Here is a 72,089-nt window from a genome sequence, read left to right as displayed (position 1 = left end):
TAGTTTAGCAAGTACACTTTTTTAGATTTATACACCTCGGTGGAACCATATCTCTCATCATCAGCAGATTTTTACCGACTGCTGGATCAGTTTTATCCTTCAATATAAATTGATTCAACAACACTCTGAAATAAACAACAAATTAAATGCTGAACCTTCCTGTATTAAAATCAGGTGATTCAAAGAAATGTTGTGCTTTGTAACCTTGTAACCATCCCTCACCAAAAAGCAAGACCTCAATGAGCGGAACTGCTTTATTTATGAAAGCATTTCTGCAAATGTTTTGTGTTCAAAGTCAACTTGGAGATAAGAACAACTTATCTACTTCCTCCCATATATAGAACATAGAACATAGAAAGCCACAGCACAAACAGGCCCTTCGGCCCACAAGTTGCGCCGATCACATCCCTACCTCCAGGCCTATCTATAGCCCTCAATCCCATTAAATCCCATGTACTCATCCAGAAGTCTCTTAAAAGACCCCGTGATAATAAAACATCGCAAGGTATTTTGTTGGAGAGTTATGAAGCAAAATTCGACAGCAAGCCAGATAGGCTTGCTGAGACAGATGACCAAAAGCTCCGTCAAGGAAGTAGGTTTTAAGGAGCACCTGTTAGCTAGGCCTTACTCTCTCTCGAGCTTCTCCCTCCAGTTTATCTAGCTCCCCTTTGAAATGCAGCAAGTAAGTTTATCCCATCTCTATTCTAATAAGGAAACCTGCTACCATCCCCGATCAGGTGTAATGGCCCAGAGGGCAGGATTTTCCGACCGCATTCGCCCTGAAACTGGAAAATCCTGCCCAAGGTCAACAGACCTTTCCATGGTGTGCCCCTCACCTGCTGCAATTCTCGCTGTGATTCGCCCCGGAATGTCTCACGACAGTGAGATTGGTGACATACGTAAGAACAAGACCGGTGGACACCTCGGAGGCTGGGGTGCATCATCACCCCCGGTAATGATATTTTGGTTTAATCAGTCAAGATTCCTTTGCCATTTTGTTTTAGTTCCAGTCCCCCCCCCCCCCCCCCCCCCCGACCTCTCATTTTTGTTTAATTTATCTTCTGCTTAAAAGCCCAAGGTAAACTTTGCCATCCAGGGTGCCCGCCTCAACACTGATAACTTGCTCTGTATTCCCCTGCCTGTATAATTCGAATACCATCTACCAAGAACAACACAGCCATGAGATACCTCTGCAACATGGGGAAGGGGTGAACCATTGGAAAACTTGCCCTATTCTCTCCTGCACCAGTCTCCCAGTTCTGTATTTCGAAGCAATCTCAATCTGTGCAACAGTTGGAATGGACGCACTCTCCACTGAGTGTAATCTGTTTAGAATAGAATAGAATCCCTACAGTGCAGAAGGAGGCCATTCAGCCCATCGAGTCTGTATCGACCACAATCACACCCAGGCCCTATTCCCATAACCCCACACATTTACCCTGCTAATCCCCCTGACACTAAGGAGCAATTTATCATGGCCAATCAACCTAACCCACACATCTTTGGAATGAGGGAGGAACTATGGGGTCAGGGAGTTTGTAGCAGAATGATGGCCAACTATGGGGGGATGGGTGGGGGAATCATGGAATTTAGGGTGATGGCCAACTATGGGGGCTCATAGAATTTATGACAAGATGATGGCCAACTATAGGCAGGATCATGGCGTTGAGGGTGATGGCCAACTATGGGAATCATGGGGTTTATGGCAGAATGATGGTCAACTACAGGCGGGATCATGGAGTTTGGGGTGATGGCCAACCATGGGCGGGTGGGGTCAGGGAGTTTATGGGATGGCGCTGGCCAACATTGGCGGTTGGCGACTTGGGGGAGTTGGCCAACTATAGGACTAAGAAGTTGAAAGCATTGGCCAACTCTGGGGATGGGGTGTTGGCCAACCACGGGAATTGGGAAGTGGAGGGTGGGCCTTGGCTGATGACCGTGGGGTTTGGGGGGGTGTTGACTAATCATGTCGGTTTGGGGGGGGGTCAAAGTTCCTTGGCTATCCGTGGCAGTTGGCAGGAACGTGGCCCCATGCCCTACCCCGGCTCACTCACTTGTCTGTCAGGCTGGTCCAGCTGGATTGCAGTCTCCGTCTCCTGCCAGATCTGGGCATGGAAGGGCATGGAAGGTGAAAAAGGTTGGATCCCATGGGATAAAGGGGGAGGTGGCTAGATGGGTGGAGAACTGGCTTGGTCATAGAAGACAGAGGGTGGTAGTGGAAGGGTCTTCTTCCGGCTGGAGGCCTGTGACTAGTGGTGTACCGCAGGGCTCTGTATTGGGACCTCTGCTGTTTGTGATTTATATAAATGATCTGGAAGAAGGAGTAACTGGGGTGATCAGTAAGTTTGCGGACGACACAAAACTGGCAGGACTTGCAGATAGTGAGGAACATTGTCAGAGGCTACAGAAGGATATAGATAGGCTGGAAATTTGGGCAAGGAAATGGCAGATGGAGTTCAATCCTGATAAATGCGAAGTGATGCATTTTGGTGGGAATAATGTAGGGAGGAGCTACACGATAAATGGAAGAACCATAAAGGGTGTAGAGTCGCAGAGGGACCTGGGTGTGCAAGTCCACAGATCTTTGAAGGTGACGTCACAGGTGGAGAAGGTGGTGAAGAAGGCATATGGCATGCTTGCCTTTATAGGACGGGGCATAGAGTATAAGAGTTGGGGTCTGATGTTGCAGATGTATAGAACATTGGTTCGGCCGCATTTGGAATACTGCGTCCAGTTCTGGTCGCCACACTACCAGAAGGACGTGGAGGCTTTGGAGAGAGTACAGAGGAGGTTTACCAGGATGTTGCCTGGTATGGAGGGGCTTGGTTATGAGGAGAGATTGGGGAAACTGGGGTTGTTCTCCTTGGAAAGACGGAGGATGAGGGGAGACTTGATAGAGGTGTATAAAATTATGAAAGGCATAGATAGGGTGAACGGTGGGAAGCTTTTCCCCGGGTCGATGGTGACGTTCATGAGGGGTCATAGGTTCAAGGTGAAGGGGGGAAGGTTTAACACAGATATCAGAAGGACATATTTCACACAGAGGGTCGTGGGGGCCTGGAATGTGTTGCCGGGCAAGGTGGTGGAGGCGGACACACTGGGAACGTTTAAGACTTATCTAGACAGCTATATGAACGGAGTGGGAATGGAGGGATACAAAAGAGTGGTCTAGTTTGGACCAGGGAGCGGCGCGGGCTAATTGTTCCTTGTTTCTCGTTTCAAGGCTTCATTCTATGATCATCTTGCTGGTGCCAGTACAGAGCGAGACTGCGGATTGTTGGGAACCTGTCTCGGGGGCAGGGAATTCATATGGTGTTCGTGGAAGTGGAAATGACTAGGGTTGGGAAGCATTTTCTGATTGGGGCCATTGTGATCTCCTGGACTCGTTTCGATCGCCTCAGGGGGTCGGAGAGGAATTTCCCAGATTTTTTTTCCCCATATTGGCCCTGGGGTTTTTCACTCTGGGTTTTCGCCTCTCCCTGGAGATCACATGGTCTGGAATGGGGGGGTGGGGGTGAGTTAATAGGTTGTAATGAACAAAGCATCGTAGCTGTGAGGGACAGCTCGGTGGATAGGATATTGGTATGTAGATAGGCTGGAAAATTGGGCGGGGATCCTGGATTCAGGATTCAATCCTGGACCGGGGAGCGGCGCGGGCTTGGAGGGCCGAAGGGCCTGTTCCTGTGCTGTATTGTTCTTTGTTCTTGTTCTTGTTCTTGCTCCAGTAGTTGGCACTGCAGGTCCACGATAGCCTTGTCTACATCTCCGCCATTCATGTAGAGTGCCTGTAGCACCTCGTCACGCCCCAGGAAGCCCATCTCCCGGATCTCTCGAAACTCGGGTACAAAGAGGGAGAGAGGCTGGTCACCACACCAGGTCCTGATGGCAGTCTCACCGCAAACTCCCCCCCTCCTCTTCCCCCCACTGGCCCTGCCTCCGCCAACCTCTCCCTGAACGACTCATTCGCAGCCTTTTGTGGTTCCTTGTGGTCTTGGGCAGGGCAGGGACCGCGCCGGGCTGTGATACAACTAGAAAGAATGCTTTCTATGGTGCATCTGTGGAAGTTGGTGGGAGTCGTGGCTGACATGACAAGTTTCCTTGGTCTTCTTGGGGGGTGGAGGCGTTGGTGGGGCTTTCTTGACTGTGGTGTTGGCATGGGGGGGACCGGGACGGGTTTTAGGTGATCTGGACACCTAGGAACTTGAAGCTCTCGACCCTTTCTACTTCGTCCCTGTTGATGTAGACAGGATGTGGAGATGCCGGCGTTGGACTGGGGTAAACACAGTAAGAAGTTTAACAACACCAGGTTAAAGTCCAACAGGTTTATTTGGTAGCAAAAGCCACATAAGCTTTTGGAGCTGCAAGCCCCTTCTTCACCTGAAGAAGGGGCTTGCAGCTCCGAAAGCTTGTGTGGCTTTTGCTACCAAATAAACCTGTTGAACTTTAACCTGGTGTTGTTAAACTTCTTACGATGTAGACAGGGGCATGTTATCCTTTACGCTTCCTGAAGTCGATGGTAATCTTCTTCGTTTTGTTGACATTGACGGGGAGATTATTGTTGCCGCACCAGTTCACCAGATTCTCTATCTCATTCCTGTACTCTGTCTCGTCATTGTTTGAGATCCGACCCACTACAGTAGTGTCGTCAGCAAAACTTGAAAATGGAATTGGAGGGGAATGTGGCCGCACAGTCATCAGTGTATAAAGAACTATAAATTAAATGGCAGAACCATCAGGAGTACAGAGACACAGAGAGATCTGGGAATGCAGGTCCACAGATCCTTAAAAGTGGCAGCACAGGTGGGAAAAGGTGGTGAAGAAGGCATATGGCATGCTTGCTTTCATCAGTCGGGGCATTGAGTTTAAAAATTGGCAAGTCATGTTGCAGCTTTATAGAACCTTCGTTAGGCCGCACTTGGAATACTGTGTTGGTGGGCTTTCTTAACTATAATGTCAGCATGGGGGGTACCAGGACAGGTTGTTGGTGATCTGGACACCTAAAAACCTGAAGCTCTCGACCCTTTCCACTTCGTCCCCTTGGATGAGAATATAGGGGGCATGGTTAATAAGTTTGCAGATGACACCAAGATTGGTGGCATAGTGGACAGTGAAGAAGTTTATCTCGGATTGCAACGAGATCTTGATCAATTGGGCCAGTGGGCTGACGAATGGCAGATGGAGTTTAATTTAGATAAATGCGAGGTGATGCATTTTGGTAGATTGAACCAGGCCAGGACTTACTCAGTTAATGGTAGGGCATTGGGGAGAGTTACAGAACAAAGGGATCTAGGGGTACAGGTTCATAGCTCCTGGAAAGTGGAGTCACAGGTGGACAGAGTGGTGAAGAAGGCATTCGGCATGCTTGGTTTCATCGGTCAGAACATTGAATACAGGAGTTGGGACGTCTTGTTGAAGTTGTACAAGACATTGGTATGGCCACACTTGGAATATTGTGTACAGTTCTGGTCACCCTATTATAAAAAGGGTGTTATTAAACTAGAAAGAGTGCAGAAAAGATTTACTAGGATGCTACCGGGACTTGATGGTTTGAGTTATAAGGAGAGGCTGGATAGACTGGGACTTTTTTCTCTGGAGCATAGAAGGCTGAGGGGTGACCTTATGGAGGTCTATAAAATAATGAGGGGCATAGATCAGCGAGATAGTCAATATATTTTCCCAAGGTAGGGGAGTCTAAAACTAGAGGGCATGGATTTAAGGTGAGAGGGGAGAGATACAAAAGTGCCCAGAGGGACAACTTTTTCACACAGAGGGTGGTGAGTGTCTGGAATAAGCTGCCAGAGGTAGTAGTAGAGGCGGGTACAATTTTGTCTTTTAAAAACCATTTAGACAGTTACCTGAGTAAGATGGGTATAGAGGGTTATGGGCCAAATGCGGGCAATTGGGACTCACTTAGGGGTTTAAAAAGAGCGGCATGGACAAGTTGGGCCGAAGGGCCTGTTTCCATGCTGTAAACCTCGATGACTCTAAACCGGAGCACCCGGAGGAAACCCACGCAGACACGCACCAATTCCACGAATGTCAAGGCTTAATAAAACAATAAATTTCCTGATAAAATTTGTATTGTAGAAAACAACCTTGCACTTTGGACATTTTATGGCCAGTTATCTCTGTTGTTTCACTTAATACAAGTGAAATGTAACAATATAGATGACAAATCTCTGCTTAGGTTAGAGAAATTGAGCTGATGCTGTAGGAATGTTACTTTATTATCAATCAACTGGAAGTGAATTGTTGCATCAGAACCATCTAAAACCCTTAGAGCAGAGAAAGTTAAGAGGAGATTTAATCAGGATATTCAAAATTATCAAAGATTTTTGTTCGAGTAAGTAAGGAGAACAGTTGAAATAGTGCATGGGGTCTTCTACATTCACCCAAACAGGCAGACGTGGTTGAGGTTGGGTAGAGACCAAACGTAGACTGGGTGATCGGTCTGTGGGCAATTAGGACCCTGACCTTCCGGTTGCTGCCATTTTAACACACGATCCTGCTCCCACGCCCACATGTCTGTCCTTGGCCTGCTGCAACATTCCAGTGAAGCTCAACGCAAACTGGAGGAACAGCATCTTATCTTCCGGCTCGGCACTTTACAGCCTTCCGGTCTCAACATCGAATTCAACAACTTCAGATGATTTGCTCTACCCCACCTCCACCCCTTTGTTTTCATTTTATTTAATTTTTAACTGTTCTCTACCTTTTATTTCTTTATTATCTTTATTTTTCTTCCCCCCCAACTCTTTCCCCCTACTTTATTCCCCCTTTCCTTACCTTTTCTCCCCCTTTGCTTCCCTTTTCCCCTTTATTCTCAATTTTACCTCTCTCCCACCCACCTCCCTCCTCCCCCCACATCTTTCACCTGTCACAGTTCGCCCTCTGATTTCAGCTTCTCTGCCATTCACACCCTTTATTCTCTCTCTGGACAGCCATTAGCAGCCTTTCCCCTGGTTTCTGTGGCTATGACTCATCTTCCATTCCCTCACCCTGCAGTATAAATATCTCCGACTTGCTATGCCTTTTAGCTTTGACAAAGGGACATCTGGACTCGAAACGTCAGCTCTTTTCTCTCCTTACAGATGCTGCCAGACCTGCTGAGATTTTCCAGCATTTTCTCTTCTGGTTTCAGATTCCAGCATCCGCAGTAATTTACTTTTAGACAGATGTGGTCTTGGTTTGACATCTTATATTAATGATATTAGTATGCCAATGGTTTGCCCGATCATATTTCTTGCTGGGCTGGTATGGGTTGCGTATAGCCATGGCTGCCTTTGGTTTGTGATGATGATTCAAACACTGCCGGCACAGCGGACAGCCACAAAATACCTCTGCTTTACCAGTGCATATGGTAAAGGAAAAGCTGTCTGGTTTAACTACCGATAGGAGTTTAATAGATAATAACTTGGTGGAATTATTTTTATACGAGGTGATCGAAGTTTACAAAAAATAACAGATTGGTGCAGAGTGTTAGGTATTTTGGAATAGGACTTCATTGTCCAAGGAGAGGCGATGGTCTAGTGGTATTATCGCTAGACTATTCATCCAGAAATTCAGCCAATGTTCCGGGGACCCGGGTTCGAATCCCGCCACGGCAGATAGTGGAATTTGAATTCAATAAAAAATATCTGGAATTACGAATCTACTGCTCACCCTGAAACCGTTGTCGATTGTCAGGAAAAACCCATCTGGTTAACTCATGTCCTTTAGGGAAGGAAATCTGCTATCCTTACCTGGTCTGGCTTACATGTGATTCCAGAGCCACAGCAATGTGGTTGACTCTCAACTAGGGATGGGTGATAAATGCTGGCCAGCCAGTGACGCCAATGTCCCACGTATGAATAAAAAAATGTATGAACAAAGATCTCATTGAAATCATTCAGAAACACCCTAAACGGAGAAATGTTGTTATTCCTTCCAAAGATTTCTCATTATAGCTATTTTCATTGAATCCTAGAATCTCTACAGTACTGAAGAAGCCATTCGGCCCATCGAGTCTGCACCAACTCTCCGACAGAGCATCTAACCCAGGCCCTCTTCCCTGCCCTATCCCTGTAATCCCAACACTTACCATAGCCAATCCACCCGAATTTACACATCTTGGGACATTAAGGGGCAGTTTAGGGTCCAAAGTTAAGATTTTCAAATGTTAATCCCCAACTCAATGGATTAGTTTTATTAATGGAGGTGACCGGTGTTAGTGCCCTAGGTTTTGTACAGGACTTTCCAAGAAAGGTGAAAAAACAAAGGTCAATGTTCTTTCATTCACAGGCACGACATCACTCAACGTTCGTGTTCCAAACATTGTCAAATCCTATTACGCATGAAGGACAAGTTTTACTTTCATAAATTACAGTAAGAAGTCTCACAACACCAGGTTAAAGTCCAACACGTTTATTTCGCAATCACGAGGTTTTGGAGCACTGCTCCTTCATCAGGTGAGTGTACAGATACTAAGGAAATTTGACATGTCCGCTACGACACTCACCAATTTCTACAGATGCACCACAGAAAGCATCCTTTCTGGTTGTATCACAGTTTGATATGGCTCCTGCTCTGCCCAAGACTGTGAACGAAGCCCAGTCCATCACTCCCCTGATGAAGGAGCAGCACTCCAAATACTCGTGATTCCAAATAAACCTGTTGGACTTTAACCTGGTGTTGTGAGACTTCTTACTGTACCCACCCCAGTCCAATGCCGGCATCTCCACATCATTTCATAAGTCTGTTCTATATTGGGCCAATCTACCTAACTTGCACATCTTTGGACTGTGGGAGGAAAGCGGAGCACCCGACGAAAGTCATCAACTTCAGGAAGCGTAGAGGAGAACATGCCCCTGTCTACATCAACGGGGATGAAGTGGAAATGGGCGAGAGTTTCAAGTTTCTGGGTATCCAGATCACCAACAACCTGTCCTGGTCCCCCCATGCCGACACGATAGTTAAGAAAGCCCATCAACCCCTTTACTTTCTCAAGAGGCTAAGGAAATTTGGGATGTCCGCTATGACTCTCACCAACTTTTACAGCTGCACCATAGAAAGCATTCTTTCTGGTTGTATCACAGCTTGGTATGGCTCCTGCTCTGTCCAAGACCGCAAGAAAGTACAAAGAGTCGTGAATGAAGCCCAGTCCATCACGCAAACCAGCCTTCCATCCATTGACTCTGTCTACACTTCCCACTGCCTCGGAAAAGCAGCCAGCATAATTAAGGGCCCCACGTACCCCGGACTTTCTCTCTTCCACCTTCTTCCAGCGGGAAAAAGATACAAAAATCTGAGTTCACACATCAATTGACTCAAGAACAGCTTCAGACTTTTGAATGGACATACCATATATTAAGTTGATCTTTCTCTACACCTTAGCTATGACTGTAACACTATATTCTGCACACTCTCCTTTCCTTCTTCACAGTATGCTTTGTCTGTATAGCACGCAAGAAACAACACTTTTCACTGTGTCCCAATACCTGTGACAATAATAAATCAAATCAAATGAAACCCACGCAGACATGGGGAGAACTTACAAACTCCACACAGACAGTGACCCAAGCCAGGAATCAAACCCGGATCCCTGGCGCTGTGAGGCAGCAGTGCTAACCCACTGTGCTACTGTGCTGTTATGAAAATGTAGAACGAACTTATGAAAGTAAAATTTGTCCTTCGAATGTGATAGGATTTTACAATGTTTGGAACACAAAGGTTGAATAGTGTTGTGCATGTGCATGAAAGAACATTGACCTATGTTTTCTTGTCTTTCCTGGAACGTCCTGTTCAAAACCAAGGGCACAAACATGGGCCACCTTCATTAATAAAAATGGTCCATTGATTTTAGGGATTAACATTTGGGGCCTAAACGCTCTCTTAGCAGCCACCAGGATGTTTGTGTTGGTTCATTTCAGTCAGCCAGTCAGATACCCGCAGTTGTACATATCCATGCTGGGGTTTTTTACTTCAGATAAGTCCATGGAATCCATAAACTTCCTGCAGTAAAGGAGGCCATTCAGCCCATCAAGTCTGCACCAACTCTTTGACAGAGCATCTGACTTATCCCAGTAACCCCACACATTTACTCTGCTAATCCCCCTAACCTACACATCTTTGAATACTAAGGGGCACTTCAGCATGGCCAATCCACCTAAACTTCACATCTTTCGGACTGTGGGAGGAAACCGGAGCACCTGGAGGAAACCCACGCGGACACGGGGAGAACATGCAAACTTCACTTCGGCAGTCACCCGAGGGTGGAATTGAGTTTAAAAGATTAAAGTTTATTTATTAGTCACAAGTAGGCTCACATCATCACTGCAATGCAGTTACTGTGAAAATCCCCTAGTCACCACACTCCGGCACCTATTCGGGCACACTAAGGGAGAATTTAGCACGGTCAATGCACCTAATCAGTCTTTCGGACTGTGGGAGGAAACCGGAGCACCCGGAGGAAACCCACGCAGACACGGGGAGAATGTGCAGACTCTGCACAGACAGTGATCCAAGCCGGGAATTGAACCCGGGTCCCTGGTGCTGTGAGGCAGCAGTGCTAACCACTGTGCCACCGTGACACCCTTCTCCTACGCGCACCCCCACCCCCCTCCTCATTTCATCCTATCAACCTGTCCTTCTATTCCTTTCTCCCTTATGTTTCTGACCCAGTTTCACTTTTGATGCATTTTGGTAGCAAGTTTAACTGGGTAGTTTCTACTCAGTTCCTTACTGGACCTTTTAGTGACTATGTCATATTTATGCCACCCCTCCCCCCCCCCCCCCCCTCTACTTTTGGTCTCTTTCGCAAGTGGAAACATCGGGCGGAATTTTCTTGTTCCACCCGCCCCGGGAATTGTAGCGGGCGGGACACGGACCAATGCAAAGATCCATTGATCTCAGGCTGGATTTTCCAGACTTGGGGGTGAGCGCGGCCAGAAAATCCCACCCCATCATCTCCAACATTGTCTCTGCGTTTTTAAGGAAGCCTGGAAAGTCACCTGGCCAAATAATGCACAATGAGCCCCCGGTGATGTACAATCAACTCTTTATTTATAATATTCAATCCACGATGAGAGCCACAATGACAGAACAATCTGCCTGGGAACACATTTGTTCTGCAGGTTTTGAAACCACATGACTGAGGTTAAATATTATGTTAATGGGTTAACTATTTTGCGACTATTGTAAATTTGGATACGTTTCAGAGCAAAGTACAATGGCATTGATATTTATTTAGGCAGCAATTTACATCCGTTAGCTGCTATTAAAATACTGGCATATTTACTCGATACAAGGCAGTGCACAAAGCATTTGGAGTTCTGTAATATACAAAAATAAAACACTCCCATTTAAACATTACAGATTTGGTGCAATCCAAAGTATTTAACCGATACAAGTGTGCATAAACTATTTAACTATTCACTGATACCAAAACTTTACATCAGAATTGAACCCAGGCTCAATTCAGAAGTTTTAGTTAACAACAATGTTATTGCTCACATTACAGCTTTTCCCTTTATGTTTTACATTTATGTTCCATTATCTGCATTTTGATTTATTCCAGGTCACTTTGCATTTATAAAATATCTACATAATTCTTAACACTGCTTATAGCACATGGCAACTAAGTCAATGCAGTATTTTAAATGCAGAAATTCTAGTTTAAATGCTAATCCGAGCTTCATTATTAAGTTTACTTATTAGTGTCACAAGTAGGCTTACATTAACACTGCAATGAAGTTACTGTCAAATTCCCCTAGTCGACACTCTCCGGTGCCTGTTCGGGTCAATGCACCTAACCAGCACGTCGTTTGGACTGTGGAAGGAAACCGGAGCACCCAGAGGAAACCCATGCAGACAGTCACCCAAGCTGGGAGTCGAACTCAGGTCCCTGGCACTGTGAGGCAGCAGTGCTAACCATTGTCCACCGTGCCGCCTGTTTGTGCAGAACACTGTTAAACTTGTTTCTTCTTCCTCCCTATTTTATCTGCATGTAGATCGATAGGGGAAATTGGGACTGTTTTCCACAGAGGAAGTTGAAAGGAGATTTGATTGCGGCATTCAAAATCATGAGGGATATAGACACAGTAGATAGGAACAGTTCCAATTGGTGAATGGATGGAGAGTGAGAGGGTCCTGATTTAAGATAATAGGTGGAAGAAGCAGTGGCAACTTGAGGGAAGCCTCTTCATGCAGCGAGTGCTTGGGATCTGGAATGTACTGTCTGAGAGTGCGGTGGAGACAGATTCACACAGCGAGTGGTTAGGATCTGGAATGTACTGTCTGAGAGTGTGGTGGAGGCAGATTCACACAGCGAGTGGTTAGGATCTGGAATGTACTGTCTGAGAGTGTGGTGGAGGCAGATTCACACAGCGAGTGGTTAGGATCTGGAATGAGACCATAAGACATAGGAGCGGAAGTAAGGCCATTCGGCCCATCGAGTCCACTCCACCATTCAATCATGGTTGATTTCAACTCCATTTACCCGCTCTCTCCCCATAGCCCTTAATTCCTCGAGAAATCAAGAATTTACTGTCTGAGAGTGTGGTGGAGACAGGTTCAATCAAATCTTTCGAAGAAGAATTGGATTATGATCGGAAAAAGAAGAAAGAATGCAGGGTTAGAGAGAAGGCAGTGGACTGGGGCGGCACGGTAGCTCAGTGGTTAGCACTGCTGCTACACAGCGCCAGAGACCCGGGTTCAATTCCGGCCTCAGGTCACTGCCTGTGTGGAGTTTGCACATTCTCCCCGTGTCTGTGTGGGTTTTCGCGGGGTGCTCCGGTTTCCTCCCACAGTCCAAAGAAGTTAGGTTGAATGGCCATGCTAAATTGACCCGAGTGTCAGGGGATTAGTAGGGTAAATATGTGGGGTTACGGCAATAGGGTCTGGATGCGATTGTGGTCGGTGCAGACTCAATGGGCCAAATGGCCTCCTTCTGGACTGTATGGATTCTATGAGTGGCACTGGCTAAATTGCTCCTACGGAGAGCCAGTGCAGACATGACGGGCTGAATGGCCTCCTCCGTGCTGTAACAATCCTGTAGTGGTTTCACTTTTCTGTACTGGGTCCTTCTAGTTTGTGTGGGTTAGGATGCAGGAAGGATGTTCCTCATGGTGGGGGTGTCCAGAACTAGGCTGGGGATACAGGGTAGGCCATTTAGGACTGAAATGAGGAGAAATTTCTTCACCCAGAGAGAGTGGTCGGCCTGTGGGATTTGAGGCCAAAACATTGTATGTTTTCAAGAAGCAGTTAGATATAGCACTTGGGGCGAAGAGGATCAAAGGATATAGGGGGGAAGGTGGGACTAGGCTATTGAGTTGGATGATCAGCCATGATCAAAATGGATGACGGAGTAGGCTCGAAGGGCTGAATGGCCTCCTCATGCTCCTATTTCCTGTGTTTCTATAACCACATGTCCTAATCACCCAGTAAAGGCCATGAGGGAATCACTGACGTTTCCATTCTGCCTGTAGTTTTCTCCTAAACTGCATGAAACAGAAAGCGAAGCAGCGGGGGGTACCATTAGAAATCACTGGTTAGGTCCCAGCTGGAGTGTTGGGACTAATTCTGGGCATCGCGCTTTGAAGAAGAGGGTCAAAGCCTTAGCGAGGCTGCGGTGTGACTAAAAATGGTCCCAGCGATGAGGGACGTCTGTCACACGGAGAGACTGCAGAAGCTGAGGTTGTTCGCATTAGAACAGAGGAGACCGGGGCGGCACGGTGGCACAGTGGTTAGCACTGCTGCCTCACAGCACCAGGGACCCAGGTTCGATCCCCAGCTTGGGTCACTGTCTGTGTGGAGTTTATACATTCTCCCTGTGTCTGCTTGGGTTTCCTCCGGGTGCTCCGGTTTCCTCCCACAGTCTGAAAGATGTGCTGGTTAGGATGCACTGACCTGAACAGGCGTCGGACTGTGGCGACTCGGGATTTTCTCAGTAAAATTCATTGCAATGTTAATGGAAGCCTCACTTATGACTAATAAATAAATAAGCTTTAGATATAATGGCCGTGTTCAAAATCAGAGAGGTTAATACAGAAGCTGGAAAGAGGCTATTTCCATTGACAAGAGGTTTGGTAACCCGAGGGTCATTAGTGAAAGGGTCAGAGTGGAGATGCGAAGATTTTTGTTCACACTGGAATCTGTTACAATCTGGAATGTGCTGCATGAAAGAGCAAATTAAATAGTAACTTTCTAAAAGGAATTAATTAAATATTCGAACAGCAACCACTTTGAGAGGGAATGGGAAAGGACAATGGAGTGTGACTAATTGGATAGTTCTCTTAAAGAGCTAACACATGGATGATGGGCCGAATGTCCTCTTTCATAGAACATTACAGCGCAGTACAGGCCCTTCGGCCCTCGATGTTGCGCCCACCAGTGAAACCAATCTAAAGCCCATCTAACCTACGCTATTCCAATATTATCCATATGTTTATCCAATGACCATTTAAATGCCCTTAATGTTGGCGAGTCCACTACTGCTGCAGGCAGGGCATTCCACACCCTTACTACTCTCTGAGTGAAGAACCTACTTCTGACATCTGTCCTATATCTATCACCCCTCAATTTAAAGCTATGTCCCCTCGTGCTAGCTATCACCATCCGAGGAAAAAGGCTCTCACTATCCACCCTATCTAATCCTCTGATCATCTTGTATGCCTCTATTAAGTCACCTCTTAACCTTCTTCTCTCTAACGAAAACAGCATCAAGTCCCTCAGCCTTTCCTCATAAGATCTTCCCACCATACCAGGCAACATCCTAGTAAATCTCCTCTGCACCCTTTCCAATGCTTCCACATCCTTCCTATAATGTGGCGACCAGAACTGTACGCAATACTCCAAGTGCGGCTGCACCAGAGTTTTGTACAGCTGCAACATGACCTCCTGGCTCCGAAACTCAATCCCTCTACCAATAAAAGCTAAAACTCCATACGCCTTCTTAACAACCCTAGCAACCTGGGTGCCAACTTTCAGGGATCTATGCACATAGACACCGAGCTCTCTCTGTTCATCCACACTACCAAGTATCTTACCATTAGCCCAGTACTCTGTAATCCTGTTACTCCTTCCAAAGTGAATCACCCCACACTTTTCCACATTGAACTCCATTTGCCACCTCTCAGCCCAGCTCTGCAGCTTATCTATGTCCCTCTGTAACCTGCAACAACCTTCCGCACTGTCCACAACTCCACCGACGTTAGTTTCATCCGCAAATTTACTAACCCATCCTTCTACGCCCTCATCCAGGTCATTTATAAAAATGACAAACAGCAGTGGCCCCAAAACAGATCCTTGCGGTGCACCACTAGTAACTGAACTCCAGGATGAACATTTCCCATCAACCACCACCCTCTGTCTTCTTACAGCTAGCCAATTCCTGATCCAAACCGCAAAATCACCCTCAATCCCATGCGTCCGTATTTTCTGCAATAGCTTACTGTGGGGAACCTTATCAAACGCTTTACTGAAATCCATATACACCACATCAACTGCTTTACCCTCATCCACCTCTTTCTGTGCTGTGTCACTCTGTCTGATCTTTCCACATTTGTTGTGAGTCAGCTCAGCAAACCCAACTCAGTGGGTGGAGGGATTAAGTGCATTAGGAAATACCAAATTTCCCTGGCACCTCATCCATCATCTGTTAACCTTAACTGGAATGTGTGTGTGCCTGTGTGTGTGTGTGTGTGTGTGTGTGTGCGTGTGTGTGGGTCTGTCTGTGTGTGCATGTGTGGCTTTGTCTTAGTGTGTGCAATTGTGTATGTGTCTATGTGTGTGTGTGTGTACCTGTGTGTGCCTTTGTGTCTCTGTGTGTACGTGCCTGTGTGTGTCTGTATGTGTCTTTGTCTGTGTGTGTCTGTATCCATGTGTGTCTCCATCTGTGTGTCTGTGTGCATTTCTCTGCGTGTGCACGTGTGTGTGTGTGCGTCTGTGTGTGTGTATTTGTGTTTGTGTGTGTGTCCATGTGTGTGTCTATGAGTCCGTGTGTGTGTGTGTGTGTACGTGTGTGTGTCCGTGTGTCCTAGTGTGTGTGTGTGTGTGTGTGTGTGTGTGTGTGTGCGCGCGTCCGGTATGTGTGCGTCCCGGTGTGTGTGTGTGTGTCCGTGTGTCCTGGTGTGTGTGTGCATGTGTGAGTGCGTGTGTGAGTGCGTGTGTGCGTGAGCGCGTGCGGGTGCGTGCGGGTGCGTGCGGGTGCGTGCGGGGTGGGGGGTGTTTGGGAATTGGAATGATTCAGGAGTGATATCTCTAAAACGCCATCTCGTGCTGGTTTTTGCAAGGTGATACTGGCAGGGGAGGGGGCTGGGAGTGTCTCAGTAACCAGAGAAACTGGAGCAAAAAAAGAGAGAAAAATACCTCACGTGAAATACAAGGATGGATTTCTGCACTAAATTGTTAAATCATAGGATTTACCAGTCAGAGTCTTGACCCTTACTGCAAAGATGAACAGTAAGAGAGGCAGCAAGCAGAAATGAGACCATTGATATTTGCTCTGCATTTTATGTGCCAGCTGTGATTTGCTGCACCAGATTTCAGCAGCATCGTTATCCTAGGACCCGGCAAAAGGTTTCACTTTTTTGCCAGCAACATAAACTTCAACCATGTTCCGGTCATCACCTGAAACAGCATAAATATTCAATTAATTAAATGCTATAATAAACTTCAAAAAGAAATGTTCTTTCTCCGAGCCAGTTTCCATGGGAACTCCACACGGTCACTGTCAAGGCTGTTTACTTAGATGGCCACCATCTTCCACCTTCATAAACTTATGGTCGGCAAGAGATCCAGCATGGGCCAGATGGGCTGAATGGGCTCCATCTGTGTGGTAATGACTCAAACAAGGCTCCTGCTAACCCACATGCCAATTCACACCAAGATGCTTTCAGCCATCACCCCTGTGCCCACTGATCTACACTGGCGCCTGGGACAGCCATGCCTCAATGTTATCACGTTCTTCCTCCAATTTACTCTGTGGCCTTACCTCCTCCCTATCTCTGTGATCTCGAACCTTCTGAGCCCCTCCAATTTTGGCCTCTCGCGCATGATAGTGGAGTCAGACACTTTAGGAACATTTAAGCGGTTATTGGATAGGCACATGGAGCACACCAGGATGATAGGGAGTGGGATAGCTTGATCTTGGTTTCAGATAAAGCTCGGCACAACATCGTGGGCCTAAGGGCCTGTTCTGTGCTGTACTGTTCTATGTTCTATGTTCTATGCTCTATGACTCTATAGGATTAGAGGGATATGGGCCAAATGTGGGCAGTTGGAACTAGATGAGAGGGCACTATGGTCGGCATGGACCGGTTGGACTGAAGGGTCTGTTTCCGTGTTCTGTGACTCAATGCCCCATTTTAATCCCTCCACCAATTGCGACCCTCTCTTCAAAATCCCAGTAAATTTGAGCTGCTTCCCACCGAGTGGCCAAGTGGATATTGGAGACTTCCGCTGTCTTACAGACCTCTGACATTACACATCTGCTGCTGGCCTGAATCATGGACTGACAGTCATACCACCAAAGTTATCTTAGTGAATCAATCACCTACTCACCAATAATTGAAAACTAAACTACCCAATATTTTTTTATTCATTCGTGGGCGTCGCTGGCTGGCCCAGTATTTATTGCCCATCCCGAGTTGCCCTTGTTCAGAGGGCAGTTGAGAGTCAACCACATTGCTGTGGCTCTGGAATCACATATAGGTCAGACCGGGTAAGGACGGCAGATTTCCTTCCCTAAAGGACATTAGTGAACCAGATGGGTTTTTCCAGTAATCGACAATGGTTTCATGGTCATCAGTAGATTCTTACTTCCAGATTTTTTAAAAATCAAATTCAAATTCCACCATCTGCCTTGGCCGGATTCAAACCCAGGTCCCCAGAAATTAGCTGAGTTTCTGGATTAACAGTCTAGCGATAATACCACTAGGCCATCGCCTCCCTTTAAACATGTTGCATCTACAACCCAGGGGGCTCTCAGGATCCATTTGATCCTTGTGTATAACAAACAGAACTTGAAAACTGCTGAGAATGTGGCCGTAGCTTTTTGTGAGCTGGAGTTTGTAAGGTGGCTCAGTTATGCTTATTGAAGTTATATATATCCACAGGCAGCGACCCATTGTTTGCAAACAAAAGGAATATGCCCAAGCCTTGCGCCTTATTTTGAATTGGCTTGGGGAGCCTATAGTCCCCCATTGCCTTCTCCATGGCAACTCCTCAGCCAATCAGATGTAAGGTGCCAACCAATCAGCACCCTTTGTGCCTGTAGTATAAATTGCTGTGATGGTTTGAAATTTGGGCATTCTTGTGTTTGTCCTGATGAGTGCAAGAAGCAAAGCTTCAGCAACATGTCCTTCTTTTCAACAATACTCAAGTTTGGTCCTTCTTAATCAAACAACACAGTGGATTTTTAAATTCATTCATGGGACATGGGCATCACTGGCTGGACCAACATTTATTGCCCCCTTCTTGTTGCCCGAGGGCAGTTGAGAGTCAACCACATTGCTATGGCTCTGGAGTCACATGTAGGCCTGACCAGGTAAGGACGGCAGATTTCTTTCCCTAAAGGACATTAGTGAAAATTTCCAAAAATGTTCATCAGTAGATTCTTAATTCCAGATTTTTAAAATTGAATTCAAATTCCACCATCTACTGTGGCAGGATTTGAACCCAGGTCCCCAGAGCATTAGCTGAGTTGCTGGAATAATAGTCTAGCGATAGTACCACTCAGCCATCACCTCCCCTTCCTGCTTCTTGCTGTGGTCTACTAAACATCAGTCAACGTCTGGGATATTTTCAAGTCCCGGAGAAGGACAGTTGTGAGAATTTCAATGAAATCTTCAACTCACCCAAGTACAAGAACTTCTCGAAAATATCCTTGAAAATGAGAAGGGAGAATGTCAGTGGTTTTTCAGAGCAATGAAGATACTGAATAGTTATTTTCTAACCGGTGTCTTGAAGTCAGTGCAAAATATAATTACCTGCTGGCTGTCATCGGGGAACACCTCGAAAGGACTATTCGGGACATTGGTTTTGACAAGGACAGCATCAAAGTCCTTTCCCACCTCAAAGTTTCCAATCACTTTACCAAGTCCCAAAGCTGTGGAAGGCAAAACAATTTTTTTACAAAGTATTCATATAAATCCCATTGGGAGTTACAGTGACGTGGAGGGACTGGAGAAACTGGGGTTGTTCTCCTTAGAGCAGAGATGGTGATGAGGAGATTGGCACAGTGGTTAGCACTCCTGCCTCGTAGCGCCAGGGACCTGGGTTCGATTCCCGGCTTGGGTCACTATCTGCATAGCATGCACGTTCTCCCAGTGTCTGCATGGGTTTCCCTCGGGTGCTCCAGTTTCCTCCCACAGTCTGAAAGATGTGCTAGTTAGCTGAAACCAAAAGAGAAAATGCTGGAAAATCTCAGCAGGTCTGGCAGCATCCATAAGGAGAGAAAAGAGCTGATGTTTCGAGTCCAGATGACCCTTTGTCAAAGCTGGGTGCTCCGGTTTCCTCCCACAGTCTGAAAGACGTGCTGGTTAGGTGCATTGGCCATGGTAAATTCTCCCTCAGTGTACCCGAACAGGCGTCGGAGTGTGGCGACTAGGGGATTTTCACAGTAACTTCATTACAGTGTTAATGTAAGCCAACATGTGACAATAATAAATAATAATAAATTATTTGATCAAGAGGTTTAAAATCAAAAGTCTTGGTAGCGCAAATAAAGGGAAGCAGGACTGACAAACAAAGGACACATCTTTAAGGTGGGTTGGCAAAAGAACCAGAGGGAAAATGAGACAAAAATAAAATTGCTTTACGCAACAGCTGGTTAGCATTGGGAAAGGGCAGTGAAAGCAGATTCAATAGGAAACGTCAAAAGGGAACCGGTGGCACAGTGGTTAGCATTGCTGCCTCACAGGGCCAGGGATCTGAGTCTGATTCCTGGCTTGGGCCACTGTGTGTGTGTGGTGTTTCTCCCCATATCTGCGTGGGTTTCCTCCCACAGCCCAAAGACATGCTGGTTAGGGTGCATTGCCCATTCTAAATTCTCCCTCAGTGTACCCGAAAAGACACCGGAGTGCGGCGACTCGGAGATTTTCACGGTAACTTCAATTTGATTTGATTTATTATTGTCACATATATTAACATAGAGTGAAAAGTATTTTTTCTTGCGCGCTATACAGACAAAGCATACCATTCATAGAGAAGGGAAAGAGAGAGTGCAGAATGTAGTGCTACAATCATAGCTAGGGTATTACAGTCATAGCCAGGGTATGCTAGGGTAGATTCATTGCAGTGTTAATGTAAGCCTACTTGTGACTTTAATAAATAAAACTTTAAACTTTATTTGAAGAAGGAAAAATTAAAGGAATACGGGGAAATGGAAGAAAATAATTGGATTGTTCTTCCAGAGGGCAAGCACTGACCGATGGACTGAATAGCCTCACTCTGTGCTATACAACCAACTCAAGAACAGCTTCTTCCCTGCTGCCATCAGACTTTTGAATGGACCTACCATATAATAAGTCGATCTTTCTCTACATCCTAGCTGTGACTGTAACACTACATTCTGCACCCTCCTTTCCTTCTCCCCTATGTACTCTATGAACAGTATGTTTTGCCTGTATAGCGTGCAAGAAACAATAGAATCCTGACAGTGCAGAAGGAGACCACTGGACCCATCACGACTGCACCAACCACAATCCCACCCAAGCTCTAACCCCGTAACCCCACATATTTACCCTGCTAGTCCCCCTGACACTAGGGGGCAATTTAGCATGGCCAATCTCACACACATCTTTGGTGTGTGGGAAGAAACCGGAACACCCAGAGGAAACCCACACAGACATGGGGAGAATGTCTGTACTCTACACAGAAAAGAACCCAAAGCCAGGAATTGAACCTGGGTCCCTGGCACTGTGAGGCAGCAGTACTAACCACTGTGCTGCCCTATATATTGGGATACAGTGAAAATACTCTTCACTACATCTCAATACTTGTGACAATAATAAATCAAATCAAATCAAATCAAGGCTGGATCATCAAATTTATTCAAGGTTGGGTTAGACAGATTTTTGATTGACATGGGAGTTGAGGATTTTTGGACTGGGATGGGGAGGTGGAGGGGGGGGTGGTTAGGGGGGGTTAGGGGGGGTTGGGGACAGGAAAATGGAGTTAATGCCACAATCACATCAATTATGATCTTAATTGAATAGCAGAGCAGGGTGGAAGGCGTGGAGAACATTGTTCTTGCTCCTATTTCATGTGTTCACTGGAGGTCACCCGGTTCTGGAGATCAAAGGGGGGAATCAGTATGTTGGCAATGAAAGCCACACTAACCCTGACATCAACCTCTACACTCAATAGCTCATCATTCAATATCGCTTGTGTTCAAATACAAGAAGATAAATGCTTTCTTTTCTTCTAGAAAAGAGCAGATTGAGGTGTGATCTGATAGGGATCTTCAAAACACTGTCCCAGGTCCTGGATCTTCTGGTCATCTCATGATGTGGAGACGGCATCTCCACATCATCTTCTGGTCCCGCCCAAGTCGGTGGTGTCTTGTATGGCTTGCCCATCCCCTGGCAGGGGAACCCCGGCGCAGTGTGTCACCTTCGCTGGGACTGGAAGCTCCCATTGGTGGGAAGTGCCCGAGGATCGCGCCCAATTATTTGATTTAATTTTGATTTAATTTATTATTGTCACATGTATTAGTATACAGTGAAAAGTATTGTTTCTTGCGTGCTATACAGACAAAGCATACTGTTCATAGAGAAGGAACGAGAGAGTGCAGAATGTAGTGTTACAGTCATAGCTAGGGTGTAGAGAAAGATCAACTTAATGCAAGGTAAGTCCATTCAAAAGTCTGACAGCAACAGGGAAGAAGCTGTTCTTGAGTCGGTTGGTACGTGACCTCAGACTTTTGTATCTTTTTCCCGAAGGAAGAAGGTGGAAGAGAGAATGTCTGGGGTGCACGAGGTCCTTGATTATGCTGGCTGCTTTGCCAAGGCAGCGGGAAGTGTAGACAGAATCAATGGATGGGAGGCTGGTTTGTGTGATGGATTGGGCTACATTCATGACCTGTTGTAGTTCCTTGCAGTCTTGGGCAGAGCAGGAGCCATACCAAGCTGTGATACAACCAGAAAGACTGCTTTCTATGGTGCATCTGTAAAAGTTGGTGAGAGTCGTAGCTGACATGATAAATTTCCTTAGTCTTCTGAGAAAGTAGAGGCGTTGGTGGGCTGAATGGGTTGGATAGGGTAGATGTGGATGTTCTCACTTCTAGGGATAGCCAAGACTTGGGGTCGTCAATGTAAAACAGTCACTAATAAATCTAAAAGGGAATTCAGGAGAAATGTCTTTAGCCAGAGAGCGGTGAGAATGTGGAACTTGCGAGACAGATTGAGGTGAATGGTGCAGAGACATTTAAAGAGAAGCTTTATAAACACATGAGGGAGAAAGGAATAGAAAGATTGGTGGATAAGGTGCAAGGAAACAGGGTTAGAGAAGGATGGCACATAAACACCAGTATCGACCAATCGAATGTGTTATAATTTCTGCATATTGTTAAATTATAGAAAGAGCTTGAGGATGTTTATTAATATTTTCCTACCTTGACTGCCACCAAGGGTGGCGAGTCTAAATACCTCCTGGCATGAAAGCTTTTCATAATTAGAAGATTTCAAGCTCAGAATTTTGGTTACATCAATTGCACTCCGCATGGCATTAAGCACAGAAGGCGAGTATCCACCTGAAACATCTGGAACAGATGTTAACATCTGGTTATCATACATTGCAAGAGCATGGGCGAGAACATCTTCAATATTTTGACTAAAAGCAGCACAGTTCAAACATGACCAAGCGCGGGCAAGGGAGGCAAAGTGGATCTGGGAATTGTCCTGCTAACTCCCTCCTTCACCTCCTCCCACGTCACCTCTGGTTGGCCATATATCTGATACCTCCAATTTCCAATTCACACTCTGAGTGCACAAATACCCAGCCAATGGCGGTGAAGCACTTTGGGATGTCCTGGGGTCAGGAGCTGTAGAAATACGAGTGCTTCCTTCCTCCATCCTCCTTTCCCCTCCGCTTCCATTCCTTCATTCACCCCCTTCCTCTTTTCCTTCCGCTTTCTCTCCTCTTCCCTTCCTGTCTTCACTTCCTTTCCCTCCTCCCCCCTCCATTTCTTCATTATCACCTTCCACTCTTCTAACGACCACCTTCCCCTCACTTCCTTGGACTGTCCTTTCTTCCTTTCCCTCCGCTTCTATCCTTCCCACTTGTTTCTTTTTATTCATGGGATGTGGGCATCACTGGCTGGGCGAGCATTTATTGCCCATCCCTGGGGGCATTTGAGAGTCAACCACATTGCTGTGGATCTGCAATGACTTGTAGGCCAGACCGGGTAAAGACAGCAGATTTCCCTCCCTAAAGGGAGATTAGTGAGATAGCAGAGCAGCACGGTGGCAAGCACTGCTGCCTCACAGCGCCAGGGACCCGGGTTCGATTCCTGGCTTGGGTCACTGTCTGTGTGGAGTTTGCACATTCTCCCTCTGTCTGCGTGGGTTTCCTCCGGGTGCTCCGGTTTCCTCCCACAGTCCAAAGAAGTGCAGGTTAGGTGGATTGGCCATGCTAAAATGACTTTTATTGTCAGGGGGATTAGCTAGGGTAAATGCATGGGGTTATGGGTTGGGTGGAATTGTGGTCAGTGCAGACTCGATGGGCTAAATGGCCTCCTTCTGCACTGTTGGGATTCTATGAACCAGATGGATTTTTACAACAACGGTTTCATGGTTATTATTAAACTTTTAACTGCAGATTTTTTACTGAATTCAAATTTCCCCATCTGCTGTAGTGGGATTCGAACCTGGATCCCCAGAGCATTACCCTGGGTCGCTGGATTACTAGTCCAAAGACAACACCACTGTGTCACTACCTCTCCTATGCTACGAGGAGAACATTTTGATTATTAGTCATTCCTCCGAGGACACAAAATACGTATGAAGTAAGAAGCTAAATATTTTCCTCATCTCCAGGCTTGGGATGTTTTATTAAAAGTTTTACACAAATGCAACTTCTTGAATCAGCCGTTTGCTTACACCTGGGAGATAAAGATCAGAAACCAATCTTCCCCACTCTGCCCTCAAAAGTAATGGAGAGAATTCATACACTAGAGTCTCTTCACCCTCCCTCAATGTCATCCTCTTCACCACCCTTCTTCCCAATCTTGCCCAAAAATAGCCAATCACTGTAGATAGTGAGAGGGTGAGGAAACACACATTGGCAATGGTAGGGGCTTTCAAGGCAAACGTGGATAGTCTTTCTGATCAGGACCATGGACAGTTGCCTAGAGTACTTTCAATGGTTACGGTAAAGGCAAAATACTGCAGATGCTGGAATCGGAAACAAAAACAGAAAATGCTGGAAAATCTCAGCAGGTCTGACAACATCCGCGGAGAGGGAATAGAGCCAACGTTTCGAGTCTAGATGACCCTTCGTCAGCTCTGATGGTTACAGACTAAAGCAAGCCCCATAACTTGGCTTTCAGACATTTGGGGCTCAGGTGGGTGGGGGGGGGGGGGGGGGGGGGGGGAGTTGGGAAGAAGCACTTGCACTAAAAGTAGGGCAAAGTTGAGAAGGAGTCCTGTAAAATCCTGGGCCAGTGTATGATGAGTACTTGGAACCCCCAAGGCTGTTATGGACTTGAGGAGGCAAGAAGATAGAAAATGACAAAGTGGAACATCAGTTGGCTCCATAGCTTAGTGTTTAGAGCACTGGCCTTGTAAATCAGGAGTTGCTAGTTCAATGCTCACTCAAGTCTTTGTAGAGCAGGGCTTGAAGGGCTGAATGGCCTTCTCCTGTTCCTATTGTGTGCAGTTTTGCAAACAGAGTGCAGACTGCAAGTAGAGAGAGCTGATGCGCGAGTGGGGAGGAGTTGCTCTTTTGGGCGGTATGGCAGATACAGTGGTTAGCACTGCTGCCTCACAGGGCCAGGGGCCCAGGTTCAATTCTGGCCTCGGGTTACTGTCTGTGTGGAGTTTGCACGTTCTCCCTGTGTCTGCGTGGGTTTCCTCCAGGTGCTCCGGTTTCCTCTCACACTCCAAAGATGTGCGGCTTCGGTGGATTGGCCATGCTAAATTGCCCCTTAGTGTTAGGGGGATTAGCTAAGATAAGTGCATGGGGTCATGGGGTTAGGGCCTGGGTGGAATTGTGGTCGGTGCAGAATCGATGGGCTAAATGGCCTCCTTCTACACGTAGGATTCTATGATTTTATCTCAGCCACATTTATTGAGAAGCAAAAGTCTCACAAAAATACAGAAGTTTTTAACCTACCAGTTCCTAGTCCAATTTTTACTTTATGGTTCAAAGCATTTCGGGCGTCGAATAGGCCACTGCAAAGTCTAAAAAAAAACACAAGAGAAATGATGTCTCCAAGTCCCTGATGGACAAGTTCAGCTTTCATGCTGGTTGCATGGACTTGTCTGTTACCTTTTTCTCAGCAAAGGAACTTCTGCTGCTCAGCGCTGAAGGTGCAGCCACAATTTCATAGTGTACACATTTGATGGCGATCTGCACCTTATTCACCCAATATCTCGACTCACGTCATTCGCAGCCACTCAAATATCTCTTGTTCTGCAGTTCTCCCCAGTGTCTCACTCTTCACTCTGCATCCACGCTTCCAGCTGTACAAACAACTTTCACCGTGGCATGCCCGAAGATTAAAGTGGGTATAATCGTACCCGGAGTCTCAAATAAATCCAACTGGGGGACTCAGGAGAAACATCTTCACCCAGAGAGTGACGAGAATGCGGAACTCGCTACCGCAGGGAGTGATTGACTTGAATAGTGTCGAGACATTTAAGGGGGAGATGGATAATTATGCAAAGGAGAAGGGAATGGAAGGATTTTCTGATTCAGTGAGGCGAGGAGGGTGTGGGGGAAGGAGTGAGGAGACAAGCACTGCTAGCGTAAAGGGTTCCAAGACGTCAGAAAGAATTGCCAGTTGGGTACATTGGCTGTGCTAAATTCTCCCTCAGTGTATCTGAACAGGTTCGATTCTGGCTTAGGGTGACTGTCTATGTGGAGTTTGCACATTCTCCCCGTGTCTGCGTGGGTTTCCTCCGGGTGCTCCAGTTTCCTCCCACACTCCAAAAATGTACAGGTTAGGTTGATTGGCCATGCTAAATTGTCCCTTAGTGTCAGGGGGATTAGCAGTGAAAATACAAGGAATTATGGGGATAGGGCCCGGGGGGTTTATTGTCAGTGCAGGCTCGATGGGCCGAATGGCCTCCTTCTACACTGTAGGATTCTATGATTCTATGATTGAAAATTGGTTAGCCTTTCTGTTCAGCACCATGGACAGCTGCCTAGCATACGGACTAGAGCAAGCTCCAGAATCTAGCTTTCAGTCACTTGGAACATAAACACTGGCTGAGACCAGTTAGGCCAAATGGCCAGTTTCTTGCTAAAACTCTGACGCAAATCAACGTAAAAAGGTAGCCAAAAAATTGCCAACATTTAAAAATCTTTCAGTATCGAAAGATGTGCAGGTTAGATGGATTAGCCACGGTTAATGTGCGGGGTTACAGGGATAGGGTAAGGAAGTGGACCAGAGTAAGATACTCTGTCAGAGAATCAATGCAGGCTTGATGGGCCGAGTGGCCTCCTCCTGCACTGTAGGGATTCTATGTATCCAGGCCTGCATTCCCAGTTGGGATTCCGAGCCTTCAGGATCGAGAGTGAGAGAAATGATACAGTCCCAGAAAGGGAAGCAATGGGATTGCCTGGTCTGAGAGACTGCCTCACCAGACAACTCGGACTCCAGCCAGCATGTAGAGACAGCATTTCAAACAGGGGCCCGGGGAAACGGATAGGGAGAGCCAAGATCCAGTCTATCCACGTCCAAATATCAGCTTGTCTGTCACCAAAAGAAAAGACTTGCATATTCAGAGCATCTTTCACAACCTCAGGATGTTCCAAAGTGCTTCACAGCCAGTGACGTCATTTTCAAAGTGTGGTCAATGTAGGAAACACAGCGGGCAATTTGCGCACAGCAAGATCCCACAACAGCAATGTGATAATGACCAGATGACCTGGCCTTGGGTCACTGTCTGTGTGGAGTCTGCATGTTCTCCCCGTGTCTGTGTGGGTTTCCTCCCAGGTTAGGTGGATTGGCCATGGTAATTTGTTCCTTAGTGTCAGGGGGATTAACAAGGTAAACACATGGGTTCACGGGGATAGGGCCTGGGTGGGATTGTTGTCGGTGCAGGCTCGATGGGCCAAATGGCCTCATTCTGCACTGTGGGGATTCTATGATTCTATCTGATTTTGGTGATGTTCGTTGAAGGATAACTATTGGGCAGGACATCAGGGGTGGCATGGTGGCACAGTGGTTAGCACTGCTGCCTCACAGTGCCAAGTACCCAGGTTCAATTCCAGCCTCGGGTCACTGTCTGTGCAGAGTCTGCACATTCTCCCCGTGTCTGTGTGGGTTTCCTCCAGGTGCTCCGGTTTCCTCTCACAGTCCAAAGATGTGCGGGTTACGTGGATTGGCCATGATAAATTGTCCCTTAGTGTCAGAAGATTAGCAGGGTAAATGTGTGGGGTTGTGGGTATAGGGCCTGGGTGGCTGGTGCAGACCTGATGGGCCGAACGGCCTCCTTCTGTACTATAGAGATTCTATGGTTCTATGAACTCTCCTGTTCTCCTTCAGAATAAGGGCCATGGAAACTTTTACGTCCATCTCAGAGGGCTGAAGGGGCTCGGTTTAACGTCTCATCTGTAATACGGCACCTCAGGCATTGCAGCACTCACTCGGAACTGGGCTGGAAATTTTGTGCTAGATGTTTTGCTCCAGCTTCTGGAGTGGGACCATTAGGGCAAGACCTACAGCAGGAATCTAGTGCGGGTATCTGACCCAGACATATTGATTGCAGCAATTGCATACTTACGCGGTGTTTGAATTTGGGCAGTGTGAGATGGCCACTCCTTTTCTCTGGAAGAGTTCCAGCTCATCGTCAGAGAGATAAACTCCATGCGCCATGATTGTCTGTGGGAAAAAATTGTTTGTGACAGCAATGATAACGGCTCATTTAACACGCAATCAGAAGCAGCGGGAAATAGCCAGGTGAAAGGACAAGTAAAGCAACCAAGAGGGTGATGAAAAGGATTGAGACAGCTAGAGAGAAAAGGATAGGAGGAATTGTGTACAGAGAGAGAGAAAGAGAGAGAAAAAGAGAGATGGAGAAATCGAGAGAGAAAGAGAGTGAGAGAGAGAGAGAAAGGGAGAAGGAGAGATGGAGATGGAGGAAGAGAGAGTGAAAGAGATTGAAAGAGAGTGAAAGAGAGAGAGAAAGAAAGAGAAAGGAAGAAAGAGATGCAGAAAAAGAGAGAGAAAGAAAGAGATTGAGAAAGTGAGAGAAAGGAAGAAAGAGAGATGGAGAATAAGAGAGAGAAAGTGAGAGAGAAAGAAAGATTGAGAAAAAGAGGGAGGAAGAAAGAGAGAGTGAAAGAAAGAAAAAGGTCGAGGAGAGTGTGAAGAGTGGGTGAAAGAGCGAGAGAGAGAGAAGGTGGGAGGGAAAAGAGAGAAGAAATGAGAAAGAGAGCAGGAGAGAGGAAGAGAGAGAGAAAGAAAAGGCAGAGAAAGAGAGACAGAGCGAATGACAGGGAGAGAGAAAGAGAGAGGGAGAGAAGGAGGGATTGAGAAAGAGAGGTTGGAAGTGTGGAGACCATCTCTTTGTATAAGCTAATTTTGTTGGTCTATGGGAAGAGGCCTGAGGAGTGGGCTTAATTGGATAGCCCACAATGAACTAGTATAGACATGATGGATTGAATGGTCTCCTTGTATCTCTGACTCAAAGTCGTAGGTTCAACTCCACCTCCAAACACTTAAGTGCCAAAATTCTCGCTTGGTTCCCCCCCTCCCCCCGCCCCCACCCCGCCCCACCCACCCGCAGTACTGAAGGAGTGCTGCATTGTCACAGTTTTTGGATGAGTAGTTCAGGGCCACGGCATCTGTCTTAGGCTGGTTTGAATTCTCTGCGTGGGTGGGAGGATGGTGTCGAGTTACCACTGGCAGACAGGAAAAGACCATCTAGATCACTTGGCCTGACTCACACTTCGAGTACCATAACACCTACATTCGCCACCCCATCAAAACATGTCGGCTCCTGGAAGGGGCAAAGAAAGAAACCGATAACTCCTGGCCAATTTGGGGAAAAAAATATCTGAGCAATTCCTTTCCCATCCCAAATCCTTCCCCTGCAAACTCCCAACCACGACACCACCCTCCCATCCCACTCACCCACCCACGCAGACAATTCAAACCAGCCTAGGACAGATGCCGTGGCCCTGAACTACTCATCCAAAAACTGTGACAGTGCAGCACTCCTTCAGTACTGCACTGGGAGGGGAGGGTATCAAGCTAGAATTTTGGCACTTAAGTGTTTGGAGGTGCAGTTGAACCCACAACTTTGAGTCAGAGATACAGGTATCATTCACTGAGGTAAGGTTGACATATTGATGCACTATCAATCAAGCAAAGACTAGTTTGTATGCAAGAACAAATAGGTTTTTATTCGCAAAAGACTTGGAGCACACCCATGCCGATGAACTGGTCCAGAGACTGAGGCAGGGGGGTGGGGAGCAGTCACCTTTATACCTGGACCAGGTGGGGGAGGAGTCCCGGGCAGGGCCGGCAGGGACATGTCCAGGCATGTCACACACACACAGGCAATAAGCTAACAGTGGTTTATCACACATACAAGTAGCAGAAGTAAGTGGGCGCAGTCATGCTCGGCCATATTAATCATTGGGCCTGTTGTCAGGCTTCCATCCGACGTGCGGCCTGGGAGTGTGCACGCAGTGGGGAGGTGACAGCCTAGTGGTATTATTGCAAGAAATTTAATCCAGAAACTCTGGGGACCTGGGTTCGAATCCCGTCACAGCAGATGGTGGAATTTGAATTCAATAAAAAAATCTGGAATTAAGAATTTACTGATGACCATGAAACCATTGTCAATTGTCGGAAAAACCCATTTGGTTCACAAATGTCCTTTAGGGAAGGAAATCAGAGCCACAGCAATGTGGTTGACTCTCAACTGCCCTCAGGCAAGCAGAGATGGGCAATAAATGCTGGCCCAGCCAGCGATGCCCATGTCCCACAAATAAATTTTTTAAAAGTAACGATCATGGATTTCAGGAACTGCTTTTTTTAAGTGATTATTTGAAAGAAGAAAGTGTGGCCTTGAGCACCCACCTTATCAGTCAGGAGGCTGTGTTTGTTGTAAACCTCGGAATAATTCTTGTAAGTTGGAAAGCTTTTCTTTATAGCCTCCACCTCTTTGCTAGACTCACTTATGTGACTCTGGAAAAAATAACAAGACTTACTTGCATCTTGATGACATCCATTTGCTCTACATTGCAAGAAGAGGAAAGAGAGGTGGAGAGGATTAGGGAGGGAATTCCCGAGGGTAGGGCCCCAGGCAACTGAAGACACGGCCGCCAGTGGTAGAGCGATGGAAATCGGAGATGCGCAGGAGGTCTGAATTGGAAGCACAGAGATCTCAGAGAGCTGTGGGGTTGGTGGAGGTTACAGAGACTTGGAGAGGTGAGGCCATGGAGAGATGTGGGTAGTGGCGCTGTGATATTGTCACTGGACTCGTAATCCAGAGACCCAGGATAATACTTTGGGGACCCGGGTTCGAATCCCACCATGGCAGATGATGAAATTTGAATTCAATAAAAATTTAGAATTCAATAGAATCCCTACAGAGCAGAAGGAGACCATTTGGTCCATCGAGTCTGCACCGACAACAATCCCTATCCCCGTAACCCCACATATTTCCGTTGAGAAAAAGATACAAAAGTCTGAGGTCACGTACCAACTGACTCAAGAACAGCTTCTTCCCGCTGCTGTCAGACTTTTGAATGGACCTACCTTGCATTAAGTTGATCTTTCTCTACACCCTAGCTATGACTGTAACATTACATTCTGCACTCTCTCGTTTCCTTCTCTATGAACGGTATATTTTGTCTGTATAGCGCGCAAGAAACAATACTTTTCACTGTATGTTAATACATGTGACAATAAAAAATCAAATCAAATCAAAAATATTTACCCTGCTAATCCCCCTGACACTAGGGTCAATTTAGCATGGCCAATCCACCTAACCCTAAATCTAGAATTAAGAGTTGACCATCCATAAAATCAAGGTCGATTGTCAGAAAAATCCACCTTGTTCACTAATGCCCTTTAGGAAAGGAGATCTGCCGTCCTTACCCAGCCTGGCCTACATGTGACTCCAGAGCCACAGCAATGTGGTGGACTCTCAACTGCCCTCAGTGATGGATAATAAATGCTGGCCCAGCCAGCGACGCCCACATCCCATGAATGGAAAAAAAGGATGCGAATTTTAACATTGAGGTGTAGGTTAGATGGCAGAGGGATGCTCGTGGTGAATGGGGTTTGGTGCAAGTTAAGATACAGGCAGCAGGAGTTCTGGACAAGCTCATGATTATGGAAAGTGGGAAGTGGGAGGCCAGAATTGTGAATTATGGAGGCAACAAAAGGTTGTGGGTGGGAGTTCAGCAGGAAATGCGATGCGTCAGAAACAAGTGATACAATGTAGGAGGAAGTCAGCAGACTCTCCCATTTATTTGTTATTCCGATGTGCCAAAGATGTGCAGGTTAGGTGGATTGGCTAGGCTAAATTGCCCCTTAGTGTCGGGGGATTAGCTAGGGTAAATGCATGGGGTTACGGGGGGTAGGACCTGGGTGGGATTGTTATCGCTGCAGCCTCGATGGGCCAAATGGCCTCCTTCTGTCCTATAGGGATTCTGTGATTGACGCTAAACAAAACCATTGAGTCTACAGAGAAATGGGACCAATTCCCCAGAACTCAGTGGCATTTTCTGACTGAAATTAACACAGCGCGTAGGAAGCGGGTAGCAGCAACTTTGAGACTGAGATGAATGCAAACAGTTTTTGTGTATTTGAGAGCGTAAAAATCACAAAGCGTTTAGATTGAGTAAATAAAGAGAAACGGGTTCCGAGGGCTGCTGGATCGGTAACCATTGGAGACAGATTTAATGCAATTGACAAAAGAACCAGATGCAACATGAGGAAGAACGTTTTGTTGCAATCTAAGGTCAGCGTTTGGAATCTTCTGCACAGCGACGTGCGTGCATGGTTGCGGGACAGGAAGTGGCCGCATTTCCTGGTTCCACCAGAGCCTCCTGTGGCACTGGATCTTGGTCATGCCCGGGTAGTTTGATCCTGGTAGCTGGGTAGAGATGTCTTCTGTGGGGACGTCCTCCTTGCTGTCCCTGAGCAGCCTATGCCTGCGCCATGCCTGAGGACGATACCTGAGACCACCTGCCCTCCTCTCTCTTTGTCCCCTGTCCTCCTCAGAGGAGGTTCTGCCCGCTGAGAAGACTATCCCCATCTGCAAATGGGCCTTACCCCGTGCACAGAGGGATGCAAATCTAGATGTCACATGACTGAAATGAGCTGAAAACTCCAGACTAGATGCAAAAACCTGCAACTAAAGCAGTGAAAACGCTCCAAACCAAACTCCCAAAAACTCCTTCCAACTTGCTCGGCCTTTGCTCCAATCCCCTTTTATTCCATTCCTGGAAGCCAAAGCGTCCGTGTTGCCTGCATGCCAACATAAGGAGCGCACAGGCCACGTGATTTTCTGCTCAGTAGCACTTAGAGTCAGAGAGTGGGATTTTACAGCCTGGCGCAGCCTGAAACCATAAAATCCCACCCAAGGTCCACGGACCTTCCCATTGTCCGGCCCTCGCCCGCTCTGATTCCCGTGGCGGGCAGGGTGGTAAAATTCCAGTCATAGAGTCATAGAGATACACAGCATGGAAACAGGCCCTTCGGCCCAACTTGTCCATGCTGACCAGGTTTTCTAAACTGAATTGGTCCCATTTGCCTGCATTTAGCCCATATCCCTCTAAACTTTTCCTATCCATATGTCTTTTACATGTTGTAACTGTACCCGCCCCTACCACCTCCTCTGGCAGCTCATTCCATACACGCACCACCCCCTGTGTGAAAAGTTGTCCCTCAGGTCCCTTTTAAATCCTTTCCCTCTCACCTTAAACCTTTGCCCTCTACTTTTGGACTCCCCTACCCTGGGGAAAAGACCTTAGCTATTCACCTTATCTATGCCCCTCATCATTTTATAAACCTCTATAAGGTCACCCCTCATCCTCCTACACCCCAGGGAAATAAATCCCAGCCTATCCAGCTTTTCCTTATAATTCAAACCTTCCAGTCCTGGTAACATCCTTGTAAATCTTTTCTACACCCTTTCCAGTTCAGTAACATCTTTCCTATAGCAGAGTGCCCAGAATTGTACGAAGTACCCCAAATGTGGCCGCACCAATATCTTGAACAGTTGTAACATAACGTCCCAACTCCTGTACTCAATGCTTACAATCATTGGAATGAACTTCCTGGTTGTTGGTGGACGCACATACAATCGGTGCCCGCTGACTGTAATATCGCACGAGTGCGTGACGACATTGCAAGGCGCGCCAACATTTCCTGGCGCGGTTGCACATGCTCCCGGGTTGGGTGCACACCCGCCTGGGCAAACTAAAAATTCTGCCCAGGGTCAATAATAGGAACAAAAGGAATTGGATAATTTTTTTAAACAGGGGCGGCACAGTGGTTAGCACTGCTGCCTCACAGCGCCAGAGATCCGGGTTCAACTCCAGCCTTGGGTCACTGTCTGTGTGGAGTTTGCACGTTCTCTCCGTGTCTGCGTGGGTTTCCTCCGGGTCTTCCGATTTCCTCCCACACTCCAAAGGTGTGCGGGTTACTTGCACTGGCCATGCTAAATTGACCCTTAGTGTCCCGGGATGCATTGATTAAAGGGATTAGTGGGGTAAACATGTGGTGTTATGGGGATAGTGCCTGGGTGGGATGTTGTCAGTGCAGACTCGATGGGCCGAATGGCCTCCTTCTGCACTGTAGGGATGCTATTAAAAAGAGAAAAACTGCAAAGTTACAGGGAAAGAACAGGAGAGTGGGACTATCTCTTTGAAAAAGACACAAACCCGATGGGCCAATTGGCCTCCTTCAGTGCTATAATAATCTATGATTCTATCATTTTAAACCTGGATATTTTAGGTGCCGAGAGCCGTATCATATCATCGTTGCCAACACGGAATTGATTTATCCACACTTTACATCTGAACATGCTACAGTTAAAGATTATGGTGTAAATCGGAAAATTAGGATTGCTTATTTTATTCTCATCGATGCGGCAATTGATTGTGAACACTATTCACACTGGTTGCAAAAAATAATGATACCAACATTAATAAATTCTCCCGGAAATTAGTGGGTGCAGTACCTGAATGTGCAAGTTGTTACTGTTCGCAAATGACCCCAATTGTTGCAGTAATTCAGGGGAACAGCTCAGACCAAAACGAGGAGTCACTATGGGTTTTACCAGAGGATACTGTAAAATAAAACAAACATTGGAAAATATAACCATTTCAATGCTGCCAACATGCTGAAAGAGTGAGGAATTCATCTCCTACACATCTGAAACACATTTTCCTATTATAATTAAGGCCAAAATTGCTGGAAATATTCAGGCAGCGTCTGCAGAACGAGAAACAGAGTTCATGTTTCACAACTTGCCTCAACATTGGGAAATAAATTAGAGATTGAGCAGGGTCAGGAGGAGGTGCGAGTGGGAGCAGCAGAATCATTTATAGCACTTGCTTTCTGAAAAATGGTTCTGAACTGAAATTGAACTCGGTGCAATCTCTAACATCTCCTTTTCCACTTCTATCGCAAGTGCCTAATGGAAAAATGAAGAACCTATGTCTAATCATAGAATCCCAACAGTTCAGAAGGAGGCCATTCAGCCCATCGAGTCTGCACCGACTCTCCAACACTGCATCACACCCAGGCCCTAAACTCGTAACCCCGCCAATCCCCCTAACCTACACACACATCTTGAGACACTAAGGGGTAATTTAGCATGGCCAATCCACCTAACTTGCACATCTTCGGACGCTAAGGGGCAATTTATCATGGCTAATCTACCTAACTCGCACATCTTTGGACACTAAGGCACAATTTAGCATGGCTAATCCATCTAACCTGCACATCCTTGGACACTAAAGGCAATTTAGCACGGTCAATCCACCTAACCCACACATCTTTGGAGTGTGGGAGGAAACCGGAGCACCCGGATGAAACCCACACAGACACGGGGAGAACGTACAAACTCCACACAGACAGTCACCCAAGGCTGGAATTGAACCTGGATGCCTGGCGCTGTGAGGCAGCAGTGCTAACCCACTGTGACATTCTTCACTAAAACAACGCAGGAGGCCGAGGACAGAAAGGTTCAGAGCGAGGGAATTAAAATGATAGGTGACTGGAAACTCGGAGTCAAGCTTGTGGACTGAGTGGAGGTCTCCCGCAAAGAGGTGTCCCAATTTACACTTGGTCTTCCCAGTGTACAGGAGGCCACATTGCAAGCAGGGTACACCCTGCACTAATTTTCTATTTGTACTCTGTAATAGCATTTATGAATCGCCTTTGGGTTGTCAGTTTAATTTAAGATAGATCGTACCCACTGCTGCAGGGCAGATGGTGGCATCGTGGGTAATGTTGCTGGCTACATTCGTAATCCTGGAGGCCCAGGCTGATCCTCTGGGGATGTGGGTGTGGAGAGCGTGGAGAAGTTTAACCGACACCTGGATACGCTGACAGAACATTACGACATTCCCAAAGTCAGCTGGACTAAATAAGGAGATGGAAGAAGCTTTTGTGCATCGTTTTGTTGGGAATTTTACTTTTATTTTCTGTATTCTTTGCACCTGCAGTAAATTAACATAGACTTGGTCTCTCTGTCTTTTCTCTGGTTAACTGGCTCTTTTGTGTTCCCTGAACTAGGAAGGTTTAGTGATGTCAGCTATGCAAAACCAATCGCTGATCATCTCTCTCCACGCGAGTGAGATATTTGCCTGGGAATGATGAGTGGAACAGACTGAGTGAAATCGGCAGTTACTTTGTTTATCTCTAACATGTGTATAATTGTAGGTCTTTTTCCAGATATGATTCACAACATTGAGACATGAGGCTAGCCGGCCTGCTGGTCCTTGCAGAAGTAAAAAGTTTAACAACACCAGGTTAAAGTCCAACAGGTTTATTTGGTAGCAAAAGCCACACAAGCTTTCGGAGCTGCAAGCCCCTTCTTCAGGTGAGTGGGAATTCTGTTCACAAACAGAGCATACAAAGACACAAACTCAATTTACATGAATAATGGTTGGAATGCGAATACTTACAACTAATCAAGTCTTTAAGAAACAAAACAATGTGAGTGGAGAGAGCATCAAGACAGGCTAAAAAGATGTGTATTGTCTCCAGACAAGACAGCCAGTGAAACTCTGCAGGTCCACGCAACTGTGGGGGTTACAGATAGTGTGACATGAACCCAATATCCCGGTTGAGACCGTCCTCGTGTGTGCGGAACTTGGCTATCAGTTTCTGCTCAGCGACTCTGCGCCGTCGTGTGTTGCGAAGGCCGCCTTGGAGAACGCTTACCCGAATATCAGAGGCCGAATGCCCGTGACCGCTGAAGTGCTCCCCAACAGGAAGAGAACAGTCTTGCCTGGTGATTGTCGAGCGGTGTTCATTCATCCGTTGTCGCAGCGTCTGCATAGTTTCCCCAATGTACCATGCCTCGGGACGTGCCTTGCAGAAGTGGCAAGCACAATATTTAACACAACATCCAAGAGACCCTCTTGTGGGATGGCATGTTGGCACAGTGGTTAGTGCTACTGCCTCACAGAGCCAGGACCGAGGTTCAATTCTGGCCTCGGGTTGCTGTCTGTGTGGAATTTGCACGTTCTACCCGTGGGTTTCCTCCGGGTGCTCCGGTTTCCTCCCACAGTGCAAAGATGTGTGGGTTAGGGGGATTGGCCATGCTAAATTGACCCTAGTGTCAGGGGGAGTAGCAGGGTAAATGTGTGGGGTTACGGGGATAGGGCCAGGGTGGGATTGTGATTGGTGCAGACTCGATGGGCCAAATGGCCTTCTTCTGCACTGTAGGAATTTTATGATATCCTTCCCCTTTTGCTTTGTGCCATCATCCCTTTTGTCATCTCATCACTCCAGTCTTCTAGCCTATCACAGACATTCCCCTCCCCTCTTTCCCTCCCTCTGTGCTCCCCTCCAAATCTCTAACATCTCCTTTTCCACTCCTGATGAAAGGGCATCAAGCTTAAATATCGGGAGGAATCCGATCAGCCCTCAAGAGGTGGGGCAGGTTTTGAAATCGGTGCATCAGGTTGGCTCGCTGAGTGTTCCTACCTCCCAGCTAGCCAACTGGAGACAGAGTTAACACTGCAATTTCTACCTCCCAGTGGCAATAGGTACGAACACTATAGGAACCAATTGGAAGCACGTTTCAGATATCAGTGACATATTCCTGATATTGTACAGCACCCACAACCCCCAACCCCCTCCCCCCCCACTGAGGCCAGACCCCATCAGACACCTGGAATCAGGCCATGTGGGGATACGTGGGGAGGGAGGGCCAAGGGGGTGGGGGGGAAGGGGGGGGGGGGGGGGGAGTAAAAAGTAAAAAGTTTATTTATTAGTGTCACAAGTAGTCTTACACTCACACTGCAATGAAGTTACTGTGAAAATCCCCTAGTCGCCACACTCCGGTGCCTGTTCGGGTAACACTGAGGGAGAATTTAGCATGGCCAATGCACTTAACCAGCACGTCTTTCGGACTGTGGGAGGAAACCGGAGCACCCGGAGGAAACCCACGCAGACACGGGGAGAATGTGCAGACTCCACACACACAGTGACCCAAGTCAGGAATCGAACCAGGGTCCCTGGCACTGTGAGGCAGCAGTGCTAATCATTGTGCCGCTGTGCCACTCCTGTGCCACCGTGCCAGGGGGAGGAGAATGGGTAGGGAGGGGGTGGCACAGTGGTTAGCACTGCTGCTTCACAATGCCAGGGACCCGGGTTCGATTCCTGGCTTGGGTCACTGTCTATGCGGAGTGTGTACGTTCTCCCCGTGTCTGCGTGGGTTTCCTCCGGGAGCTCTGGTTTTCTTCCACAGTCTAAAAGACGTGTGGTTTCGGTGCATTGGCCATGCTAAATTCTCCCTCAGTGTACCCGAACAGGCGCCGGAGTGTGGGGGTTTTCACAGGAGCTTCATTGCGGTGTTAATGTAAGCCTATTTGTGACACTAATAAATAAACTTTAAAACCCTAAATTGGCCCTCCCACCCAATAATCACGGAGCCACTGGAGTGAGAAGGTCACCGCTGTGTCCATAAGCCATTCCAGAGAGGGGTTTCCCGTTCCACACTGATGCCCTGGCCGCCACGCTTTTAAGGTTTCTCAAAGCCTCAGAAAGTGCCCCCATTTTGAGACACCCTCGCGATGCCCAACCCGACTCTGCAGATGGAGCTGCCCACTCGAACTTCAACCTTTCCGCTTCAGGTACCTCTAACCCTTAGAAATGTCAGCAAACACGGAGGCAGTCTCTGAATTAATGCCCCCCTCTTTAAGATTGCGACGCCGTGCGGCTGGTTCACACCTGTGGCATTGGGGATGGTCCTGGCAACAGAAAAATGCCAAAGTTGGCAACATTCCTCCCATCAACTCTTTGTTTCTCTGTCCACAGACGCTGCCTGACCTGCTGGGGGTCTCCAGCACTTTCTGTTTTTATTTCAGATTTCCAGCTTTAGTAATATTCATTTAGAAGCGTCAGTCTTACCTTTCGCCCGGTCAGCTCAGCAACAAATCTGTGAATGGTAACAATTGAATGTTAGCATCTTGTGTCACTGTGTTTATCTCAGAGATTCTTTCAGCATCCAGTACCAATCGCAACATTTCTTAACACACTAGAGGATTCCCAATAAGAGGTAGCATTGAATTCAGTGCACAAATAATAGTAAGCAATAAATTCACATCCTCCTCCATGGGACTAAGTACATTGTGAATGGGCTAACATCAGTGCTAAATAGCTTAACCAAGGGTATAATCATAGAATCCTTACAATGCAGAAAGAAGCCATTCCGCCCATTGAGCCTGCACCTTGAGGTGGCACGGTGGCACAGTGGTTAGCACTGCTGCCTCACAGTGCGAGGTTCAATTCCAGTCTTGGGTCACTGTCTGTGTGGAGTTTGCACATTCTCATCATGTCTGCATGGGTTTCCTCCAGGTGCTCCAGTTTCTTCCCGCAGTCCGAAAGATGTGTTGGTTAGGTGGATTGGCCGTGCTAAATTCTCCCTCAGTGTACCCGAACAGGCGCCGGAGTGTGGCACTAGGGGATTTTCATAGTAACTTCATTGCAGTGTTAATGGAAGCCTACTTGTGACACTAATAAATAAACTTTAAACCTCATTCGGCTCTAATTGATCCCATTTCCTTTTCTAACGTTCCACTTTCTCAACTTTTCAATCTCATTGGTTAAGGAATAAGACTGTTGGTCCCATCGTTCATTGTGTCCCCAGAGTCACATCACCCTCACTGCGTCCGTATCAGCTCACTTTCCCAGCAAGCTACAGTGCAGAGAATTGGAGCTGGCACGGATGGCACAGTGGTTAGCACTGCTGCCTCACAGCGCCAGGGACCTGGGTTCAATTCCGGCCTCGGGTGACTGTCTGTGAATAGTCTGCAAGTTCTCCCCGTGTCTGCGCGGGTTTCCTCTGGGTGCTCCAGTTTCCTCCCACACTCCAAAGATGTGCGGGTTAGGTGGATTGGCCGTGCCAAATTGACCCTAGTGACAGGGGGATTAGCAGGGTAAATATGTAGAGTTACAGGAATAGGGTCTGGGTCGGGTGCACTGTTGGAGAGTCAGTGCAGACTCGATGGACCAAATGGCCTCCTTCTGCACTGTAGGGATTCTGTGATTCTATGAATCTAATGAATGGTGCACGTTGTGAGAGACCCCATGCCAACAAAACTTGGCCCATTACGAGGAAACCAAGCAAGTACAGTTGGGAATAGTCTTTAGAGTGGTTACCATGGTACATAATCTAGTCAATAGGAAGCTAAAACAAATGAGTGCTTGTTTGAAACTCACAGTACTTGACAATGCAGGACCATTTGCAGAAAGAGCTTTACCTTGCCGTTTCACTCACAGATTCGCCCAACAATTCTTTATACACGGGAAACACCGCATTAAGGTCCATGCAAACTTTCCCCACAAAAGCACGCTGGCCCAATTCATCTGTGCAAACAAAGTCAGAAACACGCACAGTTTATTCACAGCTTGGTAACGAGCAGAAATGTCTCAGGTGTTTTTTTAGAATCCCTTCAGTGCCCATTGAGTCTGCACCAACCACAGTCCCACTCAGGTTCTATCCTCATAACCCCTCATATTTACCCTAGCTAGTCCCCCTGACACTAGGGTCAACTTAGCATGGCCAATCCACCTAACCTGTACATCTTTGGACTGTGGGAGGAAACTGGAGCACCCGGAGGAAACCCATGCAGACACGGGGAGAATGTGCAAACTCCACATAGACCGTGACCCAAGACCAGAATTGAACCCGGGTCCCTGGCGCTGTGAGGCAGTAGTGCTAACCATTGTGTCACCATGCTGCCAGTTGCAACATGAGGCAGTCCGTGCTTGTTACACCCTGGGGTAGGATCCTGTTAAATAGACCATTGTTGGCTTTGGTGGAAATAGGTGCGAAACTCAGTAACATGGGCACATGCCAGATGGCACTCTCTGCCAACCGAGCTCCAATTAACCACACTGAATCCCTCATCTCCTGAAGTAGGGGGGGAGAGGGCAGGTGAGGTATGCCATCACCACCCCCCCCACCCCCGGCACGGTGGCACAGTGGTTAGCACTGCTGACTCACAATGCCAGGCACCTGGGTTCAATTCTGGCCTTGGGCCAGAGGTGGATAGAGATCCAAACTGGGCGTGGATGCCTCGCAGGTGATGGGTTCAAGGGGCAGGTGGTTGATACGAGGAGCAGACTTCTTGTTGAGGCTGCTAGTCTTTTCTCTCTGGGTTGCTGACATCCTGCACGGTCTGAGGTAGACAGCTGGGCTGGAGGGTAAGCGTGAGTGTGCTGGACTGGGGTTTAAATATGGTGTCAGGACCTTTGAACCCTCCAGCTGTGGGCAGGCAGACGAATGAGTATTGCCCCCGTGTTTCCTCCGGGTGCTCTGGTTTACTCCCACAGTCTGAAAGACTGTGCTGGTTAGGTGCATTGGCCATGCTAAATTCTCCCTCAGTGTACCCGAACAGGCGCCGGAGTGTGGCGACGAGGGGATTTTCACAGTAACTTAATTGCACTGTTAATGTAAGCCTACTTGCGACACTAATAAATAAATAAATAATAAGGATTCTGATCCAGCTTAGGTCCAGCGCTGGGTTTAGGGAGGGAGTTCCAGAGCTTAGTGAAGAGGCCCGAGCAATGTAGCAATGAAAATTGGACATGTACAAGGAGCCAGAATTGGAGGAGTGCAGAGAATCCCGGAGGGTCGTCAGGATTGGAAGGAGGTTAGTGAAAGGAAGGGGCCAATGTGGGTTACTGTTACAGAACTTGGTGTGAAGAGGGATATGGGCAGCAGAGTCTTGGATGAGCTAAAGGTGGAAGGTCAGTCAGAAGAGAGTTGGACTAGTCAAACTCCCAGGTGACAAAGGCTTAGATCTTTAGGATAAGTAAAGTAGAGTTGCATAAGGCAAATTGATTATGTGCCCAGTAAAACACTGTCAGTGGAGGATGGCTGCATAATACAAATAGGCGATGGCCTAGTAACATTATCGCTAGACTATTAATCCAGAAACTCAGCTAATTTTCTGGGGACCCGGGTTCGAATCCCACCACAGCAGGTGGTGGAATTTGAATTCAATAAAAAATATCATAGAATCATAGAATCCCTACACTGCAGAAGGAGGCCATTCGGCCCATCGAGTCTGCACCGACCACAATCCCACCCAGGCCCTACCCCCACATATTTTTTACCCACTAAATCCCTCTAACCTACGCATCCCAGGACTCTAAGGGGCAATTTTTAACCTGACCAATCAACCTAACCCGCACATCTTTGGACTGTGGGAGGAAACCGGAGCACCCGGAGGAAACCCACGCAGACACGAGGAGAATGCGCAAACTCCACACAGACAGTGACCCGAGCTGGGAATCGAACCCAGGACCCTGGAGCTGTGAAGCAGCAGTGCTAACCACTGTGCTACCGTGCCGGTACCTGGAATTAAGAATCTACTGATGACCATGAAACCATTGTCGATTGTCAGAAAAACCCATCTGGTCCATTGGTGTCCTTTAGGGAAGGAAATCTGCCGTCCTTACCTGGCCTGGCCTGGCCTACACGTGACTCCAGAGCCATAGCAATGTGGTTGACTCTCAACTGCCCTCGGGCAACTTGGGATGGGCAATAAATGCTGGCCAGCCAGCGATGCCCATGTCCCAAGAATGAATAAATAAAACATTTGGAACATAAAATCTACCCCAGTCACTTAAGCAGTGTGTGGTCTCTGGGTCCGACCTTCTCACTGACTGGGACCTGTGGCAGCATCGCATGCATCCTTTGGAAAGTCGAGTTGGGGCACTAACTTGGTGGAATTCTTTGAGAACATTACATGTGCAGTGGACAATGAGGAATCTGTGGATGTGGTGTATCTGGATTTCCAGAAGGCATTTGACAAGGTGCCGCACCAAAGGCTGCTGCATAAGATGAAGGTGCACGGTGTTACGGGTAATGTATTAGCATGGATAGAGGATTGGTTGACTAACAGAAAGCAAAGAGTGGGGGTAAATGGGTGTTTTTCTGGTTGGCGATCAGTGGCTAGTGGTGTGCCTCAGGGATCAGTGCTGAAGCTGCAATTATTTACAACTTACATAGAGTCATAGAGGTTTACAGCATGCAAACAGGCCCTTCGGCCCAACTTGTCCATGTCGCCTTTTTTTTTTAAACCCCTAAGCTAGTCCCAATTGCCTGCATTTGACCCATAAGCCTCTATACCCATCTTACCCATGTAACTGTCTAAATGCTTTTTAAAAGACAAAATTGTATCCACCTCTACTACTACCTCTGGCAGCTTGTTCCAGACACTCAGCACCTTCTATGTGAAAAAATTGCCCCTCTGGACACCTTTGTATCTCTCCCCTCTCACCTTAAACCTATGCCCTCTAGTTTTAGAGGGCATTGGTTTAACATATGATGATTTGGAGTTGGGAACCAAGTGTAGTGTGTCAAAATTGGCAGATGACACTAAGATGAGTGGCAGAGCAAAGTGTGCAGAGGACACTGAAAGTCATCAAAGGGATATAGATCGTCTAAGTGACTGGGCAAGGGTCTGGCAGATGGAGCAAAATGTTGGTAAATGTGAGGTCATCCATTTTGGTAGGAATAAGTGCCAAATGGACTATTATTTAAATGGTAAAAAAATTGCAGCATGCTGCTGTGCAGAGGGACCTGGGTGTCCTTGTGCAGGAATCTCAAGGAGTAGGTGCAGCAGGTGCAGCAGGTAATTAAGAAGGCAAATGGAATTTTGTCCTTCATTGCTAGAGGGATGGAGTTTAAAAACAGCGAGGTTATGTTGCAGCTGTATAAGGTGCTAGTGAGGCCACACCTGGAGTATTGTGTACAGTTTTGGTCTCCTTACTTGAGAAAGGATATACTGGCACTGAAGGGGGTGAAGAGGAGCTTCACTAGGTTGATTCCGGAGTTGAGAAGGTTGGCTTATGAGGAGAGACTGAGTAGACTGGGGCTATACTCATTGGAATTCAGAAGAATGAAGGGAGATCTGATAGAAACATATAAAATTATGAAGGGAATAGATAAGATAGAAGCAGGAAAGTTGTTTACACTGGCAGGTTAAATTAGAACTAGGGGGCATGGCCTCAAAATAAGATGGAGCAGATTTAGGACTGAGTTGAGGAGGAACTTCTTCACCCAAAGGGTTGTGAATCTGTGGAATTCCCTGCCCAGTGAAGCAGTTGAGGCTACCTCATTGAATGTTTTTAAGGCAAGGATTGATAGATTTTTGAATAGTAAAGGAATTAAGGGTTATGGTAAGCGGGCGGGTAAGTGGAGCTGAGTCCACAAAAAGATCAGCCATGATCTTATTGAATGGTGGAGCAGGCTCGAGGGGCCAGATGGCCGACTCCTGCTCCTAGTTCTTATGTTTTTATGTTCTAGATGTCAGATAGTCAAAGTGTTCAATTTTCAGTTTTATTTGCTGACCAGGTTGCTGAGCAAACAGAAGTCCCTCCACCCCAAACCGATATTCACCCTGTACAATGATGTTAACAAATAAAATTGGCTAAACTACTTACTTACGACATCGCAAAGTTTTAACGTTGAATCTGTGTGGATGGTTGCAAAATAACACGCGGTGGTGGTGCCATTGCTCAGAGTTCTTTTCTGTCAAATAATGAACACATCATTAGTGAAAAGCTAATTTGTTAAAAAAACAAATTATTTCTGCCCTTTAAAAATTTCCTGATCTGTGTAATTAAATATCATTAAAAGACAAAGAACTTGTTTCTACTTAAATTTACACCATAGAATAAAAGGCCATTCTCCCCAATGTTGGTATTTACGCTCTACATAAATCTCCTTCCACCCAACTTCAGATCACTTCATCAACCTAGCCTTCTATTCCACTCTTCCTCATGTGTTGAACTTTAAATGTATCTATGTTATTTGCCTCAACGGCTCCCTGTGGTCGTGGGTTCCACATTTTCATTACTCTGGGTAAAGAAGTTTCTCCTGAATTAATTATTGGATTTTTGATTTGATTTGATTGATTGTTGTCACATGTATTGGGATTCAGTGAAAAGTATTGTTTCTTGCGCGCTATACAGGCAAAGCATACCGTTCACAGAGAAGGAAAGGAGAGCGTGTAGAATGTAGCGTTACAGTCATAGCTAGGGTGTAGAGAAAGATCAACTTAATACAAGGTAGGTCCATTCAAAAGTCTGACGGCAGCAGGGAAGAAGCTGTTCTTGAATTGGTTGGTATGTGTCCTCAGACTTTTGTATCTTTTCCCAACGGAAGAGGGTGGAAGAGAGAATCTCCGTGGTGTGTGGGGTCCTTAATTATGCTGGCTGCTTTTCTGAGGCAGCGGGAAGTGTAGACAGTGTCAATGGATGGGAGGCTGGTTTGCGTGATGGATTGGGCTACATTCACAACCCTTTGTAATTTCTGGATTTATTTCTGATGATGTCATATTGACTTGGACTTTGCCACAGGTAGTATTTGCCTATGTCAACTCTCCTTTATTATTTTAAAGACCTCTGTTAGCTCACTCCTCAGTCTTCTCTTTTTCTAGAGAAAGGTACCCCCGTCTATTTACTCTTCCCTGATAGTTATAACCTCATCTAAGTTTGGTATACTTTCTTTGCACTAATGCCTTGATACTATTTTTACAATCTGGAGATCCAGAACTGTCTACAGTACTTCAAGTGTGATCTAGCCAGGGTTCAGTGGAAGTTTAACATAATTCTTTACTTCTCCAGACTATCCTGTTAGAAAGGTATCTGTCTTTGTGTGCTTTGTCGTGTCATGCCAAGCAGACATGAAGACATTGCAAACTTAAGAAAAAAACAGTATACTCTCTTTAAAGAGGACACTGTTGAATTTTTAACTTTGCTGCCACAGGTCTCCTGACTTCTGAAACTGCAAGCTGGCTTCTGGGAGCTTCCAAAAGTTGGATTACCCTGAACGTGTCTAGACTACGGCCTTGTGGAATTTTGCACTTGCCTTTGTCAGGGCTTACCCCAAAGCAGCAAGGACAATAAGGCCTCAGACTTTGTGTCTCCAGGGCTACTGGGTAATGAATGAGAACTGATGAAATCGGCACGATAGCACAGTGGTTAGCACTGCTGCTTCACAGCTCCAGGGTCCCGGGTTCGATTCCCGGCTCGGGTCACTGTCTGTGTGGAGTTTGCACATTCTCCTCGTGCCTGCATGGGTTTCCTCCGGGTGCTCCGGTTTCCTCCCACAGTCCAAAGATGTGCGGGTTAGGTTGATTGGCCAGGTTAAAAATTGCCCCTTAGAGTCCTAAAATGCGTAGGTTAGAGGGATTAGCGGGTAAATATGTGGGGGTAGGGCCTGGGTGGGATTGTGGTCGGTGCAGACTCGATGGGCCGAATGGCCTCCTTCTGCACTGTAGGGTTTCTATGATTCTATGAAATTGATTAGGCACAAGGGAGACTCTGAGGACTCCAAACTGCCTCTAATTAAAGTCAATGGCCGGAATCTTACCACCGTTGACGCCCTTGGAATTTTCCCATCCTGCCGCAGTGAACAGAGGTTTGGCTGGCTGCCAAATTCTCCTCGCTGCAGCGGGAGTGTGGAGTGAATGGCCGGTAAGATCACGCCCAATGGTTTTGACGATGGAAGTTAAAAGCTACTTCATTGACATGAACAGACCAATAATTGCCCTCAGTCTTGTATCAATGGCCAGTCGTCACATGACCGGAGCTCTATGATTTTGGAAGGCCTTTGATAGAATCATAGAATCCCTACAGTGCAGAAGGAGGCCATTCAGTCCATCAAGCCTGCACTGGGGACAATCCCACCTCGGCCCTATCCCTGTAACCCCATGTATTTATCATGTTCATCCCCCTCACACTAAGGGGCAATTTAGCATGGCCAATCAACCTAACCTGCAGATCTTTGGACTGTGGGTGGAAACCGGAGCACCCGGAGGAAACCCACGCAGACACAGGGAGAACGTGCAAACTCCACACAGACAGTCACCCAAGCCGGGAATCGAACCCGGGTCCCTGGCTCTGTGAGGCAGCAGTGCTAACCACTTGTTATAAGCCCCACTTGCTTTTTGAAGCTGAGAGCAGATTGCAGGATACAGAGGTAACATCAGAAGGAATATCATTGCTGAAATCAACCTCTAGCATCCAGCCTCCAAGGCTTATGATGATTCCCCTTCAAAGTCCATTGCCAAAAGATCCTGAGTTTACCCGGAAAAGGGAAACTGCTCTCCTGGTTACAAGTATTATCAAGGCTGCTCACTCGACTTGCTGCTTATTGCTTAATCAACAATATCCTGTCTTCAGCTAAGACTAAGAAGACTAAGGAAATTTGGCATGTCAGCTACAACTCTCACCAACTTTTACAGATGCACCATAGAAAGCATTCTTTCTGGTTGTATCACAGCTTGGTCTGGCTCCTGCTCTGCCCAAGACCGCAAGGAACTACAAAAGGTTATGAGTTTAGCCCAAACCATCACGAAATCAGCCTCCCAGCCATTGACTCTGTCTATACTTCCCGCTGCCTCGGCAAAGCAGCCAGCATAATTAAGGACCCCACACCCCGGACACTCTCTCTTCCACCTTCTTTCTTCGGGAAAAAGATACAAAAGTCTGAGGACACGTATCAACCGACTCAAGAACAGCTTCTTCCCTGCTGCTGTCAGACTTTTGAATGTACTTCCTTGCATTAATCTGACCTTTCTCTACACCCTAGCTATGACTTTAACACTACATTCTGCACTCTCTCCTTTCCTTCTCTATGAACGGTATGCTTTGTCTGTATAGCATGCAAGAAACAATACTTTTCACTGTATCCCAATACAAGTGACAATAATAAATCAAATCAAATCACTATCTGAACTCGCCTGAACGTCTAGCACCAGGGTGGAAAATCCCCTCTGACTGCATCCTTCCAAACACATGAACTGTCAGCATCCTGATTGCTTTTAATATTCGTTGAAGTAAAACTCTTTTATTTTACTGTATCGTTTTTGTGCGATAAGTGTGTGTCTGTGTGTGTGTGTGTGTCTGAGTGTCAGTGTGTGTGTGTGCCTGTGTGTGCGTCTATGTGAGTGTGTGCATCTATGTGAGGGTGTGTGTCTGTGTGTGTGTGTCTGTGAATGTGAGTGTGTGTGCCTGTGTGCGCGTCTGTGTGCGTGTCTGTGTATGTGCGTGTCTGTGTATGTGTGTGTCTGTGTATGTGTGTGTCTGTGCGTGTCTGTGTGCGTGTCTGTGTATGTGCGTGTCTGTGTATGTGTGTGTCTGTGCGTGTCTGTGTATGTGTGTGTCTGTGTATGTGTGTATGTGCGTGTCTGTGTATGTGTCTGTGTATGTGTGTGTATGTGTGTGTCTGTGCGTGTCTGTGCGTGTCTGTGTGCGTGTCTGTGTATGTGTGTGTCTGTGCGTGTCTGTGTATGTGTGTGTCTGTGCGTGTCTGTGTATGTGTGTGTCTGTGCGTGTCTGTGTGCGTGTCTGTGTATGTGTGTGTCTGTGCGTGCCTGTGTGCGTGTCTGTGTATGTGTGAAATATCAATAAACCTCTCCTGGAAAAATGCGTGCGGTTGAATAATGCTCTGGTTTTAAAATTCCATTGATGTCTGCTGCTCATGACTCGGCTAAAAACCTGACCAGGCGCCAACCGGGGAAGTTTGGGAACACATCCCAACTTTATCCAAATTAAACCACACTGATGATGGGTAACGTTAGTGGGGGCTTTCAGTCTGTCATCCCCCCCCCGCCGCCGCCCGCCGTGTGGAACAGAAATTGGGCATTGAATTCATTGCAAACAAGTCAAATTTGAACCAATTGCAATATTGATAAGCTCAATTTGACATCATAGAATCCCTACAGTGCAGAAGGAGGCCATTCAGCCCATCGAGTCTGCACTGACCACAATCCCACTCAGGCCCTCTTCCTGCAACCCCGTGCATTTACCCTAGCTAGTCCCCCTGACACTAAAGGGCAATTTAGCATGGCCAATCCGCCTAACCCGCACATCTATGGACTGTGGGAGGAAACTGGAGCACCCGGAGGAAACCCAGGCAGACATGGGGAGAGTGTGCAGACTCCACACAGACAGTGACCCAAGCCGGGATTTGAACCTGGGACCCTGGCGCTGTGAGGTAGCAGTGCTAACCATTGTGCCACCGTGCCGCCCTAAGAAAGGAATCAACTGGAAGCCACAAAGGGAATGTTCGGAAACTGAAATTGTCTTCAAAAAAAAAAACCAACTGCCGAAAGAAACCAATTTTCATCCACAAATGCTGAATGGCTAACTTCGATAAAAAGATGTTTGCAAAACAAGAGGACTTGACTGGGGAAAAATTAACATCCCTAAACATTGAACAGCTGAAAGTTACAGCTAAGCAGACAGAGCCAAAAATAACCAACAGAACAAAGAGATCTGAGTAACTGCAGATGCTGGGTGACGATCTGTGCCTCAGTCCAGACTACGATCCGTTAGAAGAATAAGTGGACCTCGAATTTGACCAGGTTTCCCCAGGAAAGCCAAGCTGTTAGAATGGGAAAGATTGAAGAAAATGTAGCGAAAGCAGAGCTCACAGAAACCTTCCTTCCAGATTTAGAGGGGAGTAGTGCAGTTTCCAAATGGAAAAACAGCTAGTGAGGGAGATGCCTCATGTAGTTGAAGAGCTGGAGAGCAGGCAGCAGAAGTTAACCACCCTGCTGTGAGCAGGTATGCCCCAAATGACATGGGACAAAATGAGGACCAATCCATCCCAAAGTAACAGAGCTGGGAAAACCCGGGGTGGCACAGTGGTTAGCACTGCTGCCTCACAGCGCCAGGGACCCAGGTTCGACTCCCAGCTTGAGTCACTGTGCGGAGTTTGCACATTCTCCCCGTGTCAGCGTGGGTTAACTCCGGGTGTTCTGGTTTCCTCACACAGTCCGAAAGACGTGCTGGTTAGGGTGCATTGGCCGTGCTAAATTCTCCCTCAGCGTATCCGAACAGGCGCCGGAGTGTGGCGACTAGGGGATTTTCACAGTAACTTCATTGCAGTGTTAATGTAAGCCTACTTGTGACTAATAAATAAACTTTACTTTACTATTACTGCCTTAAGCAAAACTCCACTCAAAACAGTCTCAAAGGTGGGCAGCACGGTGGCACAGTGGTTAGCACTGCTGCCTCACAGCACCAGGGACCTGGGTTCAATTCCAGTCTTGGGTCACTGTCAGTGTGGAGTTTGCACGTTCTCCCCGTGTCTGCGTGGGTTTCCTCCGGGTGCTCCGGTTTCCTTCCGCACTCCAAAGATGTGCAGATTAGGTGGATTGGCCGTGCTAAATTGCCCCTTAGTGTCCCGAGACGTGTAGGTTAGAAGGATTAGCACAGGGTATGTGTGGGGTGACGGGGATAGAATGGGGGAAGAGGGTCTGGGTAAGATACTCTGTCAGAGAGTTGGTGCAGATTGATGGGCTGAATGGCCTCCTTCTGCACTTCTGGACAAGTCAGATCCCAGGATAGAAACTGGTTTGATGGATGCTAAGTTTTAGTTTTTGTTTAGAAATGTGGGTGAACAGAATCACAGGACTGCGCTGTAGGGATTCTACGATTAAAGCAAATGCGTCACCCTGTGTCCTCAACTCTGGATTTATCAAACACCCAAATTCTGGATACAGTTAAGCAAGGGTTAAAAGGCTTTGCAACTTTTTATTTCCCCAAGCAGTCAACCTAGTCAGCAGGTCAAAAGCTTTCTTACCAAAGACAACCTGATGACAGTCAATATTCAATTAAATGTTCCTGTCAACGTGCAGCCTGAAATAGGGGCTACTGGACTTGGTCCAAAAGACCAGTTACAACCTCACAGTGCTGGGGGTGAAGCAATTTGTGAATCGCACGGAAGACTCAAATTATTCGAAAACAAAAATTAGACGTTCAAAATGTCGAAGCTATGCTCAAAAATACCAGAGTGTGGATGTGTCTGGTCACAGTTTGTTTTCCAAGGACTGTGAACTTATTGGCAGCGCTCCGAAAGCTTAAGGTATTTGCTACCAAATAAACCTGTTGGACTTTAACCTGGTGTTGTGAGACTTCTTATTGTGCTTACCCCAGTCCAACACCGGCATCTCCACATCATAACTTATTGTGAACCAGAGTATGAGATAGATTTTGTAATTTATGATGCTCTTACACGTTTGTACATATCTGTACAGGTACTGGCAGTCCTGTGATTCTGTTCACCCACATTTAAACAAAAACTAAAACTTAGGATCCATCAAACCAGTTTCTACCCTGGGATCTGACTTGTCCAGAAGTGACATCAGCTGGCATTGTATCACTGTATCTTTCTCGTGTGTGGGCATTGTGCACGAAGTAGCAACGAACCTCCCTGGGAACAGGACATAGAACATAGAAAAAATACAGCACAAACAGGCCCTTCGGCCCACAAGTTGCGCCGGTCATGTCCCTACCTACCTAGGCTTATATATAGGCTTGCCTATAACCCTCAATCCTATTAAGTCCCATGTACTCATCCGGAAGTCTCTTAAAAGACCCACCGAGTTTGCCTCCACCACCACTGACGGCAGCCGATTCCACTCACCCAACACCCTCTGAGTGAAAAACTTACCCCTGACATCTCCTCTGTACCTACTCCCCAGCACCTTAAACCTGTGTCCTCTCGTAGCAGCCATTTCAGCCCTGGGAAAAAGCCTCTGAGAGTCCACCCGATCTATACATAGAACATAGAACATAGAACATTACAGCGCAGAACAGGCCCTTCGGCCCACGATGTTGCACCGACCAGTTAAAAAAAAACTGTGACCCTCCAACCTAAACCAATTTCTTTTCGTCCATGAACCTATCTACGGATCTCTTAAACGCCCCCAAACTAGGCGCATTTACTACTGATGCTGGCAGGGCATTCCAATCCCTCACCACCCTCTGGGTAAAGAACCTACCCCTGACATCGGTTCTATAACTACCCCCCCTCAATTTAAAGCCATGCCCCCTCGTGCTGGATTTCTCCATCAGAGGAAAAAGGCTATCACTATCCACCCTATCTAAACCTCTAATCATCTTATATGTTTCAATAAGATCCCCTCTTAGCCGCCGCCTTTCCAGCGAAAACAATCCCAAATCCCTCAGCCTCTCCTCATAGGATCTCCCCTCCATACCAGGCAACATCCTGGTAAACCTCCTCTGCACCCTCTCCAAAGCCTCCACATCCTTCCTGTAATGTGGGGACCAGAACTGCACACAGTACTCCAAGTGCGGCCGCACCAGAGTTGTGTACAGTTGCAACATAACGCTACGACTCCTAAATTCAATCCCCCTACCAATAAACGCCAAGACACCATATGCCTTCTTAACAACCTTATCTACTTGATTCCCAACTTTCAGGGATCTATGCACACATACACCTAGATCCCTCTGCTCCTCCACACTATTCAAAGTCCTCCCGTTAGCCCTATACTCAACACATCTGTTATTCCTACCAAAGTGAATTACCTCACACTTCTCCGCATTAAACTCCATCCGCCACCTCTCGGCCCAACTTTGCAACCTGTCTAAGTCTTCCTGCAAACTACGACACCCTTCCTCACTGTCTACCACACCACCGACTGTCTACCACACTACCTCTCAACGTCTTGTACACCTCTATCAGGTCACCTCTCATCCTTCGTCTCTCCAAGGAGAAAAGACTGAGCTCCCTCAGCCTATCCTCATAAGGCATGCCAACCAATCCAGGCAACATCCTTGTAAATCTTCTCTGCACCCTTTCAATCATTTCCACATCCCTCCTGTAATGAGGCAACCAGAACTGAGCACAGTACTCCAAGTGGGGTCTGACGAGGGTCTTATAAAGCTGCATCATTATCTTCCGACTCCTAAACTCAATCCCTCAATTGATGAAGGCCAGCACACCATACGCCTTCTTAACCACCTCCTCCACCTGCGAGGCCGATTTAAGAGTCCTATGGACCCGGACCCCAAGGTCCTTCTGATCCTCTACACTGCTAAGAGTCTTACCCTTGATATTATACTCCTTCATCCCATTTGACCTGCCAAAATGGACCACTACGCATTCATCCGGGTTGAAGTCCATCTGCCACTTCTCCGCCCAGTCTGGCATCCTATCTATGTCACGCTGCAGCTTCTGGCATCCCTCCAGACTATCCACAACACCACCAACCTTCGTGTCATGGGCAAACTTACCAACCCATTCCTCCACTTCCTCATCCAGGTCATTTATGAAAATGACAAACAGCAAGGGTCCCAGAACAGATCCCTGGGGCACTCCACTGGTGACTGACCTCCATTCAGAAAAAGACCAATCTACAATCATTCTCTGCCTTCTGCAGGCAAGCCAGTTCTGGATCTACAAGGCAACAGCCCCTTGGATCCCATGCCCTCTCACTTTCTCAAGAAGTCTTGCATGAGGGACCTTATCAAACACCTTGCTGAAGTCCATGTAAACCACATCTACCACTTTTCCTTCGTCAATGTGTTTAGTCACATTTTCAAAGAACTCCACCAGGCTCGTAAGGCACGATTTGCCTTTGACAAAGCTGTGCTGACTACTTTTGAGCATACTAAACTTCTCTAAATGTTCATAAATCCTGTCCCTCAGGATCTTCTCCATCAACTTACCAACCACTGAGGTTAGACTCACCGGTCGGTAATTTCCTGGGCTATCCCTATTCCCTTTCTTGAATATAGGAACCACATCAGCAATCCTCCAATACTCCGGAACCTCTCCTGTCTCCATCGACGACGCAAAGATCATCGCCAGAGGCTCTGCAATCTCTTCCCTCGCCTCCCACAGTAACCTGGGGTACATCCCATCCGGTCCCGGTGACTTATCTATCTTGATGCTATTCAAAATTTCCAACACATCCTCTTTCTTAATGTCCACATACTCAATCTTTTCAGTCCGCCTCAATCCTGTAGTACAACCACCCAGGCCTTTTTCCACCGTGAATACCGAGGTAAAATATTAATTAAGCACCTCTGCTATTTCTTCCGGTTCTGTAAAGACTTTCTCACCTTCACATTTTATAGGTCCTATTCCTTCACATCTCATCCTTTTACTCTTCAGATATTTATAGAACGCCTTAGGGTTCTCCTTAATCTTACCTGCCAAGGTCTTCTCGTGACCCCTTCTGGCTCTCCTAATTTCTTTCTTAAGTCCCTTCCTACAAGCCGTACACTCATCTAGATCCCCATCATCGCCTAGCTCTCTGAACCTTTTGTACGCTTTCCTTTTCTTTTTGACTAGGTTCAGCGCAGCTTTCGTGCACCACGGTTCCCGTAACCTAGCAACATCTCCCTGTCTCATCGGAACGTTGTCATGCAGAACTCCAGACAAATATTCCTTGAAAACATGCCACCTTACTTTGGTACTTTCCTTGAGAATACCTCCTTCCAATTTATGTCTCTAATCTCCTGCCTGATGGCTTCATATTTCCCCTTACTCTAGATAAACACTTTCCTAGCTTGCCTGATCCCCGTGTCTACGTAGGTTTTCTCCGGGTGCTCCGGTTTCCTCCCACAGTCCAGCTCAGGTGGATTGGCCATGTTAAATTGCCCCTTAGTGCCCCAAGGTGTGTAGCTTCAGAGGATTAGCAGGCAAAACATGTGGGGTTACAGGGATAGGATCTGGGTAGGATGCTCTGTCGGAGAGTCGGTGCAGACCCGATGGCCCAAATGGCCTCATCCTGCACTGTTGGGATTTATCCTATGAAACCAATCATTCACAAATAGTGGTGGTGGTGGGGAGTGGAGGGGTGGGGAGGGGAGGGGTGAGGAGGGGTGAGGAGGGGTGAGGAGGGGTGAGGAGGGGTGGGGAGGGGTGGGGAGGGGTGGGGAGGGGTGGGGAGGGGTGGGGAGGGGTGGGGAGGGGAGGGGTGGGGAGGGGAGGGGTGAGGAGGGGTGAGGAGGGGTGAGGAGGGGTGAGGAGGGGTGAGGAGGGGTGGGGAGGGGTGGGGAGGGGTGGGGAGGGGTGGGGAGGGGTGGGGAGGGGTGGGGAGGGGTGGGGAGGGGTGGGGAGGGGTGGGGAGGGGTGGGGAGGGGTGGGGAGGGGTGGGGAGGGGTGGGGAGGAGTGGGGAGGGGTGGGGAGGGGTGGGGAGGGGTGGGGAGGGGTGGGGAGGGGTGGGGAGGGGAGGGGTGGGGAGGGGTGGGGAGGGGTGGGGAGGGGTGGGGAGGGGTGGGGAGGGGTGGGGAGGGGTGGGGAGGGGAGGGGTGAGGTGAGGTGGGAGCTTGTGGACACACCTCAGTGCAATGTAACTGAATCCACACTCATCACAGGTAGGAGTGTTGAGGAATTAGGGGTTTTCAGTCTGTCTTTTTCCCCAGTCTGTAACATATTTCATAGAATCCCTGCAGTGCAGAAGGAGGCCATTCAGCCCATCGAGTCTGCACCGACCACAATCCCACCCAGGCCCTATCCCCGTAACCCCACGCATTTACCCTAGCTAATCCCCCTGACATTAAGGGTCAATTTAGCATGGCCAATCCACCTAACCCACATACCTTTGGACCGTGGGAGGAAACCAGAGCACCCGGAGGAAACCCACATAGATACGGGGAGAATGTGCAGACTCAGCACAGACAGTGACCCGAGGCTGGAATTGAACCCGGCTCCCTGGCGCTGTGAGGCAGCAGTGCTAACCACTGTGCCACCCCAACAGTTGGCATTTTCTGATCTCGCCAATGTGCATTCATATTTTTATGCCAGAATCCCATTTCCCTCCCAATGGTTCCACTAAACTGATGGGTGGTGGTGGGTTAGCAAGAGTCCGCATGACTTAATGCAAATGTATAGACAAACCGTGGTGTTGTTTGATACGCAGGATGTATTCCCTTATGGTTGCCACATGACTTGCAAATACATCACATTTACTGATTCACTCTGCTGGAAGCACAAATTATGACCACAGAAACAGTTCAGAACTGTCCAGCGTGTCAGCTGTGGCTCAACGGGCAATACTTGTGCCTCTGAGTCAGGAGGTGACGGGTCCCATTTCCATACCAGCAACTTAAACCTGACGTCCAAGATAAATGTACAAAATAAAGGTGCACATGTTACGGATAATGTATTAGCATGGATAGAGGATTGGTTAAATAAGAGAAAGCAAAGAGTGGGGGTAAATGGGTGTTTTTCTGGTTGGCGATCAGTGACTAGTGGTGTGCCTCAGAGATCAGTGTTGGGACTGCAATTGTTTACAATTTACATCGATGATTTGGAGTTGGGGACCAAGTGTAGTGTGTCAAAATTCACAGATGACACTAAGATGGGTGGCAGAGCAAAGTGTGCAGAGGACGCTGAAAGTCTGCAAAGGGATATAGATAGTCTAAGTGAGTGGGTGAGGGTCTGGCAGATGGAGTACAATGTTGGTAAATGTGAGGTCATCCATTTTGGTAGGAATAACAGCAAAATGGACTATTTAAATGGTAAAAAATTGCAGCATGCTGCTGTGCAGAGGGACCTGAGTGTCCTTGTGCAGGAATCTCAAGGAGTTGGTTTGCAGGTGCAGCAGGTAATTAAGAAGGCAAATGGAATTTTGTCCTTTATTGCTAGAGGGATGGAGTTTAAAAACAGCGAGGTTATGTTGCAGTTGTATAAGGTGCTGGTGAGGCCACACCTGGAGTACTGTGTACAGTTTTGGTCTCCTTACTTGAGAAAGGATATACTGGCACTGGAGGGAGTGCAGAGGAGATTCACTAGGTTAATTCCGATGTTGAGAGGGTTGGCTTATGAGGAGAGACTGAGTTTACAGGGGCTATACTCATTGGAATTCAGAAGTATGAGGGGAGATCTTATACAAACATATACAACTATGAAGGGAATAGATAGGATAGAAGCAGGAAAGTTGTTTCCACTGGCAGGTGAAACTAGGACTAGGGGGCATGGCCTCAAAATAAGGGGGAGCAGATTTAGGACTGAGTTGAGGAGGAACTTCTTCACCCAAAGGGTTATGAATCTGTGGAATTCCCTGCCCAGTGAAGCAGTTGAGGCTACCTCATCGAATGTTTTTAAGGCAAGGATAGATAGATTTTTGAACAGTAAAGGAATTAAGGGTTATGGTGAGTGGGCGGGTAAGTGGAGCTGAGTCCACAAAAAGATCAGCCATGATCTTATTGAATGGTGGAGCAGGCTCGAGGGGCCAGATGGCCTACTCCTGCTCCTAATTATGTTCTTATAATATTATTAAAACAGATTGTCCGCTCATTGTCAAACTGCTGTTTGTGGGATCTTACTGTGCATTTTGCCTTAGCATTTTCATCAGTATCTTGTTGAATGTTTTTAAGGTAAAGATAGATAGATTTTTGAATGGTAAAGGAATTAAAGATTTGCACATTCTCCCCATGTCTGCATGGGTTTTCTCCGGGTGCTCCGGTTTCCTCCCACACTCCAAAGATGTGTGGGTTAGGTGGATTGGCCATGCTAAATTGGCCCTTAGTGTCAGGGGGACTAGCTAGGGTAAATGCATTGGGTGACAGGGATAGGGCCTGGGTGGGATTGTGCTCAGTGCAGACTCAAATGGGCCGAATGGTCTCCCCCTGCACTGTAGGATTCTATGATTCTATGGTGAGCGGGTGGGTAAGTGGAGCTGAGCCCACGAAAAGATCTTATTGAATGGCGGAGCAGGCTCGAGGGGCCAGATGGCCTATATCTGCTCCTAGTTCTTATGTTCTTATAATATTATTAAAACAGATCGTCCGCTCATTGTCAAACATCTGTTTGTGGGATCTTGCTGTGCACGGGTTGGTTGCCATGTTTCCGACCCTACAGCAGTGACCACACTTGAAAACAACTTCACTGGTTGTAAGCCTCGGAATATCCTCAGGTTCTAAAAAGGAGCTATTGAAATGCAAGTTCTTTCTATCTTGAGCGGAACCGTACAGCATTCCAGCACTGCAGGGGTCCGTTTTGTCCTCATTGTCTCTTTGGTAATGAAATCCAAAATGAATCAGCGTTCTCTGCTCTTTCCCTTTATGCTTCTCTCAGCTTCAAACGTTAACAGATTCCATCGAAAATAAGAAACGTTATTCAATGTATTCATTCAGCAGCTGCCAGACACTAACTAAATGCTGCTCTGATCAACTGAGATGCACCGAGCGTTGTCAAGCAGTCCGATGTGGAAAAACACAGGCATCGTTTAATTCTAGGTGTAAACATTAAACCTACTGCCTTGCCCGGGGAATTAATATGAAAAGAATAAATATTTATTGGCACAGAACTCAAGTGTTGTTGCATTCATTATCTTTGTCCAGGATATAAGTTACTCACAATATGGCAATAGTAGTAAGATTAGAAAATCATTAAGAGGTGTAACTGAATTGATATCTTGCAAGCTGCTTTTAAATTAACCAAACGCAACTGAGTGAATTAAATTACAGCCGGACAACGCAAGGTTAGAATACTAATCCAAATTTAAATTGTGTTTAAAGTTTATTTATTAGTCACAAGTAATGCTTACATTAACACTGCAATGAAGTTGCTGTGAAATTCCCCTCGTCGCCGTGAAATTCCCCTCGTCGCCACACCCTGACGCCTGTTTGGGTCAATGCACCCTAACCAGCATGTCTTTCAGACTGTAGGAGGAAACCGGAGCACCCGGAGGAAACCCACGCAGACACGGGGAGAATGTGCAAACTCCACACAGACAGTGACCCGAGCCGGGAATCGAACCCGGATCCCTGGTGTTGTGAAGCAGCAGTGCTAACCACTGTGCTACCTAATTAATGCATTGTGACACTCGCTGCCCAAAAGGGTGATGGAAGGAGAGATGAACGACAGTTTTGCTCTGAAGGGAAATTACCCCTCGGGCATGGGGCAGGGCAATGAGACCGCCTGGATTGCTCGACCGAGAGCTAGCATGGACTCGATGGTCTGAACGGCCTCTTTCTGTGCCATGTGTACAACAGCACTAAATACTGCTCGAATTCCTGTGACAAAGATGGCAGAGCCAGTCACAACACAAACAGACGGTTTCAAACAGTGCTTGCTGTATGGGAGGTGGAACAGGTTTTATTCACAAACGCCTCCTACGTTATCAACAGAACAGAAATAATTGAGGCGCGCTACTCTGTTGGATGGAGGTCTTGTGGCGCAGTCGGTAGCATCCCTGCCTCTGTAAACAGAAACTCCGGGTTCAATCCCAACCCCAAGAATTGATGACTGAGGAAGGTGCGTTCATAACGTGGCCAAACAGGTTGAGTGTCAACCTGCAAAACCCTTCCATACACACACCAATGGTTGGCAGTAAGAGTGGGAGAGACTCCTGGCCAGCTACGCAATGGGAAGAAATTGGAGCCTCTCCCACCACGGTCCATAACTCCAGATACAACACACGTGTAAAAGTGTCTGTTCCCATAGCAACCGGGACTTGTGAATCTTTGGAGCTCTTTTCCCCAGAGAGGGGTGAGGGGGCAAGGGTCATTGAATATTTTTAAGGCACAGGGAGATAGATTCTTGACTAACACAGGGGGTCAAAGGTTATCGGGTGTAGGCGGAAGAATGTGGAGTTGAGGCCACAATCAGATCAGATACGATCTTATTGTTTATGTTTATTTATTAGTGTCACAAGTAGGCTGACATTAACACTGCAATGAAGTTACTGTGAAAATCCCCTAGTCGCCACACTCCGGCGCCTGCCCGGGTACACTGAGGGAGAATTTAGCATGGCCAATGCACCCTAACCAACACGTCTTTCAGACTGAGAGGGGAAACCGGAGCACCTGGAGGAAACCCATGCAGATACGGAGAAAACATACAAACTCCGCACAGACAGTGACCCAGAATCGAACCCGGGTCCCTGGCGCTGTGAGGCAGCAGTGCTAACCACTATGCCACCATGCTGGAGCAGCCTACTCCTGCTCCTAATTTGTATGTCCATGCATTGGCATGACTCCTTGGTTTGTATGACCAACCCAGTTGGACAGCCAGTGTGCATCGGATCAGTGCCAAGGGCCACAGGGCTGATCCCCATTTCAGCTGGGGTGGATTTGGGGTCTGCCTCCTCACCCTCCCCGTGCTGGAGTTGGTGGCACGATGCAGCAGACCTGGCTACGCCCAGAGAACTGGAAAAGAAGATGGTTTTGGACATACCACAACTTTTGTGTAGGTCTCCTCAGCAAACTTCAGGTCACCGAATTTGGCTTCAATAGGAAATGTATACTTGGTCAACCAATCGAGAAGTGGTAGATCCAGGCAAGATCCCATATTGGGATATTGGGGTGCATGGATATGCGTGTCAATCAATCCCGGAATAAAGAATTCCTTCCTGAATTGAAAAGAATATAGATCGTTAATTCTGAGTCCCATCCTTTGACAGTTAATCCAATTCAATGCAAAACATGATGTGGAGATGCCGACGTTGGACTGGGGTGGGCACAGTAAGAAGTCTCACAAGCCAGGTTAAAGTCCAATAGGTTTATTTGGTGATGCACCATCAATCGAGCAAAGACTAGTTTGTATGCAAGAACAAATAGGCTTTTATTAGCAAAAGACTTGGAGCACACCCATGCCGATGAACTGGTCCAGACTGAGGCAGGGGGGGTGGGGAGCAGTCGCCTTTATACCTGGACCGGGGGGGGGGGGAGGAGTCTCGGGTAGGGCCGGCAGGGATGTGTCCAGGCATGTTACATATACAGGTAATAAGCTAACAGTGGTTTACCACATTTGGTATCATGAGCTTTGATGAAGGAGCAGTGCTGCGAAAGCTCGTGATTCTATATAAACCTGTTGGGCTTTAAGCTGGTGTTGTGAGACTTCTTCCGATGCAAAACATGAGACTGAAAACAAAAAAAATTAAAGACTTTCACACAACAGAAATAAAAGCTTATACGTTATTGGTTTAAATGTAATCAACTGTAGATCAGTCAAATAAGAGGGCATCAGATTTAAACAAAACTGCGGGCCCCAGAGTTCCTGGGGTTCAGGCAGGCACAAGTCAACAATTACACCTCAAATTTCTGCTGGATTCAAGTTATAAAGGGATTGAAATAATTTACAGCGCAGAAACAGGCCACTCGGCCCAACTAGTCTGTGCTGATTTTTATGCTCCACACAAGCCTCCTCCCACCATTCATCTCATCCCATCAGTGTATCCTTTTCATAGAATCATAGAATCCCTACAGTACAGAAGGAGGCTATTCAGCCGATTGAGTCTACACTGACCACAATCCTACCCACATAACCCCACATAATTACCCTCCTAATCCCTCAAACACTATGGTCAATTTTGCATGGCCAATCAACCTAATTTTACTCCTTTCTCCCTCATTGTTTATCCAGCTTCCCCTTAGAAATCATAGAAATCATAGAAACCCTACAGTGCAGAAGGAGGCCATTCGGCCCATCGAGTCTGCACCGACCACAATCACACCCAGGCCCTACCCCCACATATTTACCCGCTAATCCCTCTAACCTATGCATCCCAGGACTCTAAGGGACAATTTCTAACCTGGCCAATCAACCTAACCTGCACATCTTTGGACTGTGGGAGGAAACCGGAGCACCCGGAGGAAACCCACGCAGACACGAGGAGAATGTGCAAACTCCACACAGACAGTGACCCGAGCCGGGAATCGAACCCGGGACCCTGGAGCTGTGAAGCAACAGTGCTAACCACTGTGCTACCGTGCCGCCTTAAATATATTGATCCCATTCACGCTACATTCTCACCACTCTGTGGGTAAAGACGTTTCTCCGGGAGTTTCTCTTGGATTTATTAGTGATTGTTTTATATCGACGGCCCTAGTTCTGGGCTTGGAGAGCTGCAGCAGGAGCGGCCCAGTGTAGTTTCAGAGTGCAGGAAGCAACCTTACCCTCCCCAGCTCCAATCCATCCCTGTGCGCTAATCTCCTCAACTCTCACCCATTTGAGACCACACCCATCTGTCGGTCCCCATTCCGCGCTACTCGACCCACTCCTCTGCACCCACCCGTCACAAGGGGGCATCGCTTTAGGATGAGGGGCAGGAGATTCAGAGGAGATTTGACAAAATGTTTTTTCACCCAGAGGGTGGTGGGAATCTGGGATGCATTGCGTGGGAAGGTAGTGGAGGCTGGAAACCTTACAACCTTTAAAAGGCATTTGGATGAGCACTTGAAATATCATAACATTCAAGGATATGGGACAAGTGCTGGAAAATGAGATTAGCGCACCTTGAGTGGTAATTATCGGTGCAGGTTCAGTGGGCCGAAGGGCCTTTTCTGCTGTGTGTCTATTACGCATATTGCAAAATCTCAAATGCATTGTCCAAGATTTTAACTCCCTGCCTTGCATGGCTTCCCGAGACACATGGCTAATGAATGAGGACCTGGTACAATAACATCCAGTGCTCACTAACCTCGGTTGGAGCTCTCTGATGTCCTCTTTCCTGAAATGCCACTTTTGGGCTAATTCCTTCTCCTTATCGACAGTCTCAATGAAGACGATCTGCAAGGAAAAAAGGAATGCAGCTTATTGCGTGGGATTAAAAGCCTTCTCCTTTGTGAGAATACGGAGTTACCACAGTTTGAGAGGCAGGAATGGCACAATGGGATGGATGCCTCATTCTTCTGATTAGAGATACAGGTGAATAGTGTTTCTTCGGAAGGAATTGTTCAAATGCAGACAATAAAAATATCACAAAACTTACTCCAACCTATAAATCAAAGAAAGGGTTTAATAAAGAAACTTCATTACTCCAAACTTGGGGCATCGCCACAGGCCAATCCAAATGTCCCACAATTCCAAACAGGTTCTTATTTATAGTGAGTCAGCTGGTTAGCTGACCATCACATCACTCTATAATTGGTTCCATGGTTTACTGGGTCAGCTGACCCTTACAGCTTGTTACCATTGATCACATTACATCCAATACAAAGTTGTCACCGGTTACATTCTAACAAGTAGAAGCTAGGGAGTGAGTGTCAGAAATTGAATCCACCCAAATTGGAGCCCTCGGCCTGTTGGTATTTTAAGTGCCCACCTCATTGTGGGTGATTTCTAGGGAGCTTCTTTAGAAAAAATGATAAGAGTTCTTGGGAAGGCTCATCGCGACCTAAAACATTAACTCTGTTTATTTCTCCGCACTTGCGCCCTGAACTGCTGGGTGTTTCCAGCAATTCTGGTTTCTTTTAATTTTTGACTTTTGTAATAGTTAGAAAGTCTTGCCTTGCATTACCTCATACAGCCCCAAAGGGCCTTGCAAACAATCAAGTACTTTTAGAATCACCATTCAAAGGCAGTCAGCTTTCACACAGCAACGTTTATAGTTTTAGTTTCGTTTATTTATTAGTGTCACAATAACACTGTAATGAAGTTATTGTGAAAATCCACTAGTTGCCACACTCCGGCGCCTGTTCGGGTACACTGAGGGAAAATTTAGTATGGTCAATGCACCCTAACCAGCACATCTTTTGGACTGTGGGAGGAAACCGGAACCCCCGGAGGAAACTCACGCAGACACGGGGAGAACGTGCAGACTCCATACAGACAGTGACCCAAGCCAGGAATCGAACCCGGGTCCCTGGTGCTGTGAGGCAGCAGTGCTAACCACTGTGCCACCATGCAGCCCCACCAACAACAGCGTGATGAATAATCTGTTTCTTCTCACGACAGATAGGTTAACAGATGACCAGGAGATCCCAGTGCTATGGGTTACTTTACATCTCCCAGAGGACAAACGGGGCCTTGTCTTGACACCTCATCCTAACCTTTTCTTCTTTCCTGCTTGTCAGCATGGAAACATGCTCCTCGGCCCAACTTGTCCATGCCGCCCTATTTTTTTAACGACTAAGCTCATCCCAAATGCCCACACTTGGCTCATATCCCTCAATAGCCATCTTAATCAGGTTACCTCTAGTAGTGTTCCCTCAGTACCACGCTGGTCAGTCAGGCTCGGCCATATGCTCGAGTCGCTGGGGTGAGGCAGGAAGACACAACCGTCCGAGTGTGGCTTGTTTATAAAATTGCATCCACTTTATCTCAAAACAAATCTCCCGTCAAATGTAGCTGCGTGTTATAGGCTGGTATCAACACATCCACGAATGTTTGCATTGTGATATAGCTGTATATCACCTTGACGACTGAAACCTCCTTGTGGTGGAAGTGCATTGGTGTCCAGTCCAACTGTCGACAATGTGGGTTTATATCAATTAAAGCCCAGGAATATATGACAAGCTCTACTTATTGCTAAAAAGAGAGACGTGCTGTCGAAGCTTTTCACCTTATACTCATCAGAACAACACAAGAATGCCAAATTGCAACCCTTAGCACTGCTGCCTCACAGCACCAGGGACCTGGGTTTAATTCCCGGCTTGGTCATTGTCTGTGTGAAGTTTGCACATTCTTCCCGTGTCTGCGTGGGTTTCTTCCGGGTGCTCTGTTTTCCTCCCACAGTCCAAGGGTATGCAGGTTAGGTGGATTGGCCATGCTAAACTCCCCTTCTGTGTACCCAAACAGGCACCGGAGTGTGGCAGCTTGGGGATTTTCACACTAACTTCATTGCAGTGTTAATGCAAGCCCACTTGCGACACTAATAAATAAACCTGAAAAAAAACACTGATACTACAGAAGAAAAGGATTCCGTTTCCCGAGTCGACTGCTGTTGGCCAAGGCATTGCCATGGAGAAAACAATGGGGAACTATAGCGTCAACTTGCTAATCACCTGCCGAATAAATTATCTTGCAATTGTGTCTCTATCTATATATGCCGTGTTTGTGAATCTCTTCACTCAACTGATGAAGGAGCAGCGCTCCGAAAGCTTGTGATTCCAAATAAACCTGTTGGACTTTAACCTGGTGTTGTGAAACTTCTTACTGTGTTTACTCCAGTCCAACACCGGCATCTCCACATCATGTATAAATTGTCATGATTGTGTGAAATTTGGAATTCTCTCATTTGTCCTGAGTGCCAGATGGGAAGCTTCAGTGACATGTCCCTCATTTAAGTAATATTAACATTTGGTGCGACTAAGAAATTGTTACTTTATTCAAATATTGACTCTGTCTACACTTCCCGCTGCCTCAGAAAAGCAGCCAGCATAATTAAGGACCCCACACACCCCGGACATTTTCTCTTCCACCTTTTTCCGTCGGGAAAAAGGTACAAAAGTCTGAGGTCATGCACCAACCGACTCAAGAACAGCTTCTTCCCTGCTGCTGTCAGACTTTTGAATGGACCTACCTCGCACTAAGTTGATCTTTCTCTACACCCTAGCTATGACTGTAACACTACATTCTGCACTCTCTCCTTTCCTTCTCTATGAACGGCATGCGTTGTCTGTATAGCGTGCAACAAACAATACTTTTCATTGTATACGAATACACATGACAATAATAAGTCAAATCAAATCAAAATGTCCCATGTATCCTTGCAAACTTTTCCAATTTGTTCAAAGATCCATCACCTTGACTTCAGTGCAAGCCTTTCGCAAGCTGCTATCTAATCGGTTATATCAGCAATCATCTCTTTTGCATTTTCAGCAGTTATCATAGAAATCATAGAAACCCTACAGTACAGAAAGAGGCCATTCAGCCCATCAAGTCTGCACCGACCACAATCCCACCCAGGCCCTACCCCCATATCCCTACATATTTACCCACTAATCCCTCTAACCTACGCATCTCAGGACACTAAGGGCAATTTTAGCATGGCCAATCAACCTAACCTGCACATCTTTGGACTGTGGGAGGAAACCCACACACACACGAGGAGAATGTGCAAACTCCACACAGACAGTGACCCAAGCCGGGAATCGAACCCAGGTTCCTGGAGCTGTAAAGCAGCAGTGCTAACCACTCTGCTACCGTGCCGCCCGTTGAACAGGTAATAGGAGGCAGACCTTTTAACCTCCAGAATGTTCCAAAATCTTAAAGCACCACCTAAAAACTTGAATGAGTAACATTCTCTTTAACAATTTGGAAAGAATGCCTAATTCGATCACTCAGTCGACTGTGGTTATTTAGGCATTTTGACAAGCTGAATTCACATTCAAAGCAGATTGGGTGACAGAAGGCAAGCTGACTAACCATGCCAAACTCAGAGAACATTCTCGTTCATGTTTAATCTCGGGGGGGGATTAAATAGAGGTGTTTAAAATCATTCAGGGATTTCGCTGGGGTGAAATAGGGAGAAACTGCTTCAAGTGGCAGAAAGGTCAGTAAGCAAAGTACAGAGATTTAAGACGATTGGCAAAAGAACGAAAGGCAACAGGAAGTAAATAAAAAATTTGCAATGAGTTGATGTGATCTGGAATGTGCCACCTGAAAGGCTGGTGGAAAGAGATTCAAGAAAATATTGCGAATCTGAAACAGAAAAAATGCTAAATAAACTCATAGGACTGGCAGCATCTGTGGAGAGAGAAACAGAGTTAATGTTTCAGATCTAAATGATTCTTCTCTTTCTGCACCTCCCTCTCTCTGCAGACGCCACCAGACCTGTTGAGTTTTTCCAGCATTTTCTGTCTTCCATCAGACTCAATACTAACATCCAAAGATGTGTCGGTTAGGTGGATTGGCCATGGTAAATGCGCAGGAGGGGCAGGCCTGGGTAAGATCCTTTGTCCGAGAGTTGGCGCAGACTCAATGGGCCAAATGGCCGTCATCTGCACTGTAGGGATTCTATGAAATTTTCCGCAGGGCATTGGATTAATATTTGAAGTGGAAACATGGGCAGTGCTCCAAGAAAAGGGCAGAGGGAAAGGAATTGATTGGACAACCCAACCAGCGAGCTGACACAAGCATGGTGAGCCAAATGGCCTCCTCCTGCATTGGATCATTCAGTGTTTCTCTGCCAGACACAAACCCTGGGATGTTCCAGTAACAGCTTTGAACGCTTAGCTGGTTCATTAGCAAATATTTGCCAGGATATCACTCCCTGGATTATCAGGATTACAAAAGTTAAAGAAAACACATTTTTAAAATCAGAAACCAAAAGAGAAAATGCTGGAAAATCTCAGCAGGTCTGGCAGCATCTGTAAGGAGAAAAAGGAGCTGACGTTTTGAGTCCAGACGAACCCTTTGTCAAAGCTAAAAGGCATAGAAAGTGGGAGATATTTATACTGCAGGGGGAGGGAATGAAAGATGAGTCATAGTCACAGAAACAAGGGGAAAGGCTGCTAATGGCAGCCCATAGAGAGAATAAAGGGTGTGAATGGCCAAACGGCAGAGAAGCTAAAATGAAGATGTTGGGGGTGGGGGGGGAGGGGGGTGGGGGGAGGGAATGGATGGGACAGAGGTAGAATTTAGAAAAGGAGAAGCAAAGGGGGAGAAAAGGTAAGGGAAGAGGGAAAGAGTGGGCAGGAAGAAAAATGACGAAAGACAATAAAGAAATAAAAGGTAGAGAACAGTAAAAAAATTAAATAGAATAGAATGGAAACAAAGCGGTTGAGGTGGGGTAGAGCTAATCATCTGAAGTTGTTGAATTCGATGTTGAGACCGGAAGGCTGTAATGTGTCCAGCGGGAAGATGAGATGCTGTTCCTCCAGTTTGCGTTGAGCTTCACTGGAACATTGCAGCAGGTCAGGGACAGACATGTGGGTATGGGAGCAGGATCGTGTGTTAAAATGGCAGCAACCGGAAGGTCAGGGTCCTGATTGCCCACAGACCGAAGGTGCTCAGCAAAGCGATCACCCAGTCTACGCTTGGTCTCTCCGATAGTGAGAGCCTTTTTCCTCGGATGGTGATAGCTAGCATGAGGGGACATAGCTTTAAATTGAGGATATAGGACAGATGTCAGAGGTAGGTTCTTCACTCAGAGAGTAGTAAGGGCGTGGAATGCCCTGCCTGCAGCAGTAGTGGACTTGCCAACATTAAGGGCATTTAAATGGTCATTGGATAAACATATGGATGATATTGGAATAGTGTAGGTTAGATAGGCTTTAGATTAGTTTCACTGGTCGGCACAACATCGAGGGCCTGTACTGTGCTGTAATGTTCTATATAGAGGTGATCACATTGGAAGCAGTAAATGCAATAGACCAAATTGAAAGAGGTGCCAGTGAAACACTGCTTAACCTGGGATGAATGTTTTGAGCCTTGGATGGTCAGCATGGAAGAGGTAAAGGGACAGGTGTTACATCTTCTGTGATTACATGGGAAGGTGTCATGGGCGATGGGAGAAGTGTTGGGTATAGTGGAGGAGTGGACTAGGTTATCCCGGAGGGATGCTGACCGAGGGAGTGAAGGGAAAATATGTTTGGTGGTGGCATCACGCTGGAGTTGGCGAAAATGGCAGAGGATTATGTTTTGCATGCGGAGGCTGATGGGGTGAAATGTGAGAAAAAGGGGGACTCTATCCTTGTTCTGGGAGGGAGGGGAGGGGGTGAGGGTCGTGGTACAGGAGAGGAACTGCATGCTGTTGAGGGCCCTGTTGACAACTGTAGATGGGAATCCACGGTTGAGGAAGGAGGAGCACATATTAGAAGCACCGCTTTGAAAAGTGGCATAATTGGAACAAATGCAACGGAGGCGAAGGAGCTGAGAGAAAGAGATGGAGACCTTAGAGGATGTAGGGCGTGAAGAGCTGTAGCCCAGATTGCTGTGGGAGTCAGTGGGCTTGTAATGGATATTAGTAGATAGTCTATTGCCGGAATTGGAAACCGAAAGGTCAAGGAAGGGAAGGGAAGTGTCTGAGATGGTCCAGGTGAAGGTGATGGAGGGATGGAAACTGGAAGCAAAGTTGATGAATTTTTCGAGGTCTGGATGAGAGCATGAAGCAGCAGCAGAATAGTCACTGATGTACCGGTAAAGGAGTTGTGGGAGGGGACCTGGGTAGGCCTGGAACAAGGAATGTTCCACATACCCCATAAAAAGACAAGCATAGCTAGGACCTATGCGGGTACGCATTGCTACTCCCTTGATTTGGAGAAAGTGGGATGAGTTAAAGGAGAAGTTGTTGAGAGTTAGAACGAGTTCAGCCAGGCGGAGGAGAGTGGTGGTGGATGGGAATTGTTCAGGCCTCTTTTCAAGAAAGAAGCGAAGAGCTCTCAGGCCGTCCTGGTGTGGGATGGAGGTGGAGAGAGATTGCACATCCATGGTGAATAGGAGGCAGTTAGGGCTGCGAACTGGAAGCTGTCAATATGATGCAGGGCATCAGAGGAATCCCGGATGTAGGTGGGGAGGGAATGGACCAGGGGAGTGAGGATGGAGTCAAGGTAAGAGGAAATAAGTTCAGTGGGGCAGGAGTATGCTGACACAATGGGCCTACCAGCACAGTCCTTCTTGTGGATTTTAGGAAGCAGGTAGAAGCGGGCTGTCCAGGGTTGGGAGACTATGAGGTTGGAAGCTGTGGGGAGGGGAAGGCATCCGGAGAAAATGAGATCGGTGACAGTGTTGGAGATAATGGCTTGATATTCAGTGATGTGTAGTTCTTTAAAATCAGAACAGCGTGCAAGGAAAAATCAGGATGAGACAAATCGAGCTGTTTATGTCCTGGACTGTGGACTTCTGTATCTCATTGAGAGAGAAAAAAAATAGATAATTGGAGCATAAAATCCAATACTTTGTAAGTGGTACAAAGTACAGCTCCCAGAGGCAGACTATAATGCCCTTAATACAATTTCCCAGCTGCAATTGGCACACAGGTTAGAAGCTCAATTCAGTCAAATTGCAAACTTGTACAGTGTTCTGAGAAGAGGTTATGTAAAATGAAGATTTGCTAGCAGGCAGCAACAGCAAATCTCACAGAGAATACTGCCCAGCCGATCAGCTGGCATTGACATTGGCCTGTTGAAAGGGGAATGTGTTACACTTCTGCAAAAATCCCTTTATTGACGAATGTCGTTGGAAGCGGGAGGGGGGAGGAAGGAGGGGGGAAGGAGGGGGGAGGGGAATGTAGCAGCCTTGGGGGTCTTTACAAAGGCAGCAGCGTTGGGGGAATTACAAATGTAGCAGCGTTGGGTGAGGGGGTTGGGGTGGGGGGGTGGGGGGGTGGGGGGGTGGGGGGGTAGGGGGGTGGGGGGGTGGGGGGTGGGGGGGTGGGGGGTGGGGGGTGGGGCTGGGGCTGGGGCTGGGGCTGGGGGTTGGGGGGCTGGGGGTTGGGGGTTGGGGGGGTGGGGGCAGGGGGGGTGGGGGCAGGGGGGGTGGGGACAGGGGGGTGGGGGCAGGGGGGGTGGGGGCAGGGGGGGTGGGGGCAGGGGGGGTGGGGGCAGGGGGGTGGGGGCAGGAGGGTGGGGGCAGGGGGGTGGGGCAGGGGGGTGGGGCAGGGGGGTGGGGCAGGGGGGTGGGGGCAGGGGGGTGGGGGCAGGGGGGTGGGGGCAGGGGGGTGGGGGCAGGGGGGTGGGGGCAGGGGGGTGGGGGCAGGGGGGTGGGGGCAGGGGGGTGGGGGCAGGGGGGTGGGGGCAGGGGGGTGGGGGCAGTGGGGTGGGGGCAGGGGGGTGGGGCAGGGGGGTGGGGCAGGGGGGTGGGGCAGGGGGGTGGGGGCAGGGGGGTGGGGGCAGGGGGGTGGGGGCAGGGGGGTGGGGGCAGGGGGGTGGGGGCAGGGAGGTGGGGGCAGGGGGGTTGGGGCAGGGGGCTGGGTGGTGGGGGCTGGGGGGTGGGGGCAGGGGGGTGGGGGCAGGGGGGTGGGGGCAGGGGGGTGGGGGCAGGGGGGTGGGAGCAGGGGGGGTGGGGGCAGGGGGGTGGGGGCAGGGGGGTGGGGGCAGGGGGGTGGGGGCAGGGGGGTGGGGGCAGGGGGGTGGGGGCAGGGGGGTGGGGGCAGGGGGGTGGGGGCAGGGGGTGGGGGCAGCGGGGTGGGGGCAGCGGGGTGGGGGCAGCGGGGTGGGGGCAGCGGGGTGGGGGCAGCGGGGTGGGGGCAGCGGGGTGGGGGCAGCGGGGTGGGGGCAGCGGGGTGGGGGCAGGGGGTTCGGGGCTGGGGGGTGGGGGCTGGGGGGTGGGGGCTGGGGGGTGGGGGCTGGGGGTGGGGGCTGGGGGTGGGGGCTGGGGGTGGGGGCTGGGGGTGGGGGCTGGGGTGGGGGCTGGGGGTGGGGGCTGGGTGGTGGGAGTTGGGGGGTGGGGGGTGGGAGTTGGGGGGTGGGGGGTGGGGGGTGGGGGGTGCGAGTTGGGGGGTGGGGGGTGGGGGGTGGGAGTTGGGGGGTGGGAGTTGGGGGGTGGGGGGTGGGAGTTGGGGGGTGGGGGGTGGGAGTTGGGGGGTGGGGGGTGGGAGTTGGGGGGTGGGGGGTGGGAGTTGGGGGGTGGGGGCTGGGATGGTGGGGGCTGGGATGGTGGGGGCTGGGGGGTGGGGGGTGGGGGCTGGGGGTTGGGGGGTGGGGGCTGGGGGTTGGGGGGTGGGGGCTGGGGGTTGGGGGGTGGGGGCTGGGGGTTGGGGGATGGGGGTTGGGGCAGGGGATGGGGGTTGGGGCAGGGGATGGGGGTTGGGGCAGGGGATGGGGGTTGGGGCAGGGGATGGGGGTTGGGGCAGGGGATGGGGGTTGGGGCAGGGGATGGGGGTTGGGGCAGGGGATGGGGGTTGGGGCAGGGGATGGGGGTTGGGGCAGGGGATGGGGGTTGGGGCAGGGGATGGGGGTTGGGGCAGGGGATGGTGTTGGGGCGGGGGATGGGGGTGGGGGATGGGGGCAGAGGTGGGGGCAGAGGTGGGGGCAGTGGTGGGGGCAGGGATGGGGGCTGGGGATGGGGGCTGGGGATGGGGGCAGGGGTGGGGGCAGAGGGTTGGGGTTGGGGTAGGGGGTTGGGGCAGGGGATGGGGGTTGGGGCAGGGGATGGGGGTTAGGGCAGGGGATGGGGGCTGGGGATGGGGATGGGGGCTGGGGTTGGGGTAGGGGGTTGGGGATGGGGGCAGGGGTGGGGGCAGGGGTGGGAGCAGGGGCTGGGGATGGGGGCTGGGGGTGGGGGTGGGGGTGGGGTTGGGGGCAGAGGGTTGGGGTTGGGGTAGGGGGTTGGGGCAGGGAATGAAATCCCAATTGAACAACTGACGTTTCCATTCCTTATTCTAAAAGAAATTTTGGCATAAGCCGCTCACCTTTCCCATCCCGTTCACCCCCAGGATACTGGGGTCCAGAGTTTTCACTGGGTCAGTGTCAGTGGAGTGAATGAAAGTTCCCTTGAAGACTCGCAGACTGTCGCCCTGTGGACAGGGGTGTGTGTTACTGGCCATGGTCTTCGGGGATGTCTGGCTGGCCAGCGCTGAGATGTAGCTTCTCCCCGGAGTCTTCAAGGTATCACTTCGCTTCGCTCCTTCACTGACTCCGCTCTGGAGAGGTAAAGCTTGTGGGCGGGTATGTATCTGGCAGTGTGGGCGTATTCCTCCTCCTAAAACACACAAATACAAAACAAACTAATGAGAGATTTCCCTCTTTGACTCATTCAACAGAGCAGGGCAGATCCTCCCACCGCCCGATAGAAATAAACACGTGGAGAACAACAGCAAGTGTCGGATTAAACTCAGCAAA

At 47.9% G+C, this 72,089-nt stretch overlaps 1 protein-coding gene across 1 annotated transcript; it reads right to left on the bottom strand.

The window, feature by feature from the left end:
• Positions 1–16,209: 16,209 nt before the first annotated feature.
• gda (guanine deaminase) lies at positions 16,210–71,886 on the bottom strand. Its single transcript, XM_078214021.1, has 14 exons — positions 71,660–71,886; positions 62,066–62,154; positions 59,821–59,995; positions 44,309–44,396; positions 40,114–40,219; positions 38,762–38,789; positions 34,353–34,460; positions 30,236–30,343; positions 27,930–28,027; positions 25,312–25,379; positions 22,592–22,738; positions 18,966–19,084; positions 18,834–18,861; positions 16,210–16,605 (listed from the first exon to the last, which is right to left on the bottom strand). Exons 1-14 carry the CDS (start codon positions 71,792–71,794, stop codon positions 16,538–16,540), a joined length of 1,365 nt encoding a protein of 454 aa, XP_078070147.1. The 5' UTR covers positions 71,795–71,886; the 3' UTR covers positions 16,210–16,537.
• Positions 71,887–72,089: the final 203 nt, after the last annotated feature.

The sequence above is a fragment of the Mustelus asterias genome, chromosome 6, assembly GCF_964213995.1.
Source record: "Mustelus asterias chromosome 6, sMusAst1.hap1.1, whole genome shotgun sequence".
Taxonomy (NCBI): domain Eukaryota; kingdom Metazoa; phylum Chordata; class Chondrichthyes; order Carcharhiniformes; family Triakidae; genus Mustelus; species Mustelus asterias.
Note: the sequence above shows the minus strand (reverse complement) of the source record. Positions and strands in the feature narration are given on the sequence as shown.

Excerpts from the sequence above, each read along its gene's own strand:
- gda (XM_078214021.1), bottom strand. The coding sequence starts at position 71,794 with ATGGCCAGTAACACACACCCCTGTCCACAGGGCGACAGTCTGCGAGTC. Across the intron at positions 22,739-25,311 it reads AAAAATTGGACTAGGAACTG|ATGTTTCAGGTGGATACTCG; the intron begins GTAGGTTAAAAA and ends CATCTGTTCCAG. Across the intron at positions 16,606-18,833 it reads CGAGAAGTTCTTGTACTTGG|GTGATGACCGGAACATGGTT; the intron begins GTGAGTTGAAGA and ends ATGCTGTTTCAG.